General features: G+C 41.8%; 2 protein-coding genes and 1 long non-coding RNA gene across 3 annotated transcripts; 2 read left to right on the top strand and 1 right to left on the bottom strand.

Annotated features, from left to right (window-relative positions):
- The first annotated feature begins 35,061 nt into the window (after window positions 1-35,061).
- On the top strand, window positions 35,062-52,120 carry rhag (Rh associated glycoprotein). Its single transcript, XM_064925613.1, has 10 exons — window positions 35,062-35,474; window positions 45,159-45,342; window positions 45,656-45,806; window positions 46,565-46,712; window positions 47,519-47,685; window positions 48,064-48,201; window positions 48,529-48,650; window positions 48,988-49,058; window positions 49,263-49,336; window positions 49,676-52,120. Exons 1-10 carry the CDS (start codon window positions 35,285-35,287, stop codon window positions 49,745-49,747), a joined length of 1,317 nt encoding a protein of 438 aa, XP_064781685.1. The 5' UTR covers window positions 35,062-35,284; the 3' UTR covers window positions 49,748-52,120.
- Window positions 52,121-52,597: 477 nt separating this feature from the next.
- On the top strand, window positions 52,598-57,079 carry LOC135506148 (uncharacterized). Its single transcript, XR_010450342.1, has 7 exons — window positions 52,598-52,792; window positions 52,981-53,809; window positions 53,925-54,059; window positions 55,345-55,406; window positions 55,487-55,582; window positions 55,694-55,786; window positions 55,929-57,079. It is a non-coding gene; the product is annotated as an uncharacterized LOC135506148 (long non-coding RNA).
- A 324-nt stretch (window positions 57,080-57,403) lies between these two features.
- Window positions 57,404-65,215, bottom strand: rd3 (retinal degeneration 3, GUCY2D regulator). Its single transcript, XM_064925612.1, has 3 exons — window positions 65,058-65,215; window positions 59,647-59,973; window positions 57,404-58,452 (listed from the first exon to the last, which is right to left on the bottom strand). The coding sequence occupies exons 2-3, from the start codon at window positions 59,937-59,939 to the stop codon at window positions 58,083-58,085; spliced, it is 663 nt and encodes a 220-aa protein (XP_064781684.1). The 5' UTR covers window positions 59,940-59,973; window positions 65,058-65,215; the 3' UTR covers window positions 57,404-58,082.
- Window positions 65,216-70,950: the final 5,735 nt, after the last annotated feature.

The raw sequence follows: 70,950 nt of genomic DNA, 5'->3' as shown, positions 1-70,950 counted from the left end.
AAACTAATATGGCTGCTCTCTCAGCCTGTTCTCCAACCATAGAAGTACTTAATGGATAGAACGTTTAGAAGGGGGTTATAATATCCCTCAACGTGTGGAAGCAATTCCCAATAGGTCTGGGAATAGGTCCACTGGGTTGAACTCCAAGACTAACAGAAATGTATTGCTGGCAGAGTTGGAATATACATATAGGTCCACTGGGTTGAACTCCAAGACTAACAGAAATGTATTGCTGGCAGAGTTGGAATATACATATAGGTCCACTGGGTTGAACTCCAAGACTAACAGAAATGTATTGCTGGCAGAGTTGGAATATACATATAGGTCCACTGGGTTGAACTCCAAGACTAACAGAAATGTATTGCTGGCAGAGTTGGAATATACATATAGGTCCACTGAGTTGAACTCCAAGACTAACAGAAATGTATTGCTGGCAGAGTTGGAATATACATATAGGTCCACTGGGTTGAACTCCAAGACTAACAGAAATGTATTGCTGGCAGAGTTGGAATATACATATAGGTCCACTGAGTTGAACTCCAAGACTAACAGAAATGTATTGCTGGCAGAGTTGGAATATACATATAGGTCCACTGAGTTGAACTCCAAGACTAACAGAAATGTATTGCTGGCAGAGTTGGAATATACATATAGGTCCACTGGGTTGAACTCCAAGACTAACAGAAATGTATTGCTGGCAGAGTTGGAATATACATATAGGTCCACTGAGTTGAACTCCAAGACTAACAGAAATGTATTGCTGGCAGAGTTGGAATATACATATAGGTCCACTGGGTTGAACTCCAAGACTAACAGAAATGTATTGCTGGCAGAGTTGGAATATACAGCGCCTTAAGAAAGTATTCACACCCCTTCACATTTTGTTGTGTTACAGCCTGAATGTAAAATGTATTAAATGGAGATGTTGTGTCACTGATCTACACACAATACCCCATAATTTCAAATTGGAATTTTGTTCGTATTTTTTGTTGTTGTTGCATTCAGTGTTCAATAAACATGATTTTTGAATGACTACCCCATCTATGTGCCCCACTCATACAGTTATCTGTAAGGTCCCTCAATCAAGTAGTGAATTTCAAGCACAGATTCAAACATAAAAGCCAGGGAGGTTTTTCAATGCCTTGCAAGAAGGGCGCCAATTGGTAGATGCGGAATATCCCTTTGAGCATAGTGAAGTTATTCATTAGGCTTTGGATGGTTTATCAATACACCCAGTCACTACAAAGATACAGGGGTCCTCCCTAACTCAATTGCTGGAAAGGAATGAAACTGCTTAGGGATTTCACCATGAGGCCAATGGTGATTTTAAAGCAGTTACAGAGTTCAATGCCTGTGATATGAGAAAACTGAGGATGTATCAACAACATTGTAGTTACTCCACAATACTAACCTAAATTAGTGAAAATAAGAAAGCCTGTACAAGGCACTCAAGTAATACTGGAAACAATGTGGCCAAGAAATTAACTTTTTGACCTGAATACAAAGTGTTATGTTTGGGGCAAATCCAACACAACACCATTGAGTACACTCTGCATATTTTCAAGCATAGTGGTGGCTGTATCATGTTATGCATATGCTTGTCAAGGACTAGGGGGTTTTTCAGGATAAAAGGAAAACAGAAGAGTGAAGCAAAGGCAAAATCCTAGAGGAAAACTGGTTCAGCCTGCTTTCCAACAGACACTGGGAGTGCACCTTTCAGCAGGACAATAACCTAAAACACAAGGACAAATCTACAATGGAGTTGCTTATCAAGACAACATGTAATGTTCCTTAGTGGCCTAGTTACAGTTTTGATAAAAAAAATCTATGACAAGACTTGAAAATGTCTGTCTAGCAATAATCAACAATCAACTTGACAGAGCTTGTAGAATTGTATTAATAATAAATGGACAAATATTATAAAATCCAGGTGTACAAAGCTCTTAGAGACTTACCCAAAAAGACTCACAGCTGTAATTGCTGCCAAAGGTACTTCTAAAAAATATTGACTCAGGGGTGTATAAATGAGATATTTATGTATTTAATTTTCAATAAATTTGCAAAAGAATTGAAAAATATGTTTTCACTTTGTCATTATGGTGTATTGTGTGTAGATGGGTTTTTTTATTCAATTCATTTTGAGTTTAGACTGTAACACAAAATGTGGAATAAGTCAAGGAGTATGAATACTTTCTGAAGCCACTCGAGCTGCTGTTTGACTTGACATGAAACGTAACTAGTTTTTGATTCCGGCGCTGAGCTAGTGTGTAGCAGCGAATTGCTGTATGACACGAGTTTGCAGAATGTTAACGGGCCCCTCCAGAGGGAGTAACACCAATATTTCGGCATAATTCTTATACAGTGTAGAGATGCATGTTTAGTTCCACCCTCTGAACACAGGCGTATGGCTCCTTACCACCACACTCCCCTCTCTTTTACAAGCTTTCGCTCGCCTCTAGCACACATACACTGTTGAGGCAAGTGACTCTGACCTTACAATGGCTAGCCCCAATTTGTTATATTTTTTGCTTGTGCTTTATGCTATTTGCCTCATGCTTTGTTGACTATGAACTTGCTTGTTTAGCAAACCGTGGGACAGTCTATGTTTGTTCCCACACTTGGGACTCTGACTCTATATTGGTTACACGGACTCTTGGCCTCCCATCCTAACTACGTCTTGCTGTCACGTTCGTCGTATTGATGACACCAAGGCGCAGCGTGATATGAATACAAACTTCCTTTAATAAAGAAAGAACACTAAACAAACGTGCCGCTATATAAACCAAGTGCTGACAGGCAACTACACATAGACAATAACCCACAAAACCAAAATGGAAAATGGCAACCTAAATAGAATCCCCAATCAGAGACAACGATAAACAGCTGCCTCTGATTGGGAACCGATTCAGGCCACCATAGACCTACATTTACCTAGACATACCAAAACCCCATAGATATACAAAAACCCTAAACAAGACAAAAACACTCATACCCACCCTCGTCACACCCTGACCTGACCAAAATAATACAGAAATCATAGATAACTAAGGTCAGGGTGTGACACTTGCTGGCTTTGTATTCATGTTACCTGATGATATTGCTGTACTATATGATCTTGTTGCCATCTAATGCACATTAAAATGTTATAAATCAACACTGCAGAGCTCTCCCTGTCCTCTGCCGTGCCCTGATTGTATTACTGCTGATTATATCTGGAAATGTGCTTGTACACCCTGGCCCATCTATTGTTGCTAACCGCAATTGTGATTTGTGCTCTGATATCTGCTTCACTGACTTCCGCTCTCATAAAAGGCTGGGTTTTCTGCACGTTAACACTAGAAGCTTATTACCTAAAATTGATCAATTGAAAGTGTGGGTTCACAGCTCCAATCCAGATGTGCTGGTCATTACTGAGACGTGGTTAAGAAAGAGTGTTTTGAACACTGATGTTGACCTTTCTAGTTATAACCTTTTTCTGCAAAACAGATCTTCCGAAGGTGGTGGAGTGGCAATATTTAACAAGGAACACCTTCAGTGCTCGGTTGTCTCCACCAAGTCTGTCCCAAAACAATTAGATTTTCTGGTTTTACGCATTAAACTTTCAAATAACTCTTTGTTGACTGTTGCTGGGTGTTATTGGCCACCATCAGCACCGGCTTGTACCCTAAATGCCCTATGCTCTCTCCTGGCCCCATACACTAAGTCTGAATTTGTCCTGCTAGGTGACTTAAACTGGGACATGTTTAAACCACCTGACCAGGTCCTAAAGCAATGGGACTCTCTGTGGGTCTAACCCCAAGAAGTTCCAGAAAAGGCTTAAAGACCTGGAGAATAAACCCTCCTCCTCACAGCTGCCATGTCCCTTAATGTTGAAGATGTGGTTGTTACTGACAAGGAGCACATGGCTGAGCCCTTTAATCACCACTTCATTAAGTCAGGATTCCTATTTGACTCAGCCATGCCTCCTTGCCCGTCCAACATTTCCACATCTCCCACCCCTTCTAATGCGACTATCCCCAATGCTCCTCCCTCTTTTTCCCCTGCCCCGCTACAAAGTTTCTCCCTGCAGGCGGTCCCTGAGTCCAAGGTGCTAAAGGATCTCCTTAAATTTGACCCCCAAAAAACATTGGTTTCAGATTGTTTACACCCTTTCTACTTTAAGGTTGCTGTCCCTATCATCACCAAGCCTATCTCTGACCTTTTTAACCTGTCTCTCATCTCTGGGGAGTTTCCCATTGCTTGGAAGGCAGCCACGGTTCATCCTTTATTTAAAAAGGGGGAGATCAAGCTGATTCTAACTGTTATAGGCCAATTTCTATTTTGCCCTGTTTATCAAAGTGTTGGAAAAACTTGTCAATATTCAACTAACTGGCTTTCTTGATGTCTATAGTATTCTCTCGGGTTTGCAATCTGGTTTCTGCTCAAGTTATGGATGTGTCACTGCAACCTTAAAGGTCTTAAATTATGTCACCATTGCCCTTGCTTCTAAGCAATGTTGTGCTGCTATTTTTATTGACTTGGCCAAAGCTTTTGGTAGGGTAGAGCATTCCATTCTTGTGGGGCGGCTAAGGAGTATTGGTGTCTCTGAGGAGTCTTTAGTCTAGTTTGCTAACTACCTCTCTCATATAGTGCAGTGTATAAAGTCAGAACATAAAGTCTCAACCCCTGCCTGTCACCATGGGAGTACTACAAGACTTGATTCTAGGCCCCATGCTCTTCTCAATTTACATGACTAACATAGCTCAGGCAGTCGGAAGCTCTCTCATCCATTTATATGCAGATAATAGTCTAATACTCAGCTGGCCCCTCCCTGGATTTTGTGTTAAACGCTCTACAAAAAAGCTTTGTTAGAGTCCAACAAGCTTTCTCTGCCCTTAACCCTGTTCCGAACACCTCCCAAACAAAGGTAATGTGGTTTGGTAAGAAGAATGCCCCTCTCTCCACCGGTGTGATTACTACCTCTGAGGGTTTAGAGATTAAGGTAATCACCTCATACATGTACTTGGGAGTATGACTAGACGGTACACCGTCCTTCTCTCAGCACATATCAAAGCTGAGCTAAGGTTAAATCTAGACCTGGTTTCCTCTTATTGTAATCGTTCCTCTTTCACCCCAGCTGCCAAACTCTCCCTGTTTCAAATGACCATCTTACCCATACTAGATTACGGAGATGTAATTTATAGATCGGCAGGTAAGGGTGCTCTCGAGCGGCTAGATGTTCTTTACCATTCAGGCCATCGGACTTGCCGGCAATGCTCCTTATAGGACACATCACTGTGCTCTATACTCCTCTGTAAACTGATCATCTCTGTAAACCTGTCGCAAGACCCACTGGTTGATGCTTATTTATAAAACCCTCTTAGGCCTCACTCCGCCCTCTCTGAGATACCTACTGCAGCCCTTATTCTCCACATACAACACCTGTTCTGACAGTCACATTCTGTTAAAGGTCCCCAAAGTACACACATCCCTGGGTCGCTCCTCTTTTCAGTATGCTGCAGCTAGCGACTGGAACGAGCTGCAAAAACACTCAAACTGAACCGTTTTATCTCCATCTCTTCATTCAAAGACTCAATCATGGACACTCTTACTGATAGTTGTGGCTGCCTTGCGTGATGTATTGTTGTCTCTACCTTCTTGCCCTTTGTGCTGTTGTCTGTGCCCAATAATGTTTGAACCATGTTGTGCTGCTGCCATGTTGTGTTGCTACCATGTTGTTGTCATGTTGTGACGCTACCATGCTATGTTGTTCTCTTAGGTGTCTCTTACTGTAGTGTTGTGGTGTCTCCCTTGTCGTGATGTGTTTTTTGTCTTGTATTTTTATTTTATATTTTATTTTAATCCTAGCCCCGCAGGAGGCCTTTTGCCTTCTGGTAGGCCGTCATTGTAAATAAGAATTTGTTCTTAACTTACTTGGCTAGTTAAATACAGGTTAAATAACATATCTATATATATTTTTTATTATTAATATTGATTAACCGGGCATGCACATCTACACTTTCCTCCATGTACACAGCCCATACAGTCTCTGGCACATCCCACACTCCTAGAGTAAACAAACCAAACAATCCAGGGTCAGGGTGGCTTCGCTAAGGAAGTGGCCGTTATTTATAATAAGGGCTTTGCTCAGGGAGCGAACATTATTTATAATAAGGGTTACATGGAGAAAATCAGAACTCTCTGAAATGAAAATGGATGGCCCTCCCTTCAACAAAATATATTTTACCTAAACCCTCCCTGAACACTTGGGGGAAAAAACAAGTGACCCTCCCCTATAACTAAAATAATAATAAAAACATGAAGTGCATAGCAGAGAACATGTCTACGGTTTACCCTCTTGGACAGACCAGAGCCTTAGATATGCAGTTTTAGTCCTGCGGGCATTACATAGCAATGCAGGAATATCAATAGCGCACAGAGCTGCGGGCCAGAATGTTGTGAGTTCGCAGACTGCCGTAGACAAGAGTAGGGGTGGAAAGATATCCTTTATTCTAAAAGGATTGCATTAATCTATTATTGTATTTGCAGATCAGAGAAAAAAAATCATTTTCTAAACATTTTATGCAATTCTACGTCATTTTACATATTAGCAAAATATTTTTTAATACCACACAAATGACAGAAATTACAGGCGAAGAATGGACATAGAGATAAGCCTGTGTGTTAATCTTATCATATTTCTCCATGTCAAGTCAGTGTGTCTTGTTTACAATGGATGAGGAGCGGCATCGGGCACATGGTGGCATCGGGCACATGGTGGCATCGGGCACATGGTGGCATCGGGCTCTCAGTGGCATCGGGCACATGGCACACAGCGGCATCGGGCACACACAGCGGCATCGGGCACATGATGGCATCGGGCACACAGCGGCATCGGGCACATGGTGGCATCGGGCACATGGTGGCATCGGGCACATGGTGACATCGGGCACACAGCGGCATCGGGCACATGGTGGCATCGGCCACATGGTGACATCGGGCACACAGCGGCATCGGGCACACGGCGGCATCGGACACATGGTGACATCGGGCACACAGCGGCATCGGGCACACGGCGGCATCGGACACACAGCGGCATCGGGCACACAGCGGCATCGGACACACGGTGGCATAGGGCACATGGTGGCATCGGCACACGGCGGCATTGGGCACACAGTGGCATTGGGCACACAGCGGCATTGGGCACATGGCGGCATCGGGCACACATCAATATATAGCCTAATAAGCAACTAATTCCAAAATGTGAGAAATATTGAGAAATATTTCAATTAATCAACTACAAATTGCATGACCCTTCCTTGGACTAGATTTTAAACATGCTAAATCTTTCCCTTGACTGAACTTGAAAAAAGCATGACACTCCCTCATTTTCCTCCAGGTACCCCTTATGTACATTTCCATCCATTCCTATAGGCTACGGAGAACAGCACAGCTATCTATGACAAGGCGGAGGACCATCCACTCTCCTCCTCCCTCTTCTGCAATGGAATTGAATGATCAAGGATGAATAGAGTTGAGTGGTAATACTGGAGTTTTACCGGTAAAGCTAGAGGCTACATAACCTTCGACCAATAAAGCTTGCTAGCTAGCCAGCCAGGTAGCTACTGTTAACTGTTAGCAACTGTGGAAAATTGGTTCCAAAGTTGTTTCAAGCATAAGAGTACCTGTAACAGGGCCATTAAAAAAGATGGTACCCCTATATTTGTACAGAAAATCAATTAGGGGTCAACGTCTAAATATTGCCCCCAGCATTGATCAAAGCATTGAACACTTACCCACCTCATTTTCAAACGCTTTCAAAACACAGAAACAAAATGAGGAAACTGTGGATAAAATCAATTCACATTTTATTTGTCACGCTTCATAAACAACAGGGTCCTTCCCAACAATGCAGAGAGAAAGACAAGAGAAATAATAGAAAAGTAAAACTCGTAATAATAAAAGTAGTAATAGATACATAATGAGTAACAATAACTTGGCTATAAACAAGGGATACCAGTACAGAGTCGATGTGAAATCTTATCAAACACTTCATGAGAGCCCATGAGCTCATGTTGCACAACATTTCTATAGGCTATGCAATTGCATGAGAAAACAGAGTGATGGCCTCTATTAACAAGAGAAGGTTCCCATCAGCTTTCTATAGGCGAGGCCTACTATATTTATTTATCAACTTTACTCATATTAAGCACATAGCTTATCTTTACAACAGGAGTATTGCCTACCTGGCTGGCATGAAAATGAACCACGGGAAAAGCGTCCTCCATTCGCTATTTAAGTGCAGAGATTACATTTATTTTTTTCCCCTCTGCCCCTGTTTCCAGACAGATGCATGATAATGGTCCATTCTAAATCAAAACAAATTTCACACATATATTATTTAGTATATGTAAAGACGAGATTAAATCAAGAATAGTCTGATGGGTGACAATATTAGCCTGTCACTTGAGAATTATATATCATCACTTGTGAATAATGCCCAGAATAAGGCAAGACACATGACCTTTTCCGAATCATAGTCGCACACCTCATGTAGCCTAGCCCATAGGTCTATATGTTTTATTAAGGTTAGTATCACACCTCATGTAGCCTAGCCCATAGTCCTATATGTTTTGATAAGGTTAGTATCACACCTCATGTAGCCTAGCCCATAGTCCTATATGTTTTAATAAGGTTAGTATCACACCTCATGTAGCCTAGCACATAGTCCTATATGTTTTGATAAGGTTAGTATCACACCTCATGTAGCCTAGCACATAGTCCTATATGTTTTGATAAGGTTAGTATCACACCTCATGTAGCCTAGCCCATAGTCCTATATGTTTTAATAAGGTCAGTATCACACCTCATGTAGCCTAGCCCATAGTCCTATATGTTTTAATAAGGTCAGTATCACACCTCATGTAGCCTAGCCCATAGTCCTATATGTTTTAATAAGGTTAGTATCACACCTCATGTAGCCTAGCCCATAGTCCTATATGTTTTAATAAGGTCAGTATCACACCTCATGTAGCCTAGCCCATAGTCCTATATGTTTTAATAAGGTTAGTATCACACCTCATGTAGCCTAGCCCATAGTCCTATATGTTTTGATAAGGTTAGTATCACACCTCATGTAGCCTAGCTCATAGTCCTATATGTTTTGATAAGGTTGGTATCACACCTCATGTAGCCTAGCCCATAGGTCTATATGTTTTGATAAGGTTAGTATCACACCTCATGTAGCCTAGCCCATAGTCCTATATGTTTTAATAAGGTTAGTATCACACCTCATGTAGCCTAGCCCATAGTCCTATATGTTTTGATAAGGTTAGTATCACACCTCATGTAGCCTAGCCCATAGTCCTATATGTTTTGATAAGGTTTCTATCGCAACTAAATTGGCAAAATAACTTCTTAAAATTAACCACATTAATCTGCTTTCCAAGGGGTGTAGAGCCTAACTGGCATACATAAGCAGCGCGTGAGTTTCAAGTTTGGCGAAGATAATTTTCACCATAAACATGCACCTTTATAATAAAAGCATTATATGCATAATTGCATTTGTGGTAACTTTTGATAATGCTAATGGAATATTGGTGCTTATAGCCTACTGCCGAAAGTGCATTGCTGTGCTTATAATGTGATGAAATAGCCTAATAGTTTATCGTTCTGATCTATTGCGTTAGCCACATTGCTTCAAAAAGTTTTGGGATACTAGTGGTTGTATTAATTTGGGATCTATCGCATCCCACAACTGTCTCAGACTATGTTTGGAATATTTATTGCTCACACAGAATAGAATAGGTCAACTTTTGTACTTTGGGGGATAGTAGATTTACATAGGCTAGTGCTTTTGCTGTTTGTTAGGCCTACACATCTTGTTGGCTGATGAAAAGTAAATGTGGACAGTGCTTCCAATATCTTCCATATGCACCTCGGAATTGGATAAGTACGAGTGCATTTGCGTCCCCAATGTGTCTGTCTTCACTTGTATCCTGTGAGAAAGATCCGTTCACGTGATGGGGAGCCATGCGAGTGAGAGGTGCTTCGGAGCATGCAGAACTCAAGCAGAAGGACACAACGCAGCACTCTGGGCCAAGGGAACAACGGCAACTGGCCACAAAAGTGATGGATTTTTTCGGGGTGCATTAAGTCCACACAAAGGGGATGCCGCCGAGAAATTCAAGGCATTATCAAGTGCTTGACAAATTGTGAATGAGAGACTGATGAAGTGTGAACAGATTGTGCAAAAAACAAAGCAGAGCTCATGCCTTTCAAGCTATTTTTTTCAAATCATCATTAGAGTTGCATCAAGCCTTACAATGTATTTAAAATCAAAACATATAGTCCAACATTTGTAAAACAACTAAAGTTACATTAATAACTCTAAATTATGCTTATAGAAGTAACTATTTCTTTGTTAACCGCTCAACACAGAATAGGGACGTGCACAATCCCTCAAATAATTTAGAGAATATAATTTATATTTAATTCAGCTTTGTTCAATTGTATTGTTCATACTGTAAACTAATATAAAACAATGCCACGGAATTCTAAGAAAATCTTGTCTGCTAAATTAACTAGTGTAGCCCACAGTCATATGGCATAACCACATCAGGACCTAACAAAAGGACTACAAAGAGTATGCTATTCTGTTCTTCTGATATAAACTTTATTATCTTCATATCATGTTTCTTTAGACCTGTCTAAAATAAATAATGGATTTATTGTGAAGGTGTAAGCTATCTTACATGGATGTATTAGACCTTTTAAAATGTTCCAAAGGTCTGCATCAGTGGCTTGTAGGCTATGTTTGGAAGCCAGGAGATTCTAAATGTGTTTGTTAATTAACGGTCAATTACCATGAGACCGATAGTTATTTGCTTGACAATCACTGGCTGATGAAATGTAGTGAAATTTCAGAACAGCCAAAATTTGTCGGGGAGGGACTCTACAAAGTGTCAGAAGTGTTCCACAGGGATATTGGCCCATGTTGACTCAAATGCTTCCCACAGTTGTGTCAAGTTGGCTGGATGTCCTTTGAGTGGTGGACCATTCTTGATACACATGGGAAACTGTTGAGCGTGAAAAACCCAGCAGCGCTGCAGTTCTAGACACAAACCTACGCACCTGACACGTACTACCATATCGCATTCAAAGGCACTTTTTTTTGTCTTGTTCATTCACCCTCTGAATGGAATACATACAACCCATGTCTCAATTGTCTCAAGACTTAAAAATCCTTCTTCAACCTATATCCTCCCCTTCATCTATACTGATTGAATTGAATTTAACAAGTGACATCCATACGGGATCATAACTTTCCCCATAGATTCATATGCTTTGTATACTCAGTGTACACCTACTGTAATCATCGTATTTGTGGATTGCCGCTGGCACATTGCAGTTGGGAAGTAAAGTGAAAGTCGAACAATCCCTTCCGTTGTTTGACTGTGCCCATACCAACAATAGAAAATGAGGTGGATATTATTGATCTGACTGAGTTCTAATCGCGCTCTTTGCGAACGAGTGGAATGTTCGCCTGCGTCCCCCGGATTTACATTTTTAGCAGCATGCTCACCACTCTCTCAAACAGCTAACTCCGCCCTCTCGCGGCATAGGCGAGGACCTGAGACGTGAAACGAACTATCCCAGGCTTGAGACGTGAAACGAACTATCCCAGGTCAGAGTCGGCTCAAGTAGGCAACTAGAGACGCTGCTGACAGCATAATCATAACATGTTTGAGCGGTAATTGAAATTAACCTACATCACTGCAGTTTACAGTCTATACATAATAATAGTGTATTCACTTGATAACAATAAGATATTGGATTGCACTATGTTGTTGTAGCCCAAAACGTAGGCCGAATCAATAGTGGAACTTTGCGTGCTGTAACGACCGCAGAGCAGAGCAGAGCACAGACTTGAGGAACACACAGATCTGCCGTTTGTGATTTTTTGTATTTATTTTACTGTTGAAAAGCGATATCCCAAGTATAAATACAGTGAAATACACACACTAAAGTGTAAATTATGAGAAAATGTGAGGTTTTTTTAGACACAACTGCACATTTCAAGGAGTAGGGCAGTCAATGAGTTGGTCTGATAGAAATCTGTGATGTCATCGATCTCCCCCCTTGCTTGAAGAACAATAGAGGAAAAATAGAGATCAAAAGATGAAAGTCCCCCCACTATGTGATTACGTACTTGGTGATGATGTACGTGGACCATCTATGGAGATGTAAGTAAATCAGGTGTTAAATGAGGTGAAAAGGAACCTGGAGTGCCACTTTAACGTTTTCTTGCACTTGACATAATTAGCATACATCCCTAATATTAGGTAATGAATAGCCTAATGTCTAGCTAATATTTAGCTTCTTACTTCGGCTCCACATCACAACTTTTTAAGATTTATTAGTCACGTGTACAGGACACACATGACAATAATAGTATCGTAGCAGCAGTTGTGATGTGTGTGCGTGTGTGATGTGTGTGCAGGAGTGCTAAGGTGTTGAGAGTCAGAGGAGGTGGTCAGTCCCACTGTTATTATAATAGCAGAACTACAAGTAGGCCTAGCTAACGTTATCCAACTTGAATGAAATACATGTCAAATTACACTTAAACGTATACTTGTTTACTTCACTACTGCGCTATAAATGGACTCCTTTGAGTAATTTACTCTGGCACATTTGGCACCGGCGCACTGCAGTAGGGAAATAAAGCAGAAGTCGAATCCCTCACTTCCGTTGTCTAGCTGTGCCCATAGCAACATAAAAAAATGAAGTGGATATTCTTGATCTACCTGAGTTCTAAATGCGCCTGCTTCTTTGAGAAAGAGTGGACTCATGAACAGTGGTTTGTTCGTTTTGTTCGCCTACGTCCCCCGGATTTACATTTTTTAGCAGCACATTCACCACTCTCTCAAACAGCTAACTCCGCCCTCTTACAGCACATGCCGAGGGCCAGAGACGTGAAACGAACTATCCCAAGTTGGAGTCGGCTCAAGTAGGCAACTAGAGACGCTGCTGACAGGATAATCAGACCTCGTCTGTATGCAGTTACTTTGGCATGAAGCAAAACATGTTTGAGTGGCTATTCAAATGAACATACATCACTGCAGTTCACACCCTATAGACAACAATTGTGTAATCACTTGATTTAAAAAACAACAACATATATTTAACATTTATTTTAACTAGGCAAGTCAGATAAGAAAAAATTCTTATTTACAATGACGGCCTAGGAACAATGGGTTAACTGCCTTGTTCAAGGGCAGAACATATGTTTACATTTGGGATTTGATCTAGCAACCTTCACAGTTACTAGTCCAACAATCTAACCACTAGGCTACCTGCCTATTGTTTATAACAATAATAAATGAATCATTTTACTATGTTGTTGTAGCCCAGATACACTATATATACAAAAGTATGTGGACATCCCTTCAAATGAGTGGATTAGTCTATTTCAGCCACACTCATTGCTGACAGGTGTATAAAATCGAACACACAGCCATACAATCTCCATACACAAACATTCGCTCAGCGAATTTCAATCTGGCACTGTCATAGGATGCCACCTTTCCAACAATTCAGTTTGTCAAATTTCAGTTCTGGTAGAGTTGCCCCGCTCAACTGTGAATGCTGTTATTGTGAAGCGGAAACATCTAGGAGCAACAATGGCTCAGCCTCGAAGTGTTAGGCCACACACGCTTACAGAACGGGACTGCAGAGTGCTGAAGCGTGTAGCACGTAAATATTGCCAGTCCTAGGTTGCAACACTCACTACTGAGCTCCAAACTGCCTCTGGAAGCAACGTCAGCACAATAACGGTTTGTTGGGAGCTTCATGACATGGGTTTCCATGGCCGAGCAGCCGCACACAAGCCTAAGATCACCATGCGCAATGCCAAGCGTCGGCTGGAGTTGTGTAAGCTCACCGCAATTGGACTCTGGAGCAAAAGGCTGTATCCCATCCGGACGTAATTGGGAGTCCCTTAGGGCGGCGCATAATTGGCCCAGCATCGTCTGGGTTTGGCCGGTGTAGGCCTTCATTGTAAAAAAGAATTTGTTCTTAACTGACTTGCCTAGTTAAATAAATATTAAACAAAAAATAAAAAAATAAACACATTCTCTGGAGTGATGATTCACGCTTCACTATCTGGAAGTCCAACAGACGAGTCTGGGTTTGCGGATGCCTGGAGTATGCTACCTGCCCCAATGCATAGTGCCAACTGTAAACTTTGGTGGAGGAGGAATAATGATCTGAGACTGTTTTTCATGGTTTGGGCTAGGCCACTTAGTTCCAGTGAAGGGAAAACTTAATGCTTACAGCATACAATGACATTCTAGACGATTCTATGCTTCCAACTTTGTGGTTACAGTTTGGGGAAGGCCCTTTCCTGTTTCAGCATGACAATGCCCCTGTGCATAATGCGAGGTCCATGCAGAAATGGTTTGTCGGGATCGGTGTGGAATAACTTGACTGGCATGAACAGAGCCCTGACCTCAACCCAATCGATCACCTTTGGGAGGAAATGGAACGGTGATTGCGAGCCAGGCCTAATCGCCCAACAACAGTGTCCAACCCCACTAACGCTCTTGTGGCTTAATGGAAGCAAGTCCCTGCAGCAATGTTCCAACATCTAGTGTAATGTTTTCCCAGAAGAGTGAAGACTGTTATAGCAGCAAATGGGGGACCATATCTATAATAATGCCCATGATGTTGGAATGAGATGCTCCACATACATTTGGTCATGCAGTGTAGAATACATTACCTGTCTAAAAACGTAGGCCTAGACCTAATCAATAGTGGAGCTGTGCATGCCCACAGAGGACCACAGAGCACAGACTGGAGGAATCCACAGATCTGCCATTTCATAATCTGTTAAAGACGTCTTCCAGTGATTTTGGAAATGTTACTGTTGAAAAGTGACACAAGGATAAATACAGTAAGTACACACACTAAAATGTCACAAAATCTGTTATGAGCAACAACAACAAAAATGTTTTTTAGCCCCATCTGCAAAGTTCAAGGAGTAGGGCAGTCAACGAGCTGGTCTGATAGAAATCGGTGATGTCATCAGCCTCTCCCCTTGCTTGAGGAACAATAGAGGAGAAATAGAGAACAAGAGAGGAAAGCCCCCCCGTCCCATTATGTGATGACGTACTTGGTGATGACGTACCTGGACCACCTATGGAGATGTACCTTTTGTTAAGTAAATCAGGTGTTAAATGAAGTGAAAAGGAAACTGGAGTGCCACTTTAATTTTGTTTTCTTGCACTTGACATAATTAGCCTACAGCTCTAATATTTAGCTACTAAATGGCCTAATGTCTAGCTAATATTTAGCTTCTTACTTCGGCTCCACATCACTACGTTTCAAGATGTATTGGTCTTACGTATAGGATACACATAGCATACACCATCCAATGAAATGCAATCTTAAAAAGAGTCTGGTAGCAAAAGTTGTGATGTGTGTGTGTGTGTGTGTGTGTGTGTGTGTGTGTGTGTGTGTGTGTGTGTGTGTGTGTGTGTGTGTGTGTGTGTGTGTGTGTGTGTGTGTGTGTGTGTGTGTGTGTGTGTGTGTGTGTGTGTGTGTGTGTGAGTGAGTGAGTGAGTGAGTGAGTGCATGTGTGCTAAGGTGTGGAAAATCAGAGCAAGTGGTCAGTCCAGTTCAAGTGTTCAACAGTCTGATGGCTTGTAGATAGAAACTGTCTCTGATCCTGTTGGTATCAGAGCTCATGCTCCGATATCGTCTGCCCGACGGTAAGGGAGTGAACATCTCGTGGCTGGGGTGTTTGGGGTCCGTGATGATGCTGCAGACCTTCCTCAGGCACGTTTCTGAGAAGCTGTCCTGAATGGGTGGGAGCACGGTCCCAGTGATGTACTTGGCCGTCTTCACCACCCACTGGAGGGCCTTGCAGTCGTGGACCGCGCAATTCCCGTACTAGGCTGTGATACAACTGGTCAGGATGCTCTCGATGGTGCAGCAGTAGTATCTGTAGAGTACTCAGGGTGGCATGCCGAATTTCTTCATTCGCCTTATGAAGAAGAGACTCTTTTGGTGGTGTTGTTGGTCCATGTCAAGTCCTCGGTGATGTGGACGCTGGGGAATTTAAAACTGCTGACTCTCTCTACTCTCTCTACTCCAATCCTGTTATGTGGATCGGGTCATGTTCCCTCCTCTGCTTCCTGAAGTCAGCAATCAACTCCTTTGTTTTGCTTTGGTTTTAGAGAAGGAGTGCACAAAATAGACATGTCTGTCAGTCAGATGGCTAGCTGCTTGCAGAGACTTCTATTACAGTAACATTGAAGGGCTCTGGCTATTATTATTTAGCCAGCTAGAAGGATGAAGTAAGAAGCTAACTGTCACGTTCTGACCTTTATTTCCTTTGTTTTGTCATTATTTAGTATGGTCAGGGCGTGAGTTGGGGTGGGCAGTCTATGTTTATTTTTCTATGATTTGGGTATTTCTATGTTTCGGCCTAGTATGGTTCTCAATCAGAGGCAGGTGTCATTAGTTGTCTCTGATTGAGAATCATACTTAGGTAGCCTGGGTTTCACTGTGTGTTTGTGGGTGATTAGGGTAAGGGGTAGGGTAAGGGTTAAGTGGTACTCAGTATGGTGGAGAGAGGAGTGTCTTTGTAGTGTATTGCTTTACATGTGTGTGTGTGTATATGTCTTTTAGGGGGCTGCGGTGGGGGTTGTCTTGTCAAAGAGGTGGGGCTTTAGGAGGGACAGAAAGATGGTGATGGACTCAGTCACAAATTTCTTGATGAAGGGAGTTCTAGAGCCTAGGAGGAACCCTGGAGAAGGCCCTGTCGCTGAAGCTCTGGAGCTGTGGTGGAACATAGTGAACGTGTGGGTTGGTAGGGGAGAAGAAGGTCTGAGAGGTAGGGGGGGGCAAGCTGAGGAAGGGTTTTGTCGGTCAGAAGGATGATCTCGTAATCAATGAGTTGGGAGACAGGGAAACAGCGGAGTTCACAGAAGACACGGGTGATGTGCTGCCACGACTTAGGGAATATTCAGAGGTGGAAACTTTCCATAGGAATTAATGGGAATGTATGGGAATTAACGGGAATATATGGGAATATAAGCAAATTAATATTAGTACCATTTAAATGTAGATGTTTTTTGCATTGGATATATTTACCATACCATATGGAGACAGAAACATAAACCTTTCACCTTATCATAAGTGACATAATTGCAAATTATTAAATCCTTCCAATAGAAATGTTTAAAAACTATTTAGTTACAAATTTAACTATAATTAAATGGGTTGACTCTTCACATTGGATGATTTCAATGAACAACAAAAGAAAGGGAATATTGAATGATCCCCAATTATCCATCGCATCTCCCAAAAACGTTTTTCAACATACATCTGTAAAATTATAGTAAACTAAAGCTTTGGTTGTTGCCTGTCAGGCTTCCATGTCTTCTCCCTGGACCTCCTCAATGTTCACTTCTTGAACATCAGACTCTGAGGCCTCATCTTCACTGTCACTTTCCAACCTTGTTAAGGATGGCTCGTTGTCAGGCTCAAAAAGCCTCAAATTTGTCCGGATGGCCACCAATTTTTCAACCCTTGTATTGGTCAGCTGGTTGCATGCTTTGGTGTGTGTTTTCCCAAACAAGGACCAGTTGTGCTCTGAGGCAGCAGATGTTGGTGGGATTTGGAGGATGATTGAGGAAACAGGGGAAAGAGCCTCAGATCCACAAAGTCCCTTCCACCAGGTGGCTGATGAGATATGTTGGCACGACTGCCATATTGCATCTCCATCCCAAAACTTTTGCTTGGAAGTGTACTTTGTCAGACTGCCAAGAACCTTGCCCTCATCCAGGCCAAGGTGTCGAGACACCGTAATGATGACACCATAGGCCTTGTTGATCTCTGCACCAGACAGCATACATTTCCTCTGCTTGGAGCAACAGTGAAGTGGGCAGGGCAGTATAGATTTCTTCTCTTACATCTGCAAGCAGAGTCTGAACATCAGACATGATGACATTGTCTCCCTAAATCTGTGAAATGGCTACTGCTATAGGTTTCAGGAGTTTCAGGCTGCTTACCACTCTTTCCCAAAATACATCATCCAGGAGGATCCTCTTGATGGGGCTGTCCATATCGGCAGACTGTGATATGGCCATTTCTTGGAGAGACTCCTTCCCCTCCAGGAGACTGTCAAACATGATGACAACACCACCCCAAAGGGTGTTGCTGCACAGCTTCAATGTGGTGCTCTTATTCTTCTCACTTTGCTTGGTGAGGTAGATTGTTGCTATAACTTGAGGACCCTTCACATACCTAACCATTTCCTTGGCTCTTTTGTAGAGTGTATCCATTGTTTTCAGTGCCATGATGTCCTTGAGGAGCAGATTCAATGCATGAGCAGCACAGCCAAAGGGTGTGATGTGAGGGTAGGATTCCTCCACTTTAGACCAAGCAGCCTTCATGTTCGCAGCATTGTCTGTCACCAGTGCAAATACCTTCTGTGGTCAAAGGTCATTGGTGACAGCCTTCAGCTCATCTGCAATGTAGAGACCAGTGTGTCTGTTGTCCCTTGTGTCTGTGCTCTTGTAGAATACTGATTGAGGAGTGGAGATGATGTAGTTAATTATTCCTTGCAAACGAACAGTCGACCACCCATCAGCGATGATTGCAATACAGTCTACTTTCTCTATGATTTGCTTGACCTTCACTTGAACTTTGTTGAACCCTGCATCCAGCAAATGAGTAGATAAAGCATGTCTGGTTGGATGGGTGTATGCTGAGCGAAGAACATTCAGAAATCTGTTCCAATACACATTGCCTGTGAGCATCAGAGGTGAACCAGTTGCATACACAGCTCGAGCAAGACTTTCATCAGCATTTTTCTGACTACGTTCCCCCATTGAGTCAGAAAACCTTCTGATTCCAGGAGGACCATGAGCTGTTGCTATCGATAAGGTGTCTGATTCATCATTTTCACCTCCAATAGAAGTAGGGGGACTTTTGTCAGAGGTTGCTCGTTGTGAGCGCTGAGGGAACGTTATGCACTTGGACAGATGATTCCACATCTTTGTTGCATTCTTCACATATGATTTGGCACAGTATTTGCAAATGTAGACAGCTTTTCCTTCCACACTAGCTGCAGTGAAATGTCTCCACACATCAGATAGTGCCCGTGGCATTTTCCTGTAAAGATTAGAAAAAATAAGTAAAAACACAACAAATACAATTCCATGTACAGTTAAATAGTTAAAAAGTTAGATTAAACAAATCCTTTGTAAGATACATGTTTTAAAATGAAACATGTATGGAAACAGGTGAATTAACACTCCTCAGTTAGCAGGCTCAAGCAAACTAAAACCCACATGGTAGAAACAACTAACTAGCAGAAATTGTCAACAAGTTAAAAATGATTTAAACACCCTTTGCTGTTCACCACTATTTACTAGTTAACAAAAAAATCATGTAGGTCATATAAAACATATTCACCCCACCCAGTATTGAAATCAAAACTTACCAGAAAGCATGTAGTCCTTGGTTCAGACAGTGTAGTAGTGTGGCTCAATAGCATCTCATTAGCTCACAATATCTTGAGAATCAGCTGTACATGTGATGGAAGAGTGCACTGCACATGTGATGGAAGAATGAACTGTGCTGCTGAGTGTTGCAATTCCATTGAATTGGGGATAGTTTAACCAAAATATGCCACAACACCTAGAATTGCCTTATGTGTATCCCACAAAAAAGGGTCACTGTTATAAACTAACTTTTTTGATGAATTTAAGAAAAATGCCTAAAGTTCCCGGGCATAACTGCCCATGGAAAATTTCCTGCAAAATTCCTGAAAATTCCTGAAAAGTTTCTGACCCTTTAGAACCCTAGTGAGAAGTCAGGCTGCAAAGTTCTGAACCATTTGGAGCTCACGGAAAGAGCTTGTGTTGCAGTAGTCAATAAGGGAGAAGGATGAATGCATGTATGAGGGTTTCAGCAGCAGGACGGGAGAGGGAGAACCTGACTTTGGCAATTTTGCGGAGGTGGAAGAATGAGAGTTTTACGGTCTGTGCTATGTGGGGGTCAAAGGAGAGGGTGGAGTCCAGGATAACGCCAAGGTTGCGTACGTTGGGGGAGGGTGAGACAGAGGTGATGTCAATGGCGAGGGTGGATTTAATGCCTAAGAAGAGGAGTTCCATTTTCTCACTATTGAGCTTTAGGAAGTTTTGTTGCATCCATGTTTTTATTGCAGAGAGGCAGGATTCAATGTGGGTCAGACGTGGGTTGAGGAGGGATTTGGTGCTGAGGCAGGTCTGGGTGTCATCGCCATAGCAGTGGAAATCAAGGTTGATGTGATGGAGGATCTGACCAAGGGGGAGGATGTACTGTAGATGATGAAGTGATGGGACCCAGCACAGAGCCCTGGGGGACATCTTGTCAAATCAACTAAAAGAAATCTATTCAAATTGTATTTGTCACATGCGCCGTATACAACAGGTGTAGACCTTGCACTGAAAAGCTTACATATACGACCTTAAACAACAATGCAGATAAGAATAACACATAATTAAAGCAGTAAATAACAATAGCGGTGCTATATACAGGGGGTACCGGTACAGAGTCAATGTTAATGTACGGGGGCACCGGTGTGGAGGTAATTGTGGTAATATGTACATGTAGGTAGAGTTATTAAAGTGACTATGCATAGATAATAGAGAGAGTAGCAGCAGCATTCCAGGGGGGGGGGTCAGGAGTCTTATGGCTTGGGGGTAGAAGCTATTTAGGAGCCTCTTGGACCATAGACTTGGTGCTCCGGGAGGTAGCAGAGAGAGCAGTCTTTGACTAGGGTGGCTGGAGTCTTTGACAATTGTCAAATCAAATCAAATTTAATTTGTCACATACACATGGTTAGCAGATGTTAATGCGAGTGTAGCGAAATGCTTGTGCTTCTAGTTCCGACAATGCAGTAATAACCAACAAGTAATCTAACTAACAATTCCAAAACTACTGTCTTATACACACAAGTGTAAGGGGATAAAGAATATGTACATGAAGATATATGAATGAGTTATGGTACAGAGCAGCATAGGCAAGATACAGTAGATGGTCTCGAGTACAGTATATACATATGAGATGAGTATGTAAACAAAGTGGCATAGTTAAAGTGGCTAGTGATACATGTATTACATAAAGATGCAGTAGATGATATAGAGTACAGTATATACGTATACGTATGAGATGAATAATGTAGGGTATGTAAACATTATATTAGGTAGCATTGTTTAAAGTAGTTAGTGATATATTTTACATAATTTCCCATCAATTCCCATTATTAAAGTGGCTGGAGTTGAGTTAGTGTGTTGGCAGCAGCCACTCAATGTTAGTGGTGGCTGTTTAACAGTCTGATGGCCTTGAGATAGAAGCTGTTTTTCAGTCTCTCGGTCCCAGCTTTGATGCACCTGTACTGACTTCGCCTTCTGGATGACAGCGGGGTGAACGGGCAGTGGCTCGAGTGGTTGTTGTCCTTGATGATCTTTATGGCCTTCCTGTAACATCGGGTGGTGTAGGTGTCCTGGAGGGCAGGTAGTTTGCCCCCGGTGATGCGTTGTGCAGACCTCACTACCCTCTGGAGAGCCTTACGGTTGTGGGCGGAGCAGTTGCCGTACCAGGCGGTGATACAGCCCGCCAGGATGCTCTCGATTGTGCATCTGTAGAAGTTTGTGAGTGCTTTTGGTGACAAGCTGAATTTCTTCAGCCTCCTGAGGTTGAAGAGTCCTTCCTCTGACACTGCCTGGTATAGAGTTCCTGGATGGCAGGAAGCTTGGCCCCGGTGACGTACTGGGCCGTACGCATTACCCTTTGTAGTGCCTTGTCAAACAGTTGCCATACCAGGCAGTGATGCTCTCGATGGTGCAGCTGTAAAACCTTTTTAGGATCTGAGGACCCATGCCAAATCTTTTCAGTCTCCTGAGGGGGAATAGGTTTTGTCGTGCCTTCTTCACAACTTTCTTGGTGTGCTTGGATCATGTTAGTTTGTTGGTGATGTGGACGCCAAGGAACTTGAAACTCTCAACCTGCTACACTACAGCCCCTTTGATGAGAATGGGGGCATCCTCGGTCCTCCTTTTCCTGTAGTCCACAATCATCTCGTTTGTCTTGATCACGTTGAGGGAGAGGTTGTTGTCCTTGCACCGCATGGTCAGGTCTCTGACCTCTGCCCTATGGGCTGTCTCATCGTTGTCTGTGATCAGGCCTACCATTGCTGTGTCATCAGCAAACTTAATGATGTTGTTGGAGTCGTGTCTGGCCGTGCAGTCACGGGTGAACAGGGAGTACAGGAGGGGGCTGAGCACGCACCCCTGAGGGGCCCCGTGTTGAGGATCAGCGTGGCGGATATGTTGTTGCCTACCCTTACCACCTGGGGGGGCGGCCCAACAGGAAGTCTAGGATCAAGTTGCAGAGGGAGGTGTTTAGTCCCAGGGCCCTTCTTAGTGATGAGCTTTGAAGGCACTATAATGTTGAACGCTGAGCTGTAGTCAATGAATAGCGTTCTCACATAAGTGTTCCTTTTATTCAGGTGTGAAAGGGCAGTGTGGAGTGCAATAGAGATTGTATAATTTGTGGATCTGTTGGTGCGGTATGCAAATTGGAGTGGGTCTAGGGTTTCTGGGATAATGTTGTTGATGTGAACCATGACCAGTCTTTCACAGCATTTCATGGATGCAGACGTGAGTGCTACTGTTTGTTATTTTTTTAAATTTAACCTTAATTTAACTAGGCAAGTCAGTTAAGAACAAATTCTTATTTACAATGATGGCCTACCAGGGAACAGTGGGTTAACTGCCTTGTTAAGGGGCAGAATGACAGAGTTATTGTTGTCAGCTCAGGGAATTGATCCAGCAAACATTAGGTTACTGGCCCAACGCTCTAAGCACTAGGCTATCTGCTATCTCCCATTTAGGCAGGTTACCTTAGTGTTCTTCTGCACAAGGACTATGGTGGTCTGCTTGAAACATGTTGGTATTACAGACTCAGACAGGGAGAGGTTGAAAATGTCAGTGAAGACACGTTCCAGTTGGTCAGCGCATGCTCGCAGTACATGTCCTGGTAATCCATCTGGCCCTGTGGCCTTGTGAATGTTGACCTGTTTGAAGGTCTTACTTAGAGCGTGATCACACAGTCGTCCGGAACAGCTGATGCTCTCATGCATGTGTCAGTGTTACTTGCCTCGAAGGTAGCACAGAAGTTATTTGGCTCGACTGGTAGGCTCGTGTCACTGGGCAGCTCTCATCTGTGCTTCCCTTTGTTGTCTGTAGTAGTTTGCAAGCCCTGCCACATAGCAGTTATTTAGCTTGTCTGGTAGGCTCGTGTCACTGGGCAGGTCTCAGCTGTGCTTCCCTTCGTAGCCTGTAATAGTTTGCAAGCCCTGCCACATCTGACGAGCGTCGGAGCCAATGTAGTACGATTCGATCTTAGTCCTGTATTGACACTTTTCCTGTCTGATGGTTCGTCAAAGGGCATAGCAGGATTTCTTATAAGCTTCCGGGTTAGAGTCCCGCTCCTTGAAAGCGGCAGCTCTACCCTTTAGCTCATTGCGAATGTTGCCTGTAATCCATGGCTTCTGGTTGGGGTATGTACGTACAGTCATTGTGGGGACGACGCCCGCAATGCACTTATTGATAAAGCCTGTGACTGAAGTGGTGTACTCCTCCTCAATGCCATGGGAAGAGTCCCGGAACATATTCCAGTCTGTGATAGAAAAGCAGTCCTGTAGTTTAGCATCTGCTACATCTGACCACTTTTTTACTGACCGAGTCACTGGTTCTTCCTGCTTTAATTTTTGCTTGTAAGCAGGAATCAGGAGAACATAATTATGGTCAGATTTGCCAAATGGAGGGCTAGGGAAAGCTATGTACGTGTCTCTTTGTGTGGAGTAAAGCATTTTTCCCTCTGGCTGCACATTTAACATGCTGATAGAAATGAGGTAAAACTGATTTAAGTTTCCCTGCATTAAAGTCCTTGGGCACTAGGACCGCTACCTCTGGATGAGTGTTTTCCTGTTTGCTTATGGTGAGCGTGTTTCTAGTTCCAGCATCGGTCTGTGGTGGTATGTAGACAGCTACAAAAAATACAGATGAAAACTTTCTAGGTAGATAATGTGGTCTACAGCTTATCATGAGGTACTCTTCCTCCGGCGAGCAAAATCTCAAGACTTCCTTAGATATCGTGCTCCAGCTGTTGTTCACATATATGCATAGATCCCCGCCCCGTGTCTTACCAGTGGCTGCTGTTCTGTTCTGCCGATGGAGTGTACCAGCTGTATATGTTCTTAATGTCGTCGTTCAGCCACGACTCTGTGAAACATAAGATATTACAGTTTTTAATGTCCCGTTGGTAGAATATATACTAGCGTTCAAAAGTTTGGAGTCACTTCAAAATTTCCTTGTTGTTGAAAGAATCAATTTCAAAGATGTTACTAAGTTACAGTTCATATAAAGAAGTAATTTTAAATAAATGTATTAGGCCTTAATCTATGGATTTCACTTGTTGGTCACAGATACCTTAAAAGATACTGTAGGTTGGTATCTGGTGTGACCACCATGCACCATGTGCACCACCAAGTCAGAACAGTAGTTAAAATTAAGAGCGGAAAATAGACCAAATTATTATGGTGAGGCACATGGGCTACTAACAGCTTACTACACAACATACATTTAGTATTACTTTAATAGCTACAGTATACATATCTCCCTGACATATTACATAATTTATGCAGCAGCATATAAGACATTTTTGGACTTCCCTTGTTGTGCTGTGCTCACTTGAACAGGAAGGTGGTGCGGCGGTTCTTCGTGGGCAAATTTTGTCCTCAAACTTTGTCATCAATGTCTGGCATTCTCTGGATTTATGGTGCTTTCAAGACAGCTGGGATCTCTGAATAAATGTTTGAATCATGATGACGTCAGTGATCTTCAGGTGGTAGCTCTAGAAAGCGGCCCGAGTTTCCGATTTACAATTCAAGTTTTTTTTTACAATGTCTTGAACTCACTAAAGTCAGATTTTGCAGTTCCGATTTAATAGTTATTTTGAGCATGGCACAACTCATGCTTCATTGACAGTATGGCCAATGTTGAATGTCAGAATTTTAATCTAGGAAAATAGACCCTTAATCTTAGACTTGGGATCACACAGCCACTCCGCTGAATAGCAGGCTAATGATTGCTTTGCAATGCTTGCAGTTAGCCACTGATTCCTTCCAAATCATTGTTGAATTTGCGATTTATGTCCAATGGCCGATGATCTATAATTTCTCTTCATTATTTATCTTCATATGACAGGGATTAAAAAGGATTTTCCAGTAGATTGTCGACTTGATTCATGTTGATGACTGCTAGCTAAGATTTTGAAAGTTTGATGTTGACATGATCAGTCCAATCAAAGCTACTGTAGAAATAACTTGATTTGACCTTGAGCCTTCTTGGATGGGCACTTCTAATCTAACTCTATGGCAGCACCCAATGGGCTTGAATATTCAAGCTCTACCCTTAGACTTGGCGGTGAGGCGGTGTCCCCATGAGTGACAGAACACTGAGCCAATCACGGTGCAACGCTTCGTATTTTCTGCTGGCTTACCCCACCACCACAGGAAGCACTGAGCTAGGCTGAAACACCTGTATTTTGGAGCTCCATTACTCAAGAAAACAAAAAATAGACCATGTTTGTGTGCGGCTTTATTAACTCAATGATATACAGTGGGGAGAACAAGTATTTGATACACTGTAATCATACAGTGTGATTTTCTGGATTTTTGTTTTAGATTCCGTCTCTCATAGTTGAAGTGTACCTATGATAAACATTACAGACCTCTACATGCTTTGTAAGTAGGAAATCCTGCATAATCTGCAGTGTATCAAATGCTTGTTCTCCCCACTGTATATATTATTTTACATGGTTTGTAAACTGATATGTGATATGTATTAATGCCAAAATAACATGCAAAACAGGCAAGCCCCCCCCCCCCCCAAAAAAAAAAAAAATATATATTTATAATTTTTGTTGCTAAAAATGTGGGGCTCAAAACAAGTGGGCCTCTGCCCCACCTGCCCTGAATGATGGGTCGCCACTGGTGCACGTCGATCCAGAGCATCCCAAACATGCTCAATGGGTGACATGTCTGGTGAGTATGCAGACTGAAAAACAAAAACAATTACGATATTAATTGCATACTAATAGTCTGGAAAAACTATTAATTAATAACATTTTAATAATTGTATTGAAGTGTGATGATAGTATATTTATAGTATACTTAAGATATACTAGAAAAGTACATCTTGTATTTGAAGTATATTATTAGAATTTGTAGTGTATTTACTATACTTTAGTATACATGTAATATATAAATATTAAAATAAATATCTCGCTTGGGTGGAGAGAAAGGCCTCTGTTTGACCATGGTTTTACTTCTGTAGCTAGTCAGAGCATAGGGGGGCTCGGATGGGTAGCCTAAGAGAAATTGGCAATATTAGTACTCACATTTGCTGCATGTTGAATAGGACAGCATTTTACTCTGCTAAACACAGAATTGCAAAATTGAGGGATGAACTCATTGCATTAGCTACATACACCCAATCTCTCAATTTAGCTATTGAAACATAATTGTTTTGTCCTTACAACTTTACATGAACTGTAGTTTGCACTTTTTACTATTACTTTGCAGCATTTTGTACCACATTGGCCAGCAAGCACTCTTTTTTACTGAAGAGACACCTTGCAGTACTAGTATGGATTGTACAGTGCATTTGGAAAGTATTCAGACCCCTTGACTTTTTTCACATTTTTTACAGCCTTATTCTAAAATTGATTCAATCGTTTCCCCCCTTATCAATCTACGCACTATACCCCATAATGACAAAGTAAAAACAGGTTCTTAGAAATAAATAAATGAATGTAATATCACATTTACGTATAAAGTCAAGGGGTCTGAATACTTTCCAAATGCACTGTACATCCTAGCCATGTCATGCTCTCTGTACATCGATCTTAGTCTAGTGTAACCAACATACTGGGTATGAACTCAAGTCTCCTGCGCACCAGAAAAGCATAGGCCTGCTAAGATGAAGCTTAGGCATTGACTCGGGGAGCCAATGCAACTCTTCAGGTCTCAAGCAAGGTTAGGCTAACTCATCATGCATGTGTGGTAACTGGACCACCTCAGTTAAAATTCACCATCCTTTCTCTTACAGAGACCCATCTGATCCAAATATGATTGACAGGGTTCAAACAAGAGTCTTCTGCAAATCAGAAGATTACATAAATCCGCTAAACCAAAGCCTGTAGCCAATGCAACTCTTCAGGTATCAGGTATCAGGCATGGTTACTCACCAATGACTAACCAGGAAGTAGTGGTTCGGTGAACAAGCACATGAAGTGCTTTGCCTGAGACCAGAAAAAATCCATTGGCTCCCTCAAGCTAAATTGCTTAAGTTTTGGCATATTAGGCTAAAATGTTCTTCTGCTGTAAAGGACACCAGGCTCAACGCACAGAGTGTGACATTTCTAGGATGTACAGTACTACTACATGGGGGTGTGGTGTTGGTCTCCTGGTTCACACCTCCAGGAAGCTATGACCAGAGATTACCCATGATGTTGCACAACAATGTAAGTCAATAGGTCATCATTTTAGTCAAAATATGATATATTTGGGCTTGAAGTTGGAAATCCGAAGTGGGAACTTTGTGGAAATTGGTGCCAATGACTTGCAAGTTCTTTCTGACTTATGTGAGTTATAGGGCTGGCTTTAGTTCATTTGGAACCACGTACAAACTTGTTAGAGCTAACACGTGTTTGCTTCTTACTTCCTGTTCACAACCTATTGTTACTGTTGCTTTACTGGCTTACTGCTGTCTGCAATACACTTTGACTGTTCGAAGATGTTGGATGGGCTGACGCCGATGAAACGTTGAGTAAGAAAAGAGCTACAGTATATTATTATAACAACAGTACAACAGTGTAGCTAGCTAGCAAGTAGTAGTTGCTCACTTATTATTCAAGTTTGGCTGGCTAGCTAGCTACAGCTAACTGAGCAGTAAAGTCAATCCATATGAAGTAAGCTATACAGTATAGCTCAATTAGTAAATAACTGCTTTACCAGTACTTGCGCAACCGCATTGCCTTAGTTTTATTACCAAATACCTTTGTTTTATTACCAGTTTTGTCTCCAAAACTGCTTTGGGAAATGCAAAGCAGCATTTCTCAAACTCGTTCCCCGGGATCCCAAGGAGTGAATATTTAGTTTTTTGCCCTAACACAATACAGCCGATTCAAATTATCAAAGTTTGATGATTAGTTGATTATTACAGGACTGAGGACTCCCGGGCTGTGTGTCACAGACCAAGTACAGGCTGAGCAAGCAGAAATATTTTAATATTGAGATAAAGTGAAGATGTGGATAAAATTGTTGTCACGCCCTAGCCATAGAGAGGCTTTTATTCTCTATTTTGGTTATGTCACGACTTCTGCCGAAGTCGTTGCCTCTCCTTGTTCGGGCGGTGCTTGGCGTTCGACGTCACCGGTCTTCTAGCCATCATTGATCCATTTTTCATTTTCCATTGGTTTTGTCTTGTCTTCCCACACACCTGTTTTCAATCCCATTCATTACCTGTTGTGTATTTAACCCTCTGTTTCCCCTCATGTCTTTGTCAGAGATTGTTTTATTGTCAGTGTAGTTTTATGTTGTATAGGTGCGCGTCGGGTCCTCGTACCCATGTTTGTTTATGTATGTACCTTTTAGTGTTATGGAGCATGTTACGTGGACTTTATTAAAAGACTGCATTTTACACTCCGTTTGACTCCTGCGCCTGACTTCCCTGCCACCTATACACCTATGCCTGACAGAATCTCTGACCAATAATATGAAGTCAGCAGGAGAGGACACTATGCCCATGGAGCTGGAGGAACGCGTTCAGGAACAGGCGAGGGAGCTTGACTGTATAAGCTCCGTCATGGATCGCATTGTCCAGAAAATGGATCGCTGGGAGAGACAGGGAGTTTCTCCAGCTCCACCACCACCACAACCGGAATCTCCCGTGAACGTTTTTTCCTCTCCGGAATCGAAGATCCATTTATCCCTACCCACGGATACAACGGAGATACTGCCGGCTGCCAGGGTTTCCTCCTTAAGCTAAACTTATATCTAGCCACGGCCTCCCCAGTACCATCTGACCGTGAGAAGAGTTACGCCCTCGTCTCATGCCTCACCAGGAAAGCCCTGGAATGGGCCAGCGCTGTGTGTAGAAGGGAGGATGCGGCGTTGGACCATTTTGAGGAGTTCACCCGCCAATTCCGGATAGTATTCGATCATCCACCTGAAGGCAAAGCAGCGGGTGAGCTCCTCTATCATCTGAAGCAGGAGACGAGGTGTGCACAGGAGTTTGCTTTGGAGTTTAGGACCTTGGCTGCCGGCGCTGGATGGAGCGACAGGGCCCTGATCAACCATTACCGTTATAGTCTACGCGAGGACGTCTGTCGGGAGCTGGCCTGTAGAGACACCACCCTCACCTTCGACCAGCTGGTGGACATGTTCATCAAGCTGGACAACATGCTGGCTACTCGTGGACATCTAGATCGGGGTCTGGTTGTTCCATCCTCCCGCACCTCTCTCCCGAACCTATGGAATTGGGAGGGATGGTGCGCAGGGAGACCGGAGGGGGTTCCCGCTCGAGCACCATTCATGGTCGCCGAGGGCACACTGCTGGTCGGTGCCGGGTTGGTTCCTCTGGGAATAGAGAAGGCAGGTAGGGCATTCTGGCTTCACCCCAGGTGAGTAGGCACCATTCTCATCCAGAGCCCTCTGCTGCACTAATGTTTGTCTCTGTCTCTTTTCCTGATTTTTCACTGCATTCCCAGTATAAGGCGCTAGTAGATTCAGATGCGGCTGGGAATTTCATTAATAAAAGTCTAGCTCATAGTTTAGGGATCCCTATTGTTCCTGTGGATATGCCTTTCCCTATTCATGTCTTAGATAGTCGACCATTAGGGTCAGGGTTTATCAGGGAGGTATCTGCACCTTTGTGTATGATAACGCAGGAGGGTCACAAGGAGAAGATTAATATTTTCCTTATTGATTCTCCTGCATATTCTGTGGTGCTAGGCCTACCCTGGTTAGTTTGCCATAACCCCACTGTTTCTTGGCCACAGAGGGCTCTCACGGGGTGGTCGCGAGAATGCTCAGGTAGGTGTTTAGGGGTTTCCGTTGGTGCTACTACGGTGGGAAGTCCAGACCAGGTCTCCACCGTGCGCATTCCCCCCGAATATGCCGATTTGGCTCTCGCCTTCTGTAAAAAGAAGGCGACTCAATTACCACCCCATCGACGGGGGGATTGTGCGATAGATCTCCTGGTAGACGCTGCTTATCCCAAGAGTCAGGTGTATCCCCTGTTGCAAGCGGAGACGGAGGCTATGGAGACATATGTCTCTGAATCCCTGCATCAGGGGTTCATTCAGCTATCCATTTCACCCGTCTCTTCGAGTTTCTTTTTTGTGAAAAAAAGGATGGCGGTTTACGCCTGTGCATTGATTATCGAGGTCTTAATAAAATCACAGTGAAATGTAGTTACCCGCTACCTCTGATCAATACGGTTATTGAGTTAATGCACGGGGCACGTTTTTTCACAAAATTGGATCTCAGGAGTGCGTACAATCTGGTGCGTATTCGGAAGGGTGATGAGTGGAAGACGGCATTTAGCACCACCTCAGGTCATTATGAGTACCTGGTCATGCCATATGGGTTGATGAATGCTCCATCAGTTTTCCAATCATTTGTAGATGAGATCTTCAGGGACCTGCACGGGCAGGGTGTAGTGGTGTATATCGATGATATTCTGATATACTCTGCTACACGCGCATAGCATGTGTCCCTGGTGCGCAGGGTGCTTGGTCGCCTGTTGGAGCATGATCTATATGTCAAGGCTGAGAAATGCTTGTTCTTCCAACAATCCATCTCCTTCATAGGGCATCGGATTTCCACTTCAGGAGTGGAGATGGAGAGCGACTGCATTACAGCCGTGCGTAATTGGCCGACTCCAACCACGGTAAAGGAGTTGCAGCGTTTTTTGGGATTTTCCAATTACTACCGGAACCTCCGGGTTTTTGGTCAGGTGGCAGCTCCCATTACCTCACTGCTAAAGGGGGGCCCGGTGCGCTTACAGTGGTCAGCTGAGGCGAACAGGGCTTTTGAGCACCTGAAGACTCTGTTTACCTCGGTGCCTGTGCTGGCTCATCCGGATCCCTCTTTGCCATTCATAGTGGAGGTGGACGCATCCGAAGCTGGGATAGGAGCAGTGCTCTCTCAGCGTTCGGGTACGCCACTGAAGCTTCGCCCCTGTGCTTTCTTTTCGAAGAAGCTCAGCCCGGCGGAGCGAAACTATGTGGGGAACCGAGAGCTGTTAGCTGTCATAGAAGCTTTGAAGGTGTGGAGGCATTGGCTAGAGGGGGCTAAACACCCTTTTCTCATCTGGACTGACCACCGCAATCTGGAGTACATCTGGCAGGCGAAGAGATTGAATCCTCGCCAGGCAAGGTGGGCCATGTTTTTCACTCGTTTTGTGTTTACTCTTTCTTACAGACCAGGCTCCCAGAACGTTAAGGCAGACGCATTGTCTCGGCTGTATGACACAGAGGAGCGATCCATGGATCCCACTCCCATACTCCCAGCTTCGTGTCTGGTGGCGCCTGTAGTGTGGGAGCTGGACGCGGACATTGAGCGGGCGTCTCCCCCTGAGTGTCCAGCTGGTCGTCTGTACGTTCCGTCTGCTGTCCGCGACCGATTGATCTATTGGGCTCACACGTCACCCTCCTCTAGTCATCCTGGGATAGGTCGGACGATGCGATGTCTTGAAGGGAGGTACTGGTGGCCCACTTTAGCTAAGGACGTGAGGATTTATGTTTCTTCCTGCTCGGTGTGCACCCAGTGCAAGGCTCCTAGACACCTGCCCAGACGTAAGCTACAACCTCTACCCGTTCCTCAACGGCCGTGGTCGCACCTGTCGGTGGATTTTTTGACTGATCTTCCACCTTCACAGGGTTACACCACGTTCCTGGTCGTTGTGGATCGGTTTTCAAAGTCCTGTCGTCTCCTCCCTTTGGCCTTACAAACTGCAGAGGCCCTGTTTACACACGTTTTCCGGCACTATGGGGTGCCTGAGGATATAGTGTCTGATCGGGGTCCCCAGTTCACATCAAGGGTCTGGAAGGCGTTCATGGAGCGTCTGGGGATCTCGGTTAGTCTTACCTCAGGTTTTCACCCCGAGAGTAATGGGCAGGTGGAGAGAGTTAACCAGGATGTGGGTAGGTTTCTGCGGTCTTATTGCCAGGATCGGCCGGGGGAGTGGGCGAAGTTCGTGCCCTGGGCAGAGATGGCTCAGAACTCGCTACGTCACTCCTCCACTAACCTTACTCCCTTTCAATGTGTAATAGGGTATCAGCCGGTTCTGGCTCCTTGGCATCAGAGCCAGACCGAGGCCCCTGCAGGTGGACAATTGGTTTCGGCACGCTGAGGAAACCTGGGAGGCAGCCCACGTCCACCTTCAGTGTGCCATAAGGTGCCAGAAAATTGGCGCAGACCGTCGCCGCAGTGAGGCCCCAGTGTTCGCACCAGGGGACAGGTTCTGGCTCTCGACCCGAAACCTGCCCCTTCGCCTGCTCTGCCGGAAGCTGGGTCTGCGGTTTGTGGGGCCGTTTAAAGTCCTGAGGAGAGTGAATGAGGTATGTTATAGGTTACAACTGCCCACTCATTACCGTATTAACCCCTCGTTCCATGTGTCTCTCCTCAGGCCGATGGTGGCTGGCCCGCTCCAGGAGGCTGAAGTGCGTGATGTTCCTCTGCCTCCTCTAGACATCGAGGGGGTTCCGGCGTACTCTGTTCGATCCATTTTGGATTCGAGACGTCGGGCGAGGGGCCTTCAGTACCTTGTGGACTGGTAGGGGTACGGGCCGGAGGAGAGATGCTGGGTTCCGGTGGAGGACATGTTAGATCCTTCCATGTTATCAGAATTCCACCGTCTCCATCCGGATCGCCCTGCACCTCGCCCTCCGGGTTGTCCCCGAGGCCGGTGTCGACGCGCTGCTGGAGCCGCGTGTCGGGGGGGGGGATACTGTCACGCCCTGGCCATAGAGAGGCTTTTATTCTCTATTTTGGTTATGTCACGACTTCTGCCGAAGTCGTTGCCTCTCCTTGTTCGTGCGGTTCTCGGCGTTCGACGTCACCGGTCTTCTAGCCATCATTGATTCTTTTTTCATTTTCCATTGGTTTTGTCTTGTCTTCCCACACACCTGTTTTCAATCCCATTCATTACCTGTTGTGTATTTAACCCTCTGTTTCCCCTCATGTCTTTGTCAGAGTGTTTTATTGTCAGTGTAGTTTTATGTTGTATAGGTGCGCGTCGGGTCCTCGTACCCATGTTTGTTTATGTATGTACCTTTTAGTGTTATGGAGCATGTTACGTGGACTTTATTAAAAGACTCCATTTTACACTCCGTTTGACTCTCCTGCGCCTGACTTCCCTGCCACCTATACACCTATGCCTGACAGGTTAGGCCAGAGTGTGACTAGGGTGGGCATTCTAGTTTCTTTATTTCTATGTTTCTATTTCTTTCTGTTTGGCCGGGTGTGGTTCTCAATCAGAGGCAGCTGTCTATCGTTGTCTCTGATTGAGAACCATACTTAGGTAGCCCTTTTCCCACCTGTCTTTGTGGGAAGTTAACTTTGTTTGATGGCACATAGCCTTAAGCTTCACGGTTTGTTTTGGTATTGTTTATTGTTTTGTTGGCGACATCTACTATTAAAAGTATGTACGCTCACCACGCTGCACCTTGGTCCTCTTCTTTTAACGGCCGTGACAATTGTACATTTAAAAAAAAGAAATCACTGAATCGGTCCATGTTTTATTTTGTTTTGTTTTGTTTGTCATTCAATGCCTGTTCTGATAATGTTTACATAACCAACTACAATTACAAGCTGAGCAAACAATGGAATGGACAATACATGATAACAATGTACAGAACACCCACGTTCATTATAGTCCTCTCCTGTGCTCTGGTAGGTTCTATCACACATTGACTACTGAGGGTTCCGAAATGCCACATAGACATTTTAATTGTTATGGGGGTCCTCATGAGCACCACTAAAATTAGAACCAAGTCTGTGTTCTAATAAGCCTCCACTTCCTCCTCTCTTGGCTACAACCTATATTACACTATACACATTCTGTTACCTAAACACTGGTGTTATTGTTCAGAGAATACAAGCTAACAGGTAATGTTGTTTACCTTTACTCTTACGAAATGTAGGATATCGGAAACAGCTGAATGGTAGCAAGCTAGCATAGTTCTAGGTACTGTTATGCTTGAAGCAACTTTTGGAACCAATTATCCACTGTTGATAATAGTTACCAGTAGCTAGCTACCCTCTAGCTTCACCAGCAAAACTTCAGAATTACCACTAAACTCTGTATTCATCCTTAAGCATTTCATTGGATGGTGTATACCATGTGTATCCTGTACATTTGACTAATAAAACTTTAAACTTGATCTTTCAATTCCGTCGCAGAAGAGGGAGGAGAGTAGATGGTCCTTCGCCTTGTCGTAGCTACGTTAGCTGTGCTGTGCTTCTTAGCTATTAGCAAAGCTACCCTGTTATCATGTTAATTAGATTTGACGCACAGGTGTGTCAATAGAATCTTAAGGATTTTAAAGTGTATATTTGCACAGCACATGATGAAGACTGCTTTTTAATCTGAATTTTTACAGGATTATGCCTCAATTTAATATGACATTGCAATTGCAAATGAGTTTGAAAAAGCTCATTATTCATTCATATCATGGCTCTGTCACTGGCCGGTTGTCATTACTGTGTGTTTTTCCAAAGTCTTGTTTTTGCCCCCGCTTTTAAAAATAGTAAACACCTAAACAGGGAGGGAACCAACCCCCATAAGCAAAGTCCAGAAGTGGGAGTAACCACTCAGGCCTGCCTGTTATGCCCTGCCATTGGTCCCCATGAAACCTCCACCAATTTAAAACCAGACACCAGTTGCTCTTCCACCGTCACACTACTACCACAAGCCCCAAAAGATAGATAGGGAGAGAGGGAGTGAGAGTGTGCCAGAGATAGGGACAGACCAAGATAGATAGAGAGAGAGAGAGAGAGAGAGAGAGAGAGAGAGAGAGAGAGAGAGAGAGAGAGAGAGAGAGAGAGAGAGAGAGAGAGAGAGAGAGAGAGAGAGAGAGAGAGAGAGAGAGACACACAGAATTAGTTCATGCTAGCATGCCTGCTTACTCCACCAACATGAGGCTGAAGTTTCCCATCCTGGCTCTGACTCTGGAGATTATCACCATCATCCTGTTTGCTGTGTTTGTGGTCTACGATGATGGGAAGCACGGGGGGCACGGAGCCCACAGCAATGCCACACACCATGAGGAGACGACGGAACAGAATCCTCTGACCCTCTACCCCAGTAAGTGACACCTGAAGGCTTCTCAGTGTTAGCCTGTTCCCAGGTCAGTTTGTATTGTCTTGGCATGACAATGACCATAGCAGCTGGCAAGGCAGAAACAGATCTGGGAACAGGCTACCTCAGTGTGGTGCTACACATAGTCTGTCAGTGTGTCAGTCTGGCTGTGGAAGCCCGGTTGAAGAATAATGGATCTGTTTGTATTTGGCTTATTGATAGCAGCCATGGTTGCTATGGATGACAGTCTATGAAGTTAATAATGCAATTGAGTCTCAATGATTTGACCCCTCTTCTCTTTATAATTGTGCAGTAGCTCCTGTGATCAATCAGAGAGAAAGGATGTGGGTTAGCATAGTGTGAGCTTGTTGTGCATAGGGTTGGGCGTAACTGATTACATGTAATCTAATGACAGAAAAAAATGTAGTCAGTTACGTTAACAGCAAAAATATTGTTATCAGATTACAGATACTTTTGAAAAAATAGATGATTACTTTTTGGATCACTTTCAGAAAGGAGGTTTAGTAAAAAACAAACAACATTATTACACCTTTCTGTTTTCTCAATGGCGTTCAATTCAGAATTGAAAAAAGGCACAAGTTTAGGTTTGTTCCACCTGAGCGAGTCTGACCACAAGACAGAGACCACTATGATGACACACCAAATGTGTTTGAGGGATCCTTTTTGTCTTCTTCTAATGCCTGTTAAGATGAAATGTGTCCAAAAGTAACTGAATGTAATCAGATTGCGTTACTGTGTTTGAGTAATTCAAAAGTTACGTTACTGATTACAATTTTGGACATGTAACTAGTAACTCTAATGGATTACATTTAGAAAGTACGCTACCCAATCCTGGTTGTGCATGTGTCCATTGCAGCACACTCACGCCTAAAATGATTCTGTATGAAACGGGCCAGATGCTCCAGTTGTCATAGGGGCACCCCTCTCTCTCATACTGGGCAGGTTCACTGTAACTACCCACAGATGGATTATACAAAGTGGAAGCTTAGTGGCAGGTAGTCCAGCAGTCAAGAGTGTTGGGCCAGTAATCAAAAGGCTGCTGGTTCAATTCCCAGAGCCAACTAAGTGAAAAGTTGATCAAAGCACTTAACACTAATTGCTCCTGTAAGTCACTCTGGATATGAGTGTCTGATGAATGCCATCCACATACTTACAATGTAACTGGATCAACTTGCATATGCGCTGAAGGGAAATAAATTCTTGATTTATTTTAATTGGAATTTGATTGAGTTACGGGTAAAAATGTTTGCACATGTGTACATTAATTTGTGTTTGGAGACTATTGTAAATCTTGTGACTTATCAGAGGAAAAGTGACAAAGACCCACCCCTACTACTTTACCTATATGACAATGGCCTTTTTTTGTACATAAATCTTTATACAGCATAAATACTTGAAGACTTACAGTACGGAGGTTTAACCATAAATGGGTGGGGCAGCTGTGACCCAAAGAGATTAGTTCAGTGTTTAGAAATGCTGATGTGGAAGTTCACCTATTTTTACATGTAGACTTACACTTCACTCTTTTTGTGATTGTAGTTGATCCCCAAAACCATTTGCATTATGAAAATGTGTCTAAAGCATGTTAGATAACACCAACTCATATTACACCAGAATCCCATTCTGAAAACCATTTGCATTATGAAAATGTGTCTAAAGCATGTTAGAAAACACCAACTCATATTACACCAGAATCCCATTCTGAATCATCTCTGCATTCAATTTTAGAAAAACAAATTCCACTGTCCCCTAAATCCATATTTGCATATTTTTGTTGTTGTAAACACAATCATTCAAACATGGATTTATGGCACAGTGGACATAAATAATGTTGTGCAGAGGCATTCAGAATGGGAGTTGATGTGTTTCCTAACATGTTTGCATATTGCATTATAGTCAATGATGACCAATTTTCTTTGTAACAAAACAAAACAAAAAACAATTTGGAGGAATCAATGACAAGGACAGAAAGAGTAAAAATTAGGACACGTGTAAAAATGGATGAACTTCCCCTCTTTATTTACGTTCAGTCATATCCAAAGACATCCTAATAGTTTTTATAACTATAGGTTGTTCTAAATGATCAGAGAAACAATATAGGGTCAATTCAAAATAAGTGGGACACTTTTAGAATGTTCTGTCTTCTGTCACCTCTTTTGTCATCTATCCAACATATAAGCCCAACACATTACACGTTTCTGCAAACTTCAAGATGTTTCCTAATCATAGTCACAGCAGGCATGACACACCCATTTGTGTGCACAGAGTCAAAACCATATTTTCAGTTTGCATTTGGTACAGCAGGTTAAATAAACTGGGATACTATTATTATAGTCCCAATTGTACCCCAATAACTATTCTATTCAATTTTGTGTGATAGGAAACATCTGACGATTTCAGAAATGTATCATGTGTTTACGTCGCTACTACTCACTGTTTAGTATCTATGCATAGTCACTTTACCCCTACCTACATGTACATTTACCTCAATTACCATGGTTAACCTGTACCCCGCACATTGACTCGGTACTGGTACCCCCTGTATATAGCCACGTTATTGTGTTACATTTATTTATTTCAATTGTATTTTTTTTTTTTTGCTAAAATGTTGTTACTTACTTAAAAAGTAAGTAAGCATTTCATAGTAAGGTTGTTTTCGGCCCATGTGACAAATACAATTTGATTTGAATTGTTGGTCTAATATGTTTGATCGATTTCTGAAGAGGTTACAGAAGACGGAAATGTAAAAACTGCCCCATTTTTCTGAATTCACTCAAATAACAGTACTAATAACAGTACTAATAACAGTACTAATAACAGTACTAATAACAGTACTAATAACAATACTAATAACAGTACTAATAACAGTACTAATAACAGTACAAATAACAATACAATAACAGTAATAATAACAGTACAATAACAGTACAATAACATTACTAATAACAGTACAATAACAGTACAATAACAGTACTAATAACAGTACAATAACAGTACTAATAACAGTACCAATAACAGTACCAATAACAATACTAATAACAGTACTAATAACAGTACCAATAACAATACTAATAACAGTACCAATAACAATACTAATAACAGTACCAATAACAATACTAATAACAGTACTAATAACAGTACTAATAACAGTACTAATAACAGTACTAATAGCAGTACTAATAACAGTACTAATAACAGTACTAATAACAATACTAATAACAGTACTAATAGCAGTACTAATAACAATACTAATAACAGTACTAATAACAGTACTAATAACAGTACTAATAACAATACTAATAACAGTACTAATAGCAGTACTAATAACAATACTAATAACAGTACTAATAACAGTACTAATAACAGTACTAATAACAGTACAAATAACAATACAATAACAGTAATAATAACAGTACAATAACATTACTAATAACAGTACAATAACAGTACAATAACAGTAATAATAACAGTACAATAACATTACTAATAACAGTACAATAACAGTACAATAACAGTAATAATAACAGTCCAATAACAGTACAATAACAGTACTAATAACAGTACTAATAACAGTACAATAACAGTAATAATAACAGTACAATAACAGTACAATAGCAGTACTAATAACAGTACAATAACAGTACTAATAACAGTACTAATAACAGTACAATAACAGTACAATAACAGTACTAATAACAGTACTAACAGCATTACAATAACAGTAATAATAACAGTACAATAACAGTAGTAATAACAATACAATAAGAGTACTAATAACAATACAATAACAGTACTAATAACAATACTAATAACAGTACCAATAACAGTACTAATAACAATACTAATAACAGTACCAATAACAGTACTAATAACAATACTAATAGCAGTACTAATAACAGTACAATAACAGTACTAATAACAATACTAAAGGCAGTACTAATAACAATACAAATACCAGTACTAATAACAATACTAATAACAATACAATAACAGTACTAATAACAATACTAATAACAATACTAATAACAATACTAATAACAGTACTAATAACAATACTAATAACAGTACTACACGAAAAAATGAACAGGATATAGTACTACAAGAAGCAGAGCCCTGCCTAACCTAAATACAGGGGGTCCCTAAAGTAAACTGGATCTCTGTTCTCCATTGGAAAAGCCTATAAGACTGTCCCACTTTAGTTACTTCATGCTGTCCTACCACTATGGTTGGTGAAGCAGAACAACAACAAAAACTGACTGAATTACCAAATAGAAACATAATATTGGTAACTTTTTTTTATGTATTTTGATGCTCAAGTACATAGTATGCACATTTACATCACAATTTGGCACATTGCAAGTTTTTGTGACCTTAACATCAAAACAGAAAAAAAGCTATATCACGGATCTTACCACAGGTGACCTTCCTGTTTGAAGCTTGCTCTGCCCCCATCTATGATGTCACTCCAATGAAGTGATGTGATTTGGATCATCTGGTTTCTCAGCAAGGGCTTAGTCATTTCATTTTATTTTATTTAACCAGGCAAGTCAGTTGAGAACAAATTCTTATTTATAATGACGGCCTACCCCAGCACGGATGACACTGGGCCAATTGTGCGCTGCCCTATGGGACTCCCACTCACGGCAGGTTGTGATACAGCATGGAATTGAACCAGTGTCTGTAGTGACGCCTTTAGCACTGATATGCAGTGCCTTACACCACTACACCACTCAAGAGCCCTAACAATTGTTTTGATTTTCTCTTGTCAGACGAAGAAATAAAAGCATCAGGATTAAGCTGTCCCAGTTCATATGATGTCCCACTGTATCACTGTAGCCGAAGGCTGCTAGATCGAATCCCCAAGCTGACAAGGTACAAATCTGTCGTTCTGCCACTGAACAAGACAGTTAACCCACTGTTCCGTCATTGTAAATAAGAATTTGTTCTTAACTGACTTGCCTAGTTAAATAAAGGTTAAATAAAATATCCAAATTCATCCTACATAAACAACAAGAAATATGTTTTTATTTCAAGCTAGTAATTACTTAAATAGTAATTGTTTAAGGAATTATACAGTTAGATATGCGTATAAAAGTTGGCAATGACTTCCTTTCTCTGCACCCCCTGTCCGTCCATCTATATGGTGCATACCAAAACTCTACAATTACAGGTTCAAAGCAGAGGAAATAAGCAGAGAAATGCAATTTAGAAAAAAAGGAGCCTATTTTGTTGCTAGGCTTTATCATCAAGGGACAAAATCAGTATTGAAAAAATGTAATTGATATGAACCAATGGATTCTGTGGCTCTGTGAAATACTTGTTTTCCTCAGAGAAGTGGGACCTTAAGAATTTATCCAACACAGAGTTGTTTCACAGCCGTAAAGCCCTATCATCAAAGTCAGGCGCTTATTCAGACGGAATTCAATTTTGTAATTACAGTTAACAACATAAAAAGTGACTTGCAGTGAGATTCAGTTAGATACTAAATTAAACTGGTGCCTTGGAGGTTTGCCCATACAGTTGAAGTCGGAAGTTGACATACACCTTAGCCAAATACATTTAAACAAAGTTTTTCTCAATTCCTGACATTTAATACTAGTACAAATTCCCTGTCTTGGGTCAGTTAGGATCACCACTTTATTTTAAGAATGTGAAATGTCAGAATAATAGTAGAGAGAACGATGTATTTAATCTCATTCCCAGTGGGTCAGAAGTTTACATACACTCAATTAGTATTTGGTAGCATTGCCTTTAAGATGTTTTACTTGGGTCAAACGTTTCGGGTCGCCTTCCACAACCTTCTCACAATAGGTTGGGTGAATTCTGGCCCATTCCTCCTGACAGAGCTGGTATAACTGAGTCAGGTTTGAAGGCCTCCTTGCTCGCATATGCTTTTTCAGTTCTGACCACAAATTTTCTACAGGATTGAGGTCAAGGCTTTGTGATGGCCACTCCAAAACCTTGAGTTTTGTTGTCCTTAAGCCATTTTGCCACAACTTTGGAGTATGCTTGGGGTCATTGTCCATTTGGAAGAACCATTTGCGACCAAGCTTTAACTTCCTGACTGATGTCTTCAGATGTTGCATCAATATATCCAGATAATTTTCCTTCCTCATGATGCCATCTATTTTGTGAAGTGCACCAGTCCCTCCCGCAGCAAAGCACCCCCACAACATGATGCTGCCACCCCTGTGCTTCAAGGTTGGGATGGTGTTCTTCGGCTTGCAAGCTTCTCCATTTTTCCTCCAACAGACCAGAGGACATTTCTCCAAAAAGTACAATCTTTGTCCCCATGTGCTGTTACAAACCGTAGTCTGGCTTTTCTATGGAGGTTTTGGAGCAGTGGCTTCTTCCTTCCTGAGCGGTCTTTCAGGTTATGTCGATATAGGACTCGTTTTACTGCGGATAAAAATTATTTTGTACCTGTTTTCTCCAGCATCTTCACAAGGTAATTTGCTGTTGTTCTGGGATTGTTTTGCACTTTTCGCACCAAAGTACGTTAATCTCTAGGAGACATAACGCGTCTCCTTCCTAAGCGGTATGGCGACTGCATGGTCCCAGCATGGTCCCATTATACTTGCGTACTATTGTTTGTACAGATGAACGTGGTACCTTCAGGCTTTTGGAAATTGCTCCCAAGGATGAACCAGATTTGTGGAGATCTAGAATTTTGTTTTGGGGTTGTTGGCTGATTTCTTCTGATTTTATCATGATGTCAAGCAAAGAGGCACTGAGTTTGAAGGTAAGTGAGTTATAAGTGTAAGTGAGTTACAGTGAGTTATAAGTGAAATAATCTCTCTGTAAACAATTTTTAGAAAAATTACTTGTGTCATGCACAAAGTATATGTCCTAACCGATTTGCCAAAACTATAGTTTGTTAACAAGACATTTGTGGAGTGGTTGTAAAACGAATTTTAATGACTCCAACCTAAGTGTATGTAAACTCCCGACTTCAACTGGATCTGCATGATCCATACTGTCACGGGCGCCCGCCCTAGTGAATGCAGTGGCATTGGCACTAGGTCCTCATGCCCGGGAGACAGAATGAGCACATTTAGGATTACTGAAATGTTGACGGACGGTTGAGGAACAGCAAATTTGATTCCCTTCAATGATGTTTGATGCTGGCACGTTTCAGAGCAAGCGTCTTCGGGAGATCGATGTGCACTGACCTCCAAACATATCAGGATTCAACATTATTGAAAATGCTGAAGACTAGCAATCCAGAAAATACTTGAAATCTTGGTTAGAGTGCTAGCACAATAAAACAACCATATGGGGGAAGACCTAACATGTTGGGCAAATAGGTCATCTACGAGGCTGAGTTCCAAATGGACCTCTCTCGCTCCCACCACATCCTTTTCTTAGAGACGCCAACTGGTATGATGTCGCCAAGGGATCAAGTATTCAGGTGATATAGGACCGTCCAAGGGCTTCCTTAATGGGTCACTACATAGTGCATACCTTACCAATCCAAATAAATTAAACATTAGAGATTTTAGATGACAGTGCCGGTTAAGATGACAATGTGTAGCGGTGGGCCAAAAAAAGATGCGCAATATAGACAAGACAAAAGCAGAGACTTGTTTTGCTGTTATGTTCTAAAGTTTGGTGCTCTGTGCTTGCAACGCCAGGAAGATAATAATAATAATATATCAGGTAAGGCAGTTCTCAGCAGCTTTACACGATACATGTATATTCTAGTTTGTATTATTAGCATTATTAGCATACGGTCCATCCCTTGCATCCACCCAGAGATGTTTGATTCCCAATAATAAGTACCCACAATCAGTGCCAAAGAAAAATATTGCATGCAATGTATAAACAACAATGTATAAACAACAAAAACGCAGATTTGTTCCGTAACAAAAGTCAAGTCAACACACGGCTATTTGTATATCTTACCTTTTATATATATTTTACAAGGCTATTTGTATATCTTACATATTTGACATTGTTCAGACTTCGATATCAGGGAAAAGATTGAATAGATTTGAGTTATTTGTTTGTTCCCGGATGGGTGCGGGTGTTCTGACCAGTGCCAGAAGGGTTATAATGTATCCTATGACGTCTCGGAGGCATTGCGTAAGTAATACTAAACCTGATTACAATCATGGTGTAGTGTGCTGAATATCATCCATTGCAATACAATGCACTACTGGGGAGAAAGAGCCAGTCACATGTAAACACAATAATGAGAGAGAGGAATTCACAGACTTCTAATCAGAGAAAATATCTGTTTAGAAGAGCTAACCTTCCTGTTTATTCTGTCTCTATCATGGTGTGGCAGAAACAGGGAGCCTCCAAACAAACTCAACTCTAAAATTAATTGCCAGTTACAACAATCCCTCTACAACTGTACAATGCAGCATCAGTTATACTTATAGCAAGGTCTTGTATTTCAAGACCGCAATATAAGATAGAGATGTATATAAGCTCTAGAATGGCATTCTGGTAGACAGTCATACAGTAAATCAAATCACATTTTATTGATCACATACACATGGTTAGCAGATGTTATTGTGAGTGTAGCGAAATGCTTGAACATAGTCACAGACAAAAAGAAGACAATGGATGTATGGGCTAGTCTATGCTGCAACTAAGCCCCCAAACCCCCCACCACACACCCTATATTCCATCACTTCCCCTTCCAGGACTTTCTGAGCAGTGACTGTCTTCCTAGGTTCTGCCGAGACACCACAATGCCAACTGATCACCACAATGCTAACTGCTCACCACAATGCTAACTTCTCATCACAATGCTAACTGCTCACCACAATGCTAACCAGACCTTGGAGAATTAGGATCATTCCTCTGGCTGCAGTGGACATACCGTTCTAAGCTACAGACACAGGCATGCGCACACACACACACACACACACACACACCAGATGCACACACACATACACGTCTGGTCATTCTCTTGGGCTAGTAGCCTGATCCTTATCTGCAGACGATTGGACAGAGCTCACGTCCTACTGTCCACAAACACAGTGAACTAGAGCAGTAATACACCCAGTAATGTCTCTGTCCTCTTATGTAAATCAATCTAAACATACAGTACATAAAGTGCAAGGACAGTGATCCCTACACAAGATCCCTGTCCTTATAATCCCAGTAACTGAAACTAATAGTGAGGGATGTGTTTAACTGTGGAGTGTCTGCTTCCCCGAGACCCTCTGATAGGTTCAGAAGACTTGATTAAAATCATGTGAAGTCAGTGAATGGAACAGCGTGAGATTACTGACACGACACGTTATCGAGAGCCTCAGTTCTCCGTATCCCATTCACAGACAAATTGAATTGGTCTTCCATCCTCTAACAAGTCCGGATTTACAATTACCCCTTGCAGGGGATAGGGGTTACTACGATTGCTGCACAGTCCAATGCGGCTGCGCCGAGTCATGTATTTGATCAATTGCTGGTCTGTCAACCAATTTGAATGTCTTTACAGTTGCATTTCTTTCTTTTTTTGTCTTGTTGACACCCTTTATTAGTTTCATTCAGTGTCCTTGTTTTCATCCTCTCTGTTTTCATTCAATTTGATGAATAAGTCAAATAGGGCCAGATTGGCCAAAATGGACCTTCAATAAAACCATGTTGTGTTAAGGTTCAAATAGTCAAACTCCCCTGAGCTGACCTCTGACATGCATTCTCATTGGTCCACAGTGTTCCAGGATGTTCACGTGATGATCTTCATTGGCTTCGGCTTCCTGATGACCTTCCTGAAGAGATACGGCTTCAGCAGCGTGGGCCTCAACCTGCTCCTGGCCGCCTTCGCTCTGCAGTGGGGTCTCCTCATGCAAGGCCTCTGGCACCTGGACGAAGGAAAGATCAAAGTCTCCATCTTCAAGTAAATACAATAAAACACAGTACGGTCAGAAGGAATGTAGCTAGCAGTCGCAGCATTATGTCCACATGATAGAGGACACCCGAGGAAGTGGTCTGTTTTAGTGTTAATAATGCATCTCTCTCTCTCTCTCTCTCTCTCTGTCTCTCTCTCTGTATCTCTCTCTGTCTCTCTCTCTGTCTCCCTCTCTCGCTCTCTCTCTCTCTCTCTCTCTCTCTCTCTGTCTCTCTCTCTGTCTCTGTCTCTCTCTCTGTCTCCCTCTCTCGCTCTCTCTTCTCTCTCCCCACCTCCACCTCCTCTTACTCCTCACCAAAAGGATGATCAATGCAGACTTCAGTACAGCCACGGTTCTGATCTCGTTCGGGGCGGTCTTGGGAAAAACCAGCCCAGTCCAGCTCCTCATCATGACCCTCCTTGAGATCACCATCTTCGGCATCAATGAACATTTGGTGGCCGAAGTCCTGAAGGTCAGTGCACTTCACCATAATCTCAGAACCCAGAACCAACCCTTATGTTAACAGTCAGTCACAACAGACTAACTTCACCCCCAACCACTCATCTAAGCACTCGTGTGCATGAAAGACAACACTATGCAAAAAATAGTATATACGTTAATACAGTCCAATGAGCAATATTGTGTGCAATCTTGTGAGTAATGGTAAAAAGAAAAGGTGAATCTCCTGTTGATCCATGCATAACTACCTCTTCTTCTTCTTCTTCCTTGGTATCGTGGCAGTCCGTAAACAAACTTTTAAGGTGCATGGCACCCCCTACTGTGCATGACTACTACCCGTTTACCTGGGCCCTTACACACACGACCTCACCCCACCCCACGACGCCACCACCTGACCCCTAACCCCAGTGAGATTGCTCTCTAGTGGTGAGAAGTGGTAGCCCAAAACAACGAGACAAGATTCATCCTACCAAAAGGGCTTTTATAAATATAATCATGCCGTTAATTCATAGGGATGAGTCTACCATTGGAAAAAATAAATTTAAGGTCAAGGGGTCAAATTTTATTCTTGAATCTGTCCCATTCCTATTCCCAACCAATCAGTGCACTAGTTTTGCTTGGGAATGGCCAGAGGCGGGATAGATGGGTGACAAGTGATTGAGACAACTAGCAGGCTAAGCAGAAAGTTTGTTTGGGAGGGCTTTTATTTGAATTGTTGTATTTTGTTTGACAACATAATGAAGTAGTTTATGTGGTTTGTCCAACTCACAGGCCAATGATGTTGGGGCCTCCATGATTATCCATGCCTTCGGGGCATACTTCGGTCTAGCAGTGGCCCGCATGCTGTACAGGCCAGCTCTGGGGAACGGTCATGAGAACGACGGCTCTGTCTACCACTCTGACCTCTTCGCCATGATCGGTAGGAGCAGCAACTCACATGGCAGTCATCACAGTCAATGCAAAATTCAGTTGATCTTATTACTGTAGTCAGTCACTAACTACTATTAAAAGATAGATCAGCTAAATATTGATAAAATGTCCCCTTATGTATCTTTGAAACACTAGAAATAGAAATGTTGCAATACGTGCCTAAGGGAAAGCCTAGGGAATGCCTGGCCTTTTGTATCAAGCATCTCAGAATAGGAGTGCTGATTTGAAATCAAGTTCTGACTTTTAGATCAAAATGAATGATATTATATGGACTAGGGGACCTGAACCTAGATCAGCACTCCTAAGCTGAGATGCTTGATACATTTAGCCCCTGGTGTCTGTTTGCACGGTATATTTATATTTTACTCACAAGGGTGTTGTATGTGTGTGGCTCAAGTGGAGGCTCCTGCGCATATCATAGCCACATACGCCACCTAGTGGACAAAAACGCTAATTGCTTCAGACGAGACAGCCAACTTCTGTTTGACATTTTTTTAAATTTTACCTTTATTTAACCAGGCAAGTCAGTTAAGAACACATTCTTATTTTCAATGACAGCCTGGGAACAGTGGGTTAACTGCCTGTTCAGGGGCAGAATGACAGATTTGTACCTTGTCAGCTTGGAGGTTTGAACTCACAACATTCCGGTTACTAGTCCAACGCTCTAACCACTAGGCTACCCTGCCACCCTGCTGACATAGTTTTAATACATTTACTGCATTCATTTTGTTTTATATATTTCAAAATCAATTGAAGTAGCAGACAAATAAAAATGTACTTGAATATCTTCTCCAGGTACCGTGTTCCTCTGGATGTTCTGGCCCAGTTTCAACTCTGCCATTGCAGAACCTGGTGCTGATCAACTCATGGCTGTCACCAACACCTACTTCTCGCTGGCTGCCTGTGTGCTCTCCGCCTATGCCGTCTCCAGCCTGGTGGAGCACAAAGGGAAACTGGACATGGTGAGATATAACATGCTTCACTCAAACCACAAAGAGTCAGAAGACAGCAAAGCTGTAGATTGTTTACCTCCTCAATTTATTTGATTTGAATATATTCAAACAAGGCTATTGAGTGTTTGTGTGTGAGTGTGTGTGAGTGTGTGTGAGTGTGTGTGTGTGTGTGTGTGTGTGTGTGTGTGTGTGTGTGTGTGTGTGTGTGTGTGTGTGTGTGTGTGTGTGTGTGTGTGTGTGTGTGTGTGTGTGTGTGTGTGTGTGTGTGTGTGTGTGTGTGTGTGTGTGTGTGTGTGCGTGTGTGTGCGTGCGTGTGTGTCTCTGGGAGAGAGACAATAGAATCTCACACAGCACCTACTGTAGCAAAGCTAATGGATGCTTCCATAGGTCCACATCCAGAATGCCACTCTGGCCGGAGGTGTTGCCGTGGGAACCTGTGCTGACATGGATATCGGGCCTTTCGGTGCCATGATCATCGGATTCGTGGCTGGCATCGTCTCCACCCTGGGCTTCAAGTTCCTCACTGTGAGTACAAAGGTCACACACGTCTGAACCAATAGGACAACAATCCTGAGATGGACCAGGACACCAAACTGTCTAGAAAATGCCATAGTTAACTAGGGTTGTAATGTGTCTTGTGAGTGGCAATACACCTACATTCTTTTGAATATTGAGCCTAATGAGCAAAAATGGTTCTGGTCGTGGTTGGTGAAACCAGTTTTGCGTGCCAGGAGAAACTTGCATTTTAGTCCAAACAAACACCTACCATCAGATAACTCTATTTTTTTTATATAAATGAGTGGGCCGTAGGGAATAATGTAAATGAGATAACTGTTTCTCTCTGCATTTCAGCCCATCCTGGCATCCAACCTGGGCATCCAAGACACCTGTGGTGTTCACAATCTGCACGGCATGCCTGGCATCCTTGGGGGTATCGCTGGCATTGTGGCTGTCGCTCTGGGCAAGAAGGATGGGTAAGGCTCATCTAACGACACTCTTTATACTGTACATCTATACAAGCAGATTAAGAAACAGGGAGGATTTTATAAAGAATTTTGGTAAATTACAATGTGTAGTCATTTTCATGATCAACAGAAATGGGAAACTCAGCATCTTTGACCAGTGGCCATATTTGTGATCTCTGTATAGATACTGTAGTTCTGGAATGTCTATAGTAATTCAAGTTTCAGTGAAGGCGTGACCTTGGCCTCAATAATAATAAGTGTCAAAATAAGGGTCTCTTAAAAATAAAAAAAAGTACTGTACCCTTCTCATTTTCTCATTTTCTCTTCTCCACCCTTCTTCCGTCAGGAGTGCTGTCATGCAGGCTGCAGCCCTGGCCTCATCCCTTGGGTTCGCTTTGGTTGGAGGAGCCATGACAGGTGGGTGGACAAAACAGTCAAATGTTTTGTCATTCAAAAAATCGACATCACAAAATCTATTTGAACACACTGTCGTGTCGGTTTTTGTATGGCAATATAAATATTATATTTCTACACTCATCATCAAATCGTAGGTCAAAACAATTGACTTTATTCCATGAAACGTATTGAATAATACTGTAATTGACGTATCTCTTTGTACAGGTCTGATAATGAAACTTCCATTCTGGGGACAGCCTCCAGATCAGAACTGCTTTGATGATTCAATCTATTGGGAGGTAGGAACTTGAGAGATAAAACACATCATGCTGTTCCATCCTTGAACATCACTAGCTTACAGTTGAATCAAACACCTGAGCTATATAGTACACGGTACATGATGTTTCGTGTATTGGTGTGACACTCATATAACATTTGAGATATCCAATACCATAATGTGGCATTAGCTAAGATGGCATATTGTATTGTATTACATGTCACGTGACCACCTAGTGACATGCAAAAAATGTTTAATTTGTAAATAAAAAATTACTATCTTATAACAAATATGATTTGGCGTAGATGAAATTGGGCTAAACTGTAAGATCTGTTACTGACTGACATGTGACTGTCCTTAGGTTCCTGAAGAGGAAGAGGGCGAGGAGAGCCTGGCTCACGGAGACCATTCCATGAACAAAGCAGAGGCCTAAATCTCCTGCCCTGTGCTGCAAATACATTATCCACAACCCTTGGAGCTATCATGAACCAGACATTAGACCTTGGGTGTATGTTAATATTCTTAGCTGGCTTCCTCTCCTCGTCTCCTCTCCTTCGTTTAAGTGGTGGATCCCTACCAGGACTTCCTGCGTAACCTGTCTAATGTCTTGACCATCAGTGCAGACAGAGAGAAGGAGAGGAAGCAAAGTTATGCTATTGAGATCAACCCAGAATGACCAGTGCTATCAACTTGTCAGTTGTTTTTACCCAGAGCATAAATGTATTGATTTGAGATCATATCAAATCATATTTGAAGTGGTTCAAGCTACCTTATTTACACATCACTAATTCAATCCGAACAGCAAGGAAGCTCATGTTGCACTTTTCTGTGTATCAAACTACGTCCTCATTGTCCATAGATTTGTATTAATTATTTTCATCTTTAATTGAATAGAATAGGTCCACTGAAGAGCATTTGGGGAAGATGTTATAGCTCATTATAATTCCAACTAAAGTGTAAGAGGTGGGTGTGTTACATACAAAACATGTATTATCAGGTCTCAATGTAATTGAAATAACATTGTAAGTATTTTTGTTTACAGAAAATCATTTCAAACCTTACATGCTTGCCGAGTTTTGGATGTGTTAGTCTGAAAATGGATTTCAGCGAAGCAGCATTTTGATATAAACGCCCCTTAATAAGTTGCATATAAACATGAACTGTTCTTTCACACATTCGGAGGAAAGATACTTTCAGGGATTTATTTTTTGAACTGAATTTGATGACCAATAATGTGCCACTGTTCTGAGCCACTGGAAACAGTAGAAACAGTATAGAAATAGTAGAAACAGTATATCAAGCTGACATTCAATCATATCACCAAACCTCCTCAAAATGTTAACAGACATTTGTTTTTCCTCATATACATTGTATATTTTTCGCCATCCAACTGACATAACCGATATTGTGTGCTAAGCCTTGTTTCATGAAGAGAATCAACTGCTACTTTGGCCTGCTGCAGAGCAAGTCCGTCTCACTGGAGCCCACTACTCCTACTGGAGAGAATGAATGACATATTTTTGAGTGGTCTACTAACGTGAATTTAACGTGAAATCAACAACAACAACAAAAATACATCAATCAATTTAGGTTAACATTGAAATCCCTTTACCTTGATGACTTTTAGCTAATCCAATCAGTTTTCCACGTTGATTCAACGTCATCACATTACATTTTTTAGTTGAAATTATGTGGAAACAACGTTGATTCAACCATTTTTGGCCCAGTGGGTAAGGGATAGTATTCATCAAGCGTCTGCTATTGGGGTGCTGATCAAGGATCAGTTTTGCCTTTCTAGATCAGCACTTCTAATCTGAGAAGCTTGATAAATATGGGCCCATGGCTCACAGGGATTGGCGCAGGGCAAGGATTGGTCCTGCATTAAACTACTCTCTGTGTGCTCCCAACACTCTGTGGTGTTCCTTCTTCAGCCCCAGTCATCTCAAAGCTAAAGTAGAGTGTCTTCCATTTTAATTTCTCCCTCTTAAGTTTTTTCAAATACAGAAAGGCTGCATTGAAATCTGACACGTCCAATTAAAAACCAGATAGGCTTCGTGTCACAATTATAATATGGATACAGAATAAATGGGGCGTGACAAAGATAGTCACTGATAAGCTTTCTTTATTTCTTTCACTTCTTATTGTAACCTCTTAATGTACAGTGTAGTTAGTTACACAATGGATATAGTTAGTTTCTCTAAATCCCTGCACCTAAGACTAGCAATTGGTACAGTGTGTATCAGAGAAAAAAAGTATGTCTTTATATATTTCAAACATTTTGTTGAATAAAGTGAAGGTTATACTTTAGAATGCAGGAGGAAAATAGCCTGCAATAGTTCCTGTACTAGACCATTGTTGCAAGGAAAGATTAAACTGACTACAGATAGATAAATAGCCTGCAATAGTTCCTGTACTAGACCATTGATGCAAGGAAAGATTAAACTGACTACAGATAGATAAATAGCCTGCAATAGTTCCTGTACTAGACCATTGTTGCAAGGAAAGATTAAACTGACTACAGATAGATAAATAGCCTGCAATAGTTCCTGTACTAGACCATTGTTGCAAGGAAAGATTAAACTGACTACAGATAGATAAATAGCCTAGTATTTCATTTGGCTGATGTAGTAGCCAACGTGTGATATAAACGTAGGCCTGAGGCTTAGTACACCAGCAGTCAAGACTTTGTTGAAATGATTGACATGGCATTAGCTTTTTAGGTTACAGAAAATGAATATGTATGACACTGTTGTTAATGTATAAATACTAATACTGGCACTTATAAATATGATTATATATAATATCAGAGTGACTCTGTGTGTGGTTTTTGCCATGATTCCATTGCATAATCAACATCAACATTATTTTTACAACCAGAAAGTTGTGGCTAGTAGAAGGGGTGATGGAGTGCTGTAACTTTTCCAGGGTCAAGATCCATGCACTAATGAATAGGCATCCTTTGACCACACAGGATTTGGCAGGATTTGCCAGGGGTTGAAAGGTTATTCTGCACGAGGAGCATTATTACTGTCACTGAATGATTTTGTAGATTCATGACTTGTGTGTGCAGTATCCAGTGACTGTATCCTATTAGGGATAGGTTTTTTCTCTCTTTCTGATTGAATGTTGTTTTTATTAAGGAAATACAGCGTTATTGCCTTACCTCTTCCAAGCCGTCAAATGCTAAAATAATATTTGAGCCCAACGAGGTTTACAACCATATAAATGGAATTATATTGCTGTTTAAAACATTGCTGTGTTGCTTTAAGAAATCAATGGTGCATTGTGGGATGCAAAATGGCTCAATCGTGTTGTCAGCAGAGGAGCCAGCCAGTTATCTCTTATAGCCATACAGTTACATTTACAAATAAGTACAGTCGATAAAGTATTGCTAATAATTGTTTAGAGAATATCACTTTGATAAACAGCAACTTTTTATTTGCATTCGCCTCTTTTGGCCGAGACAACAGCCACCATGGTAAGTACCTAGGTACCTAACGTTATCGGGCTAGCTAGCAACTTGTTTTGTATTTAGGAATGCTAATTAGTTAGCTAAATAACGCTACTGATGATCTGTGTTTAAAATCTGACGGGCTTATGATAGAGGTTTGGGCTCACAATGCAGATAGATTTACAAGGCATTTCCCTTTACTTTGTCTTTGTTAGTCCAGCAAAGTAGACAAAGTGAAAAGTGAGTCCAGTATAATACGTTTTGAAAGAAAAAGTACCACTACTGAGTCTGCCACAAGAGGAAATGACAGAGGAAGTACTGAGTCTGCCACAAGAGGAAATGACAGAAGAAGTACTGAGTCTGCCACAAGAGGAAATGACAGAAGAAGTACTGAGTCTGCCACAAGAGGAAATGACAGAAGAAGTACTGAGTCTCCCACAAGAGGAAATGACAGAAGAAGTACTGAGTCTGCCACAAGAGGAAATGACAGAAGAAGTACTGAGTCTGCCACAAGAGGAAATGACAGAAGAAGTACTGAGTCTGCCACAAGAGTAAACGACAGAAGAAGTACTGAGTCTGCCACAAGAGGAAATTACAGAAGAAGTCCTGGGTCTGCCACAAGAGGAAACGACAGAAGAAGTTCTGGGTCTGCCACAAGAGGAAATGATAGAAGAAGTACTGAGTCTGCCACAAGAGGAAATTACAGAAGGAGTACTGAGTCTGCCACAAGAGGAAATGACAGAAGAAGTACTGAGTCTGCCACAAGAGGAAATGACAGAAGAAGTACTGAGTCTCCCACAAGAGGAAATGACAGAAGAAGTACTGAGTCTGCCACAAGAGGAAATGATAGAAGAAGTACTGAGTCTGCCACAAGAGGAAATTACAGAAGGAGTACTGAGTCTGCCACAAGAGGAAATGACAGAAGAAGTACTGAGTCTGCCACAAGAGGAAATGATAGAAGAAGTACTGAGTCTGCCACAAGAGGAAATTACAGAAGGAGTACTGAGTCTGCCACAAGAGATGACAGAAGATCACCAAGCACAGGTCATTTAAAGATCTATTGTGATCACTTATTAAATTATATCACAAGTGTGTGGGCGTGCGCCTACCTTGGAGTCAATGTAAATAGTCACTGTTCTCTTGTATTTTTCTGTTGAAGGGAAAGAAAAAAGGAAAACGAAACAGAGCCACAGTAGATCATCTTCCTCATCCAGCTCATCATCATCATCCTTGTCATCCTCGTCATCCTCATCCCACTCTTCATCCCACAGTAGGAGTAGTTCCAGCAGCAGTGGTGAGTGTGCCAGTACTTGTCCCGTAATTGTAAAGACGCGCATGTACAGAGCTTTCGGGAAAGTTTTCAGACCCGTTCACTTTTTCCACATTTTTTTACTTTACAGCCTTATTCTAAAATTGCTGAAAGTAAAAAACAATTGATTAAATCTACACATAGTGTCCCATAATGACAAAGCAAAAACTGTTTTTATACATTTTCGCAAGTGAATTTAAAATATATTACATTTACATAAGTATTCAGACCCTTTTCAGTACTTTGTTGAAGCGACTTGAAGCGATTACAGCCTCGAGTCTTCTTGGGTATGACGCTACAAGCTCGGCACACCTGTATTTGGGGAGTTTCTCCAATTCTTCTCTGCAGATCCTCTCAAGCTCTGTCAGGTTGGATGGGGAGCATCGCTGCAGAGCTATTTTCGATCGGGTTCAAGTCCAGGCTCAAGGACATTGAGACTTGTCCCAAAGCCACTCCTGCATTCTCTTGGCTGTATGCTTAGGATTGTTGTCCTGTTGGAAGGTGAATCTTCACCCCATCTGAGGTCCTGAGTGCTCTGGAACAGGTTTTCGTCAAGGATCTCTCTGTATTTTGCTCTGTTTATCTTTCCCTTGATGCTGACTAATCTCCCAGTCCCTGACACTTTGTCATTATGGGGTATTGTGTGATTGATTGAGGATTCTTTATTTATTTAATCCATATTAGAACAAGGCTGTAACGTAGCAAAATGTAGAAAAAGTGAAGGCATCTGAATACTTTCTGAATGCCCTGTATCTGAAAGATGACCATATTATTTCAGGGCTCTACAGTCACATGTGCTCCTATATTGAAAAATGTAGCAGCCCACAAAGAAATTCAGGAGCACAATGAAATATATCTGAGTTATTCATGAAAATAATTGCCAGCAATTACAAAATACAGGACACAAGCAAATAGATTTTTAAAATTGAGATGTAGGCTACGTTGTGCCGATATGAATCCTAGCTACTTTTGAAGCACATCTCCTGAAGAAGCTCTCCCTTGTCCTTTCTTTCTGTGCTACCACGTTTTCATTCTTCTGAGGCTGTGGAACAGTGAAGAAATCATTACAACAATTATTAACAGGGGAGAAAAAAAAAAATCACCATCTAGTGGCACTGGTGCTCCCAAATAAACATTTCAGGTGGAACAACAAAATATTTAGGAGCATATGCCCCCAAAATGGTAGTACTGTAGTGCCCTGTATATGTATAGCTAATAGTCAAAGCCTGAAGGACCGTGTTTCAGTTAGATTTTGCCTTCTCCTGTCTAGATTCCCACAACAAATCCAGAAGGAATTCTAAGAAAAGGAAAAAGGAAAAACAACACAAGAAGGTATTTTTCTTCAAATATTCTGTTTTCAGTATTTATTTTGATTAAAGGTGTGGTTTGTGACTTATGTTGTTTTTTTATAGAAAGGGAAAAAGGAGAAGAAGTATAAACGAAAGAAGGACAAGAAAATGACACCAGAGGAAGAAAGCGCTGGACCTGGACCTATTCAGATCTCCAAGGTAGAATACATTTCTGGGACTATTTATCCTTAACCAAGTTAGCTACATCCAGACCAGTGGTTTGAAGCTTTCTGAAAGCTGTCATTTTGAAATGAAATATCTATCTTTCAGTATTTAAAGGAGAGGAGGAGAAAAGGCAAGTACAGCATGATCACAGGAAAGAAGATCAAAATGAAATTGAAGAAGTCCAAGAAAGACAAGCTGGTGTGTATGAGTGTGATGCATAAAGGTTTTTACTTACAGTGATTATGAAAAGTGAGGGTTATTTTGCCTACCATAGTTGAAAGCACTGATTGTAAGTCTCTCTAAAATGTAAACGTATGCATACTACATATTGTTTCAACAGAGGGACAAGAATCGCGCCGAACTGCTTGAGTTCCTCAACTCCACGTTGTAATGCAAAGGGCCGTCACCGTTGGTTATGTTCCAGAACCTTCCAATTTTTGTCCAGAACAGAACTCAGGGAAAGACGACCATTTTGATGAAGCTCTGAACTAACATCCATTTACAGGGTTATTATTATCACTGCAAGATATGTGGGACATGGCCTGTCATCTCAAAATGACAAAATGTGCCATGTCTCTCTTTTAGAAAAAGCGTGTTGTCACTCCTGTGGTTGTCGGCCCCTTTCTTCAGACCAATGGAGACTGCTGAAGGAGAACGGCTCATAATAATGGCTGGAACGGAGCCAATGGAACGGCATCAAACCATGTGTATTCGATGCCATTCCACCAATTCCGCTCCAGCCATTACCACAAGCCCGTCCTCCCCAATTAAGGTGCCACCAACCTCCTGTGCTTCACACTGTTTGTAACTGATGTCTGTGTGTTTGGTCTTTAGAATTGTAATTTTACTATAACATCAAAGGAGCCAGTCACTGACTTTTTATCAGTATGTTTGCTGCACAAGGTGTTGCTAAGCAAGTTAGAACAGTGTTGCTGTGGTGGAGACTACAGATCAGCAAAGATCTGAGTGATGAACAATATACCTGGGTTCAAATAGTATCGGTTTTCTTTTAAGTACTTCGGTTGATGAAGCTTGCCTGGCACAGTGGAACAAAAGGAAAAGTGCCAACCCGTCCATCGTTCACGCCAGCAGGCTCAAGAGCTTAAAGTATTTGAAAGCAAATACTATTTGAACCCAGGTCTGATGAACAAAGAGATTTGGGTACATTTTATTGTAACGTAATCCTTCAAATAGAACACCAGTCCGGCATTGCATTGTGTTTGATGATGAAATATGTTTTTCTAGTTGTTTTAAGAAGGTCCAAAACAGTCCTGCAGCTATACTCTGGTCCCCTGGAATGTAGTTATTGTTAGATATATTGATTATCAGAGAATAATGTATAGTATGTACAAATCTGAGACTGGAAGCTGGATGTCATCACATGTAATACTATAAATCAATATTATTTTGGATGAGCTTTTTATATTTTGTGAAGCCCACTTGATGTGGCAAACTGCTACAGTCCACCCAATAAAGCAGCTCTTCTCTCAACAGCAATGCACTGCTGCTATTATAGAGATTCTTTACAATAATCATCTGAAATGTTACAGTACAATCAAGCATCCATTCCCATTGTGTATGAATTATTGCTGCCATTGTGTGCCTCTTATGAGACACAGTTTATCCTGTATCCAGGCTTTGTCAATCTTATTGGACAAGGCAAATAGCCCAGGCACCTCAACCTTGGTTGCTGAGCAATAAAACGGTGCCTTTGTGCTTACCGCTTAGCTTTTTTCATGCTTACCCCATAGCTTAGATGTGGATTTCTATGCTTTTTGCCGTAAGAAAGTGATTTGAAATATTTGGCATTTGAAATATTTGCACAGCAATTGTATTTTGCTGATAAGTCAATAGCAATAAAGTAAGACCGACAACACAAAGAGATCAAGATGCACTGTATTCCAACTGTAAAGAGTTAGAACGAAGATTGATATAATCTACAATGTCATGGTAACCACTCCAATAGAGTAGTCAGTTTACTGTTGATTCTTCAAGTTATAAAAAGGTCACTAAAAAGCCATGATAAGCAGCACTTCCCTTTACAGTGCCAAAAAATGCTTAAGAAAAAAATAGAACTTGTTGATTGTTTCATGTGTAAGTCTCATTGGTTAACTACAATTTAAATACATGTAGCTCCAGAGTATTATGTTGTTATAAAGGAAAAAAGCACAGTAAAAGGAAGTGCAGGCAACACAATTTTCTTAGAAACTATCTAATTTACAATAAAGGTACAGCAAAGAATGTGTCTGAAAATCTCAAAACATTGTGAAATATCCTTAGCATAGCTCCCCATATCAAATTCATAAGTCAAAAGCTTTCAATAGTGGATGACCCCACACTGCCGAAGGAGAGGATGGGAGAGACATGTCTCCTATTTCTCCCCATTCTTGTTCAAAGCAGACTGGGCAGGTTCCAGGGGTTTATTACAGGCTACCTCTCACTAGCGTTGCTCTATCCTCCACTGAACCACAACACTGTCCTGTGGATTCCCAGCTCAGACAGCCTTGGTAGTGTACAGCCCTTTATGTCTGAAGTTGGGCATGCTCCACACCCTCTGGGACCTGTCAGCCCTTTCCTCCAGCGCCTTCTCCACGTCTTCTGACACCGTCTTCAGCTCGCACACACCCTCCCCTCCCCCTCCAGTCGAGGTCAGGCCCAAGGTGCTGCCAAAGGGGTTGATCTTGACGCGTGACTTGAAGTTCATGAGAGACATGCTCATGGCCCGTTTGTTGTTCCACTGGCGCGAGAGCCGCTGCGCCTCCTGCTCCTCCCTCATGCGGTCCAAGGCCTCGAGGACGACTGTGCGGAAAAGGGCAGGTACCTCCTGCACCTCCGGCTCGTTCTCAGTCACCAACTGGCGGAACCTGGATGTCAGAGAGAGAAGTCAAATCGGTCTCAGCTAGACCCATGTGTGACTGGTCGGGTGGCTGTGTTAGGTTAGGCCCCTGAGCTACAGCCTAGGAATTAACTCAGAGAGCCAACACAGGTCTTCATATTACTGGCCAGGGTTCAAACCTAGGTATCTTGTGCACCACAAGACTGTTAGCCCACCAAGGTCAAGCCTAGGCATTCATACAAGAAGCCAACGCAGGTCTTCAGGACTCATCACGTGAGTGTGGTTCCAAACCTCCCCCAATACATATGCATCAGGATAAATGGATGACTTATCTATAGATTTAAAAATAGTACAAAACCAAGAAACCTTAAGCCATCTGCTGTAATCAATAGCTTTGTTTCACTTTGCCTAGTTATAGTCACAGGAGAGAAACTATGTGGGCGTCTCGTGGAGGGTTCAGAGAGTACGTGCGTGGGAAGGAGATGAGCTCGTACTATTCCACTCAGCAGCGTTTACCATTGCCACTGTACCACCACAACGTGCTATCACTAATGCACTTGAAAAACCTTTGATCCAAACAAGCCTATTATATCAGAAGAGCTTCTCTCTGCTTTTCCACCATGCTTTTGTGACAGCATCAGTGCTCTCGCGTCCCTTGCTCATCGGCTGGCCGCTAGCAGATGGGATATTTAATGGTGGCCCCTATGTTTTCCCATAGAGATTGGATACTTAAAGATACTTACTCCTCTCAAGATTAGGCTGATAAGTTCTTAGGCCTTCAAATAGGTCAGCCCCCACCTGTACCCTTGCTCCTGTTGATTTGGCCGATTGGCCTCCAGCTCTTTTTATATTCTCTCTGTCTCTCTGTCTGTCCCTCTCTCCCTCTCACTGCCTCACATTACTGTGTGTGAATTTTCTTTCCACAGAAGGAAAATCACACAACCGTGGTCAGAGTAAGAGGGTAATCAATTATGAGGACAGCATTGAATCAATGAGGGTAGAAGGTCAGGGGTGGTATAGAGAACTTAACCAAAAGGCCAGTGTAGATTAGGGGGATAACACTCTCCGCTGGGTCTGAAGGAGCAGATGTTTCTGGTTTTCAGAATATAGTATTATTCCCTGAAACAACGGATGTGGGGACTCTGCTCTGTTGTCTTTTTAAGCCAGATACGTTAGGTTAGGGGGTTAGGTACAGAAACAACTGTGGTCAAAGGTTACTCACCTCAGTATGACAGCTCCACAGTAGGATGGATGCACCTTGGAGCACAGGTCCTCCAGGCCCAGCTTCTCACCAGGTGACACGCCGTAGGTGTTGCGTGGCGTGTTGACCAGCCAGCTGTAGTCCACGCCAGTCTGGAGGCGCCGGTACTCGCTGTCCCTTTCACGCTGCATCCTCTCGGCTTCCTTCAGCTGCCAGTTGAGCTCCAGCATCAGGGTGTCCATGACCACGTCAGACGGGTCCCGCCGAGGACTCCGGTAATCCGGCTCGCTGCTCCAACTGAACCACGAGGCCATCGCCACCGACGCCTTGTTCCCTTCGTGCCCCGTGCTGCATGGGAGGAAGCAGACGGCAGTGTGAGGAGAGGCCATGGTGTAAATCTGTAGTACAGTGCCTCTCTAGTAAAGTGCATGCAATAAAATAAAAGTCTACTGTGTTTGCTAGGTTGTGGTATGGACTGTTTGTCTTATAGGGTTGGTTTTCCACAATGAGGTTTTCTCAATATTTCTTTAATGAAAAAGGTCATTATAAATGGAAGGAGAGGGAATCCTACAAAGTATCCTATTGATATTCTCCATATTGTATAAGAGAGGATCATTTGTAATCTTACGATTTCGTTGGATGGATTGTGTGGATGTATAGAAAGTCTGTTTAGCCTGGGTTGCCATCACATCAATGTAATCCATGGGAGGTACAGGTAACATGCGTCCCTCGCTAGCTAATATCTGTTTGTTGCCAACAGCTTGGAGGCTTTCTACACCTGTCTCCCCTGGACAGGCTATTATCACAGATCAAAAACATTCCCAAAGGAGAACAGCACAAAGAGAGAGGTGTTTCACAGGCACAATCCTTTTACTCAGGTGTCTGTCTGTACAAGCTAAAGCCTTTCATATCCAGTCCCTTCCTTCACATCCACTCTCATTGCATCTTTGTCCTAAATGGCACCCTATTCCCTACATAGTGCACTACCCTATAGGCTCTGGTCAACAGTAGTGCTATATAGGGAATAGGGTACCATTTGGGATGCAGTTTTCTCTGCTTCATGACTCCCACTTCCTGTCAACCTCTTTCATAGGTGTCCATTTAAACTGAAGGGGGCTGTTCTATGCATTTATACAACTGAAAAAATACACAAGATATTGTTTGTTATACGCATAAATAATCAGAATAAACTAATTTGACCATCAGTGCCTCTGTGTTGGTATTATTTTTTTATTGTTTTTATTATCGAAAGTGGGATTTTGATTAAAAATGTATATATATTTTGTATGTTTGTGTTGGTTTTTATTGTAAATTATGTAGATGAACAATGTATGTGTTTATAAATGGGCTTATTGGACAGATAGAGAGACAGCATGAGATTAGTCCCATCCCTGCTCTCTATATGATGAGATCAGTGCAGCTTTTTGGTAGGTAGCTTTTCGACTTAAATGGTACATATTGATTTATTTGGATCCCCAGCAGCAGCTATTCTTCCTGGGGTCCACAAAAAAAACACCTAACATGACAAGTAACAAAACACCGACACACTGATAGACAAGGACAGTCACACAAATTCAAATACAACGATATACAAACAATACAACAAATAAAACATTATGGTAAAAACAAGATTATGTCTGTCTATGTGTGCGTGTTTTTGTGTGTCGCCTTACAGTCCCCGACGTTCCATTAAATGCTGTTGAATCTTTTTTTAAAGATAATTTTGCTTGAGTAATTGGTGATGAAAGGGAGTTCCATGTGATCATGGCCCTGTATAGTACCACGTTGTCACAAGTCAGTTTCTCTGCACCCCCAGTGTTATGCTTGGCTTTGCTTTGGCTAATGGATACATGTTTATTGGTAGACCTATTTGGTTGTATTCTTTTCATGTTCATTTTCTCACATTTCACAATCTATACAATGTGTCGCAATGTTGCCATTTTTAGACTGTTGGCTTCTGGCAATAATATAATGACTTGTTCAATAGGCTAATTAAAGTTGGAAATTCAAACATTGCAGATTGTACCTGACCCTGCATGACATGAGCCGTCCTCGCGCTCTCTCTCAGCTTGGGTGGAAAGTTGTTTGTAAAACCAGTCTATTAATGCCACATAATCAGTGGCGACCCATCATTCAGTGCAGAGCCCCACCTGTTTTAAACCCCACATTATTTTGGGGGAGTTGCCTGTTTTGCATGTTAAATTGAGATATCAATTTGCAAACAATGTAAACAAAAACATTATTACAATAATTGAGTTAATAAAGCAGCATACTAACATAATCTCTTTTTTTGCTTTCTTGAGTGAGGCAGCTCTAAAAGGCAGGTGTTTCAGCCTCGCTCAGTGCTTTCTGTGGTGTGGGGCAGCCAGCGTACTGAGCGTAGTGGTTGGTAATGATTCCTGCCGCGCTCAAAACAACTGTTAACTCAGAACTGGGAAATCTGACTTCAGTGAGTTCAAGACAACTGGGAACTCGGTGAAAAAAACGAGACCCGACTGGGAAAATACGTTTTCAACGGTCATCATACTCGGAAATGTAAGTCGGGAACTAAAAGAGCGTTCTAGATCACTGACGTCATCATGATTCGACCTTGTTTTTTTCCCAGTTCCCAGTTGTCTTGAAAGCACCATAAATCGAGAGAATAAATTACTTTGATAACAAAGTTTGATGACAAAATTTGCACATGAAGGACCGCCACGCCATCTTCCTGTTCAAGAGAGCACAGCACAACATAAATGCATAAATGATGTCAAATGCCAGGGAGATATGCATACTGTAGCTAAGAAAGTAATACTAAGTGTATGTTGTTTAGTAGGCTGTTTGTAGCCCATGTGCCTCACCCTAATAATTTGGTCTATTTACCCCTCTTAATTTCGCCTACTGTTCTGACTTGGTGGTGCACATGTAACCAATAACCTGTTTTAGAGAAACGTAATCATCGAATATTGTAAGAGCTTTCATTGTCTGCTTATATGCCCCCTTTAATTATCCTATGGTTCTAACTTGGTGTACACAAAGAACACTAAGAATGGCCAATGTTCTGAATTATGTCCTGTACATTTCAAAAGCACTGAACAAATAGTTATATTGATTACATGATTTACATCCGTCCTAGCTCACTCATTAATGTCTTAATCGAAATTACAGATAGCCTCTTATCCGCTTGTTATCACCTTATGCCATAGTTTGTACATCTCAATTGTCAGTAGAAACCACATTTGTTTAAACAAGTCAACCATATCAGCTGTTTTTTTTTAATGGCAGTAAATGAAACTGTTTCGCTGCCAGATAAGGCTGTTAGCCAGGTGTAGTGGTGGTAAGGTGTTCGGCCTGCTGTTGGGACTCTACTATTAGGACAATTTGCTTTATGTAGGCCCTAACAGGCTGTGGGCAAAGTTTGTCACCGTTATAGTACAATTCATGTATTGTTTAGTGTTGTGTTGTGGCTTTGCTGGCATGCATCCCCCACCCAACAAAATGGTTTGCCGACCAAGATTTACATGCTAAAATTGCCACTGCAAATATTAGTCAGTCCACCCTCAAAACACTAGTTCACGAGGGATTGTTTCATTATGCAGTGTACTATATAGCTATATACCTTACTTAGTTACTATTTAGCTACTATTTATAAACTTTTAATACAAATTACATATCAAATAGCATAACAATTAGGAAAAAACAGTAGTAGGCTTGAGGATACATTCAGCCACTACTCAGCGGGTTTTGTCTTGTTATATTCAAGATAAATTAAATCAAATTAAATCCAACCAACAAATTTTGGTCTGTTCAGCATCCAGACAATCTTTCCCCAGAGCATCCTACACAGTTAATCTCTTTCTGTAACGTGTTGAGGCTGGCAATTAATGAGAATGAGAGGCTCAATTAGGCTTAAGATGTTGCAAAACTGCTGTATTTGAAGCACCACTCACTTCTGTTTCCCTGATGTTGCTACGGCAATCAAGCTGTTTTTTATCCCTGTAACTGTCGTTTCTGCAGAGAGATCGTTTTCTAAACGGAACCTCATAAAGAACTACCTAAGAAGCATTCATCTTTCTGTCTGATATGGCTTTTGAACACCTGAGTAAGCTCCACTCATTGGACTGGCGCCGTCGTAGCCTTAACCACAGCATACAGTACTGTCAAAAGTATTTATTAAATAAATAAAAAAGAAAATAGACATTGATGACCGGCGCATATGGGCCACAAGAGCTTGAACATGATACGTGACCATCCAATGTTATATCCAGGAATTTTGCTCCCTTAACTTGCTCAATGGTCACACCCTTTATACACATTTCCAGCTAAGGTTTAGGTTTTAGAAAATATTTTGAACCAAATACAATGCTTTAAGTTTTCGATGTATTTAAGACCAGTTTATTATTAATCACCTATTATGATACTGACTGCAACTCCTTATTTAGAATTTCAGTGAGCTCAAATGTATATGATTATAATGATAATAATGTTATAATGAGTATTCATAAACACTTAATGGAGTATTTCCATCCTACCATCAGTGCTAATCCCAACCACTTTCCATATTGATCGAGTGTAATTGTAAGGTTAACTCATAAATATGCAAGTATTTCCTAAGCCTTGTTTATACCTGATTTTAACATGCATCCTTCATCCTGGTCTTGACCTGATCTTGTCTGTTTACACTTTTAAGATCTGATCACAATCAGATCACAATGTTTCTTTTGATAATCTACATTTGTCTAAAAATGCTGGCACAATCAGAATGTGGACAAGATCAAGACAATGGCTGCATCTCAGAACCAGGTATAAACAGGGCTCCTGCATTGACTCCTGTTTCCTGGAATGTGTCCCACTCGCTTCTGTCCTCCTGCCCAGAATAGCCCTGCTTATACTTGGTGCTAACATGTGACCTTTGTCCTGAATTTGCCCCTTTTCACATATTTGAAACTTAGACTTCATCAAAATCAGTTCACAATTAATATTTTAATTGTCTATACCTGTCTGAAAATGTGGGCACAATCAGAATGTGGATATGATCCAGACACAAGCTGCATGTTAGCACCAGGTATAAACGGCACTAATGTTGTACTAATTTGCTCAAACACGCTACTGAACACATTGGATAACATGGAATAGAAGGGTGATTTTTCATGGAACTTTCCAGAAGTAGATAGGCTTCCCTGTTATTTAATTTGTATGTAATTGTAGGTAGGTGAGATTAGATTTAAGGTTAAAGACGTTCTCATCTAGTGTATAGTACGTCTTTCTTAGACAATAAATATATATATATGCATGTTACTGATTTGGATAAATTATATATTTTAAAACTATATTGTCCACTTTTAACACCCTGACTATCAGAAACCTCACTTGGCACATATTGTAGTCCATACTAATACTGCACATCTCCCCTTAAACTAAAACAAAACATTGTATGAATAAACTCTGTTTACCTGAACTCTCGTCAGTCTTGGAAGCTATAGCAGGAGTGAATTCACAAGGGAGTGAATATATGATGTATATTATGACCAAAAGATAGATGAAGAGAGAGATGTTGTTGGAAAATGTGTTGCTGTCGGTCGCACGGACTCCGATAGTTCTCGTCTTGCTTGTGAAGTCTTTGAGCACACACAGTCTCACTTAGTCTTATACAGTAAACCCCACCCCTTTCACACACAGTCCCCTCCTACCTGGAGCCACAGCCTGTGGTTGATTCCATACACACACACACACACACACACACACACACACACCCACACGCACACGCACACACACACACACACACACACACACACACACACACACACACACACACACACACACACACACACACACACACACACACACACACACACACACACACAGTCCCCTCCTCCCCGGAGGCATGGCCTGTCATTGCTTGTTTCCAGAGATTGGGGGCAGTGTCTCAGAGGGCAACGGCAGATCACAGCCCCAGATGAAGTACCTTGTGAAGCCTCTTACGGACTCCCTGTTGCCATAGCGATGCTCCTAAGCCTATTTGGCCACAATAAGCTTTATCAGCTGAGAGGGAGGCAGAGAGATGGGGATGGAGATGGGAAGGGAGGGAGATAAAAGGAGGGGGTAGGAGAGAGAGTAAGATGATGAGAGAGATGGTGTATGTGGGCTAAACATGACAAGACAGCTTACTGATGGGTCGACGTGGTCGCCTTTTAATAGCTTTTTAAAGGTCAGTCCAATATCAATTATTTTGTCCCATACCTAATGAGCTCAGTCGGCACAGTTTGTTCCTGCATGATCATTAAAGCAACGGTTTGTTCATATGCTGTATGTGTTGAGTATGTTACAAATACAGAAGGAAATGAGCTTCAGTATTATATGTATGTGCATTCGTGTGCATGTGTGAGAGCGTTTACATTGAAGTCTGTGTGTGGGTGTTTTTTTATGTTTGCTTGTTCGCTTGCTTGCACTGTTGGGTTAGTGTGTAGGAGTGTGGTTGTCCATGGAATAAAGACTTGTGAGAATAAACACCTGCAAGCTCTTCTCCAGCGCATTCTAAAAGAGAGATTCTTCCTGTCTCTCTCCCTGTAGGCCCTGGTCAAAAGCAGTTCACTACATAGGGAACAGGGTGCCACTTGGGATGCAGACAGCATCTCTCCATCTTTCCCCTTCCCGTGAGTGACGATTCCCAAATCTAGGTTGTGTTGACATGTCCGTAAGGCCGTCTCTCTGCCTTGGCGAGAACTGCCGAGACTCAGCCTGGAGCTGACAGATTGGCAGGTAAGATCATGAAGATCAGGTAGCCATGTGACCAAGTGACACTCTCAGGTCCATGGTGGTGACGGAGTCGTCCCACAGTTTCTAGGTTTTGGGTGCTATATGTAGGAGGATGACGGAGGGATGATGTGGTGTTTACTCCAGAGATAGCCTGTTATAGATTAAAGACAATCTTTACTCTGGGGTTTAGCCTGATCCCCAAGTACACGTCACTAGCTTCCTTAAATAGAAAGGATGTGTCTGGAAAAAAACAGTCATTTAAAATACAGTACACACAAATTTGTATTAGACTTCTTTGAAATCAATTTAGAGTTTATTCATCTGAACAGTGAAGAGTCATTTCATAACAGTGATGATGATCAGTACTTCATTGAAACGTTCACTGATCAAAATGACAACATTGTCTGCAGACAAATCAGCTTCTGTGAGTTAAACCAGTCCCTATATCAATCAAGGGTGGTTAACTTAAAATATTCATATCGCTCTTTGATGCAGAGCAAGAGAACAGTGTATCTTATTAGTTTATCTCATAGGGGCAGGGTGGGAAATGAAATGCAGGTATATTTAGGCATTGGTGGGTAAAAATGTATTTTTACCAGCCACATTTGTGGGTGGTCACAGAGCATTTGGGAACAGTTTTTTTTTTTAAAAACCAAAACCCAAATGTAGGCCTAAAATGTTTTAAAGAATTTATGATTTGTATTTCTTGCAACTTTCTGAAGAAGTTACGCCATGGGAATAATGGGTTAGCTGAGAACATTACGAAAACAATGCGCAGCTTCAGTGGGGAAGAAGTCCATCTGTTGTATTTCTGGATGGCCAGATAGCTACCAACAATGACAAGAAACTGCAACGTTGGCAAATCATAAGTGACTGGTTTCAGCTAGTTTCGTCTTGTTCTTGATACCATCTCTTGTTTTGAGGTGTTTTGACTGATTTCATGTCAATGCTAATATGGCAAAAAAAAATCACTAGCTAGATAACCAACAAAATTAATGATGTCTTTGAGAGACAACAAGTGCTCATTGTGCACATTTATTTATGTTTTCAAAAAAACATTGGATACGAAATATTGATTTACATATTGTCAACAATCTAAGCCAACCCGCTCTGTTTTGCCCCATAGCTGCGCATGTGTCAGCTCCGTTGCTAATAACCAACCCATAACAGTCTTATGTCGTCCTGAGCAAGAAGTATACGCTATTCACAGCTCCACCACTAGAGAGAGCTCTTTCATAACTTTCTGTAAATTCATATTCAACACGAGTGCTCTGTCGTCACCTATCATCCACAAAACAAGCAAGTTTGAATCAACGTGCAGTAGAAGTTAACGCCTAAGCATTTGTAGTTGTTTTTTTCTAGTAAGGGCACACAATAAAATAAGTAGCAAAAAAATACGTGTTACCCTTTTTTAAAAGTTTGCCTTTTAAAATGTTGTCTTAATGAATCAAAATTGATTTTACATTCCCATGTGAGGAAATTCATGCTGTCCCTAAAATGTTGAGTCAGAAGGTACGTTATCAGGAAGTAACCCAGTGAGCAAAATTGGTTGAAAGACATCTTTTCCACGTATTTTCAGCGTCTTTTGAAACTAAAACTGTGCTCATAGGGAAGGAGGGAATGATCAGCTCATTCCCAAGACTGCAATCTGCAGACCAAAGCTAGTAAGCAAATACATTTTCCTTGAACGTGGTATTATCATTGCCCCCACGCTGTATTCAACAGGCACACAAAAGCAACCATCTGAGTTATGAATCTTATGAAAACTGAACTGCTCATTGTTTACAGTTAACTGCCATTGAATGTACAGTACCAGTCAAAAGTTTGATCACACCTACTCATTCAAAGATTTTTCCTTATTTGTACTACTTTCTAAATTGTAGAATAATAGTGAAGACAACAAACCTATGAAATAACACATATGGAATCATGTAGTAACCAAAAAAGTGTTAATCAAATCAAAATGTATTTTATATTTGAGATTCTTCAAAGTAGCCACCAATTGCCTTGATGACAGCTTTGCACACTCTTGGCATTCTCTCAACCAGCATCATGAGGTAGTCAGCTGGAATGCACGACTGCGTGGCCAAACATGACTCCAACACCATCATTAAGTTTGCTGACGACACAACAGTGGTAGGCCTGATCACCGACAACGATGAGACAGCCTATAGGGATGAGGTCAGAGACCTGGCAGTGTTGTGCCAGGACAACAACCTCTCCTACAATGTGAGCAAGACAAAGGAGCTGATTGTGGACTACAGGAAAAGGCGGGCTGAACAGGCCCTCATTAACATCGATAAGGCTGTAGTGGAGCGCTCAAGAGTTTCAAGTTCCTTGGTGTACACATCACCAACAAACTATCATGGTCCAAACACACCAAGACAGACGTGAAGAGGGCACGACAACACCTTTTCCCCCTCAGGAGACTGAAAAGATTTGGCATGGTTCCCCAGATCCTCAAAAAGCTTTACAGCTGCACCATCGAGAGCATCCTGACTGGTTGCATCACCGCCTGGTATGGCAACTGCTTGGTATCTGACCGTAAGGCGCTACAGAGGGTAATGCGTAAGGCCCAGTACATCACTTGGGCCAAGCTTCCTGCCATCCAAGATATAGGTCTTACGTGATGTACTGGGCGGTGTCAGAGGAAAGCTCCAAAAATTGTCAGAGACTCCAGTCACCCAAGTCATAGACTTTTTTCTCTGCTACAGCACGGCAAGAGGTACCAGAGCGCCAAGTCTAGGACCAAAAGGCTCCTTAACAGCTTCTACCCTCAAGCCATAAGACTGCTGAACAATTCATCAAATGGCCACTGGACTATTTATATTGACCCCCCCATTTGTTTTGTACACTGCTGCTACTCGCTGTTTATCTATATCTATCTATCTATCTATCTATCTATCTATCTATCTATCTATCTATCTATCTATCTATCTATCTATCTATCTATCTATCTATCTATCTATCTATCTATCTATCTATCTATCTATCTATCTATCCATCCATCCATCCATCCATCCATCCATCCATCCATCCATCCATCCATCTATCTATCTATCTATCTATCTATCTATCTATCTATCTATCTATCACTTCACCCCTACCTACATGTACAAATTACCTCGACTAACATGTATCCCTAAACATTGACCCGGTACCGGTACCCCCTGTATATAACCTCTTTATAGTTATTTTATTGTGTTACTTTTTATATCTTTTTTTAAGAGATAAGAGACAAGTCAGACACACCACTGTGAGCCACACAGGAATGGAAGATGACTGCTGAGCCCTTAGAAAACACTGGACTATTGTTTTCTCCTGCAAGTTGTAGAACTGTATATGCATGGGCTTGGTCTCATGAGTAGAAGGTGTTGACGTATGATGAATGGAATGAATGATTGATGAATAAATGTAGTACTCCAGAGTGGTAGAGGTGGCTTTTTTATTTTGCAGAGGTGGCTCTTCTCTAGAACTTAGAGGACCACAAAGGAAAATTATTTTATTTTTTTACTTTTTTGTGTTATCCTCTATTATTTTAAATGCCTTGTATCCAATCAAATAAAAAAACATATTTTGCTGTTATCTTTTATCATAACTGGGTTCAGATTTAATATCACTATACCTAGAACACCTACTGACAAAAATAATTACAAGCACAATGTAAATAACTGAAGTTTAATTTCAAAATGCTATATATCTACAGCACCTTCAGAAAGTATTCACACACAGACATATTTACACTTTGATAAAAAATGAAAAGCTGAAATGTCTTGAATCAACAAGTATTGAACTCCTTTGTTATGGCAAGCCTAAATAAGTTCAGGAGTAAAAATGTCCTTAACAAGTCACATAATAAGTTGCATGGACTCACTCTGTGTGCAATAATAGTGTTGAACATTCTTTTTGAAATAACTACCTTATCTCTGTACTCCACACATACAATTATCTGTAAGGTCCCTCAGTCGAGCAGTGAATTTCAAACAAAGATTCAACCGCAAAGACCAGGGAGGTTTTCCAATGCCCCGGAAAGAAGGGCACCTATTGGTAAAAATAAATAAGCAGACAGAATATCCCTTTGAGCATGGTAAAGTTGTTAATTACTCTTTGGATGGTGTCTCAATACACCCAGTCACTACACGGATGTCCTTCCTTACTCAGTTGCCGGAGAGGAAGGAAACTGCTCAGGGATTTCACCATGAGGACAATGGTAACTTTAAAACAGTTAGGGAGTTGATTGGCTGTGATAGGAGAAATCTGAGGATGGATCAACAACATTGTAGTTACTCCACAATGCTAACCTCATTGACAGAATGAAAATAAGGAAGCCTGTACAGAATACAAATATTCCAAAACATGCATCCTGTTTACAAGGCACTTAAGTAATACTGCAAAAAATGTGGCAAAGCAATTAACTTTTTGTCCTGAATACAAAGTGTTATGTTTGGGGCAAATACAATACAACACATTACTGAGTATTTTCAAGCATATTGGTGACTGCATCATGTTATGGGTATGCGTGTAATCATTACGTTTTTCAGGATAAAAAATACAAAGAATGGAGCTAAGCACAGGCAAAATCCTAGAGGA

Source organism: Oncorhynchus masou, chromosome 19, assembly GCF_036934945.1.
Source record: "Oncorhynchus masou masou isolate Uvic2021 chromosome 19, UVic_Omas_1.1, whole genome shotgun sequence".
Lineage (NCBI taxonomy): Eukaryota > Metazoa > Chordata > Actinopteri > Salmoniformes > Salmonidae > Oncorhynchus > Oncorhynchus masou.
Note: the sequence above shows the minus strand (reverse complement) of the source record. Positions and strands in the feature narration are given on the sequence as shown.

Coding starts and splice junctions, on each gene's coding strand:
- rhag (XM_064925613.1), top strand. CDS start 35,285: ATGCCTGCTTACTCCACCAACATGAGGCTGAAGTTTCCCATCCTGGCT. Junction 45,807..46,564: donor TGGTGGCCGAAGTCCTGAAG/GTCAGTGCACTT, acceptor TCCAACTCACAG/GCCAATGATGTTGGGGCCTC. Junction 47,686..48,063: donor ACAAAGGGAAACTGGACATG/GTGAGATATAAC, acceptor ATGCTTCCATAG/GTCCACATCCAGAATGCCAC.
- rd3 (XM_064925612.1), bottom strand. CDS start 59,939: ATGGCCTCGTGGTTCAGTTGGAGCAGCGAGCCGGATTACCGGAGTCCT. Junction 58,453..59,646: donor TGTGGAGCTGTCATACTGAG/GTGAGTAACCTT, acceptor TCTGACATCCAG/GTTCCGCCAGTTGGTGACTG.